Source organism: Myotis lucifugus, unplaced genomic scaffold (genome assembly GCF_000147115.1).
Source record: "Myotis lucifugus unplaced genomic scaffold, Myoluc2.0 scaffold_14, whole genome shotgun sequence".
In the NCBI taxonomy this organism is placed as follows: Eukaryota; Metazoa; Chordata; class Mammalia; order Chiroptera; family Vespertilionidae; genus Myotis; species Myotis lucifugus.
Window position 1 is genome coordinate 8,114,295 of NW_005871062.1, and position 72,089 is coordinate 8,186,383.

The 72,089-nt window shown below is 42.2% G+C and overlaps 2 protein-coding genes across 2 annotated transcripts; one reads left to right on the top strand and one right to left on the bottom strand.

Moving 5' to 3' along the window:
• Positions 1-4,215: 4,215 nt before the first annotated feature.
• On the bottom strand, positions 4,216-40,503 carry LOC102432691 (kininogen-1-like). The gene is made up of 10 exons (XM_023750497.1): positions 40,165-40,503; positions 35,455-35,565; positions 33,667-33,751; positions 30,095-30,267; positions 28,871-28,978; positions 21,073-21,157; positions 20,034-20,200; positions 9,994-10,101; positions 9,790-9,876; positions 4,216-4,445 (listed from the first exon to the last, which is right to left on the bottom strand). Exons 1-10 carry the CDS (start codon positions 40,357-40,359, stop codon positions 4,365-4,367), a joined length of 1,200 nt encoding a protein of 399 aa, XP_023606265.1. The 5' UTR covers positions 40,360-40,503; the 3' UTR covers positions 4,216-4,364.
• Positions 40,504-59,533: 19,030 nt separating this feature from the next.
• Positions 59,534-60,907, top strand: LOC111825104 (tripartite motif-containing protein 60-like). The gene has a single exon (XM_023750499.1). The coding sequence runs from the start codon at positions 59,534-59,536 to the stop codon at positions 60,905-60,907; it is 1,374 nt and encodes a 457-aa protein (XP_023606267.1).
• The last annotated feature ends 11,182 nt before the right edge of the window (positions 60,908-72,089 follow it).

Genomic DNA, 72,089 nt, shown 5'->3' on the forward strand with positions numbered 1-72,089 from the left:
CCCCACCCGTGCACCAGGCCTCTATCCTATATAGTAAAAGGATAATATGCAAACTGACCCTAACAGCAGAAAGACTGGGAATGACTGGTCACTATGACACAAACTGACCACCATGGGGTAGACACTCAATGCGGGAGCTGCCCTCTGGTGGTCAGTGAGCTCCCACATGGAGAAGCTCTGCTTAGCCACAAGTCAGGCTGATGGCTGCCAGTACAGCAGTGGTGGTGGGAGCCTCTCCTGCCTCCTCAGCAGCACTAAGGATGTCCAACTGCAGCTTAGGTCTGCTTCCCGCTGGCAAGTGGACATCCCGAGAGGGCTTCCGGGCTGCCAGAGGGATGTCTGATTGCCAGCTTAGGCCCAATCCCCTGGGGAGCAGGCCTCAGCCAGCAGATGGTCATCCCCCGAGAGGTCCCAGACTGTGAGAGGGCACAGGCCGGGCTGAGGAACCTCCCCCCCGGAGTGCACAAATTTTTGTGCACTGGGCCTCTAGTATAAAATAAATATCAAAAATATAAATCTTTGTTTTACTGTGGTTGCAGGTATCAAAAAATTTCTATATGTGACATGGCACCAGAGTTAAGTTAGGGTTTTTCAAAATGCTGACACGCTGAGCTCAAAAGGTTTGCCATCACTGCCCTAGAGCACTTCCTGTGGCTGTAGGTCAACATGGCCAGCGGTGGGGGAGAAAGCTACTCTCCAAAGAAGGAAGGATGAGTCCAGCCCTGAGCTCTTGCCTCTGAGTCCTCACTCACTGCATCTCACTCTGTGACTTTCCAAGAGTCATGGCTCTGCTTCTTTCCATCTTCTTGTTCACACACAAATGTCTTCTTTGAACAAATCTAACCCAGAACAACATAGAAAAGCAGCTTCTTGGAGACAATTCCTGTTTAGCTAATTTGACCAAAGCACCAGGTTGGTAAGTATTGTTTAGGTAGAAAAGCTGGTACTTTTATTTTTTCCAAGAGCTACTATTTTATCCGTTTTTAATAATAGTGGTGTTTCCACCCACTCCAAAATGCCATATAGAGAAGACAGGAGACAGAAAAGCTGCCATAATAAAGATCTTTTGCTACTTTCAGGTTTATGTTTTTCACAAGCTTAGTCCATGAGTATCTAATGGTACTTCCCTGTTAATATGGCAGGTGCCACAGATATTGCAGTAAATGAAATAATTTGAGGTGGGTCCTAGTAGTGTTTTACATGCATTTGCATAAGGATTTCATATGCTTATTCAGTTGTTGAAATATCTTAAATTATGTGCATTTGGGGTCAGTCTGGTTGTTAGAGTTACTAGGAACACAGATCAGCTCCCAGTTTCCTTGTTTGTGTTAATGGCATTACTATTACCTTAGGCACCTAGACTGGAAAACTTTTGTCATCTTTGACTTATTCCTGTCCTTCACTTGTCAGACTCAGTATATAATTTGTTTATAAGTCTTTGAAAGGCCGTTCATACCCATCTTGTACTCTTCGTTTTTATTGCAACAAACCTAGTTAATATAATGCAAAGTTATCTGTCTGTCTGTCCATCCATTCATCCATCTATCCATCCATCCATCCATCCATCCATCCATCCATCCATCCATCCATCCATGCCTTGTGAATCTTATAACCTTCTTATTTTAAAAAAATATTTGAAAGACAATAAAGTGGTACATGGTGAACCTGGATTAAAAGGGAACAGAGTAGGCCTAAATCAATGTTCTGACCTTTAGATGCACTAGAATCAAAGCAGAACTTTTGAAATATACTGATGTTCAGAACAACTCACAGAGATTTGGCTTCCTATGGTCTAGAGCTCCCTTGGTTATTCTAATGTGCAGCCAGGTTGGGAACCGTGGAATTGAAAATGAGGGAGTAGATATTATCAGCCACTTGATATGAGCTGAATACAACCTTTGAAACATATGTATAGCTGCAAAGGCAAAAGGGGATATATGCTCTGTTAAAGACACCTCATTGTCTGACAAAATATTTTGCCCCAGAATTAAACTCTAAAAGTAACACAGTTATGTTCCAGTAATGCAACAATAGCTCCACTTTACTGAATGGTTGCCATGTGTTGAGCATTATGCCAGTTAAAGGAATTACCTTTTTCAAGTCTTACCAGACACCTATAATGTGAGCATATTATTAACTTAATATTTCAGATGAGGAAACTGGGATGTTGATAACATCAATAAATTTCCATCTTTTGGATTCAGGCTGTTCAATTGCAGAACCCTGGTTTTAACCATTTTACTGCACTGCTTCTAATATGAATATTTGGCAATACCTCCAGTTAAACTTTTGTAGGACACAGAATGTGGTGGCCAAATGGATATTCTTGTAAAATAAAGGCTGAATGTAAATAATTTGATAAGAGTAATTTTTATAAGATATTTAGACAATATTTTGCTTGCTGATCACCTAACTTACAGGTAGAGACACTGGGACTTCTGGAAGAGTGGCTTGTTCTCATATCTACTGGATTCTTTTAAGTGTTCTCCTAGGAGCCTTAGGGTGGTCTGGCTTCTCCCACAGAGCACCAGCAGGGGCCTGGGGGGCAGTGGGGTAAAGCAGGAGTGCAGGACAGATTGGGATGAGGGTTAGCAGAAAATGGGAAAAGGGGTAGAAAACTGGTAAAGGCATCCTGCTTGAGGTGCTCGACCTGGGCGATGTGAGGGAAGTGGGTTGGGCTGAACAAGAGGAAATTTCTGTCCTGAGGAGAAGTATATGGAGGACTGTGTGGTTTCAGAGCCAAGGTCAGAAACATGGGCGTGCCTTTGGCTTGGGGAGTGGGGGGGAGGGTACAAAATTTTTTAAGTTGTGAAAGGTAGGTTCTGGGTCAACAGGAAACCTCATGATTATTTTATCTAACAAAGGTCTAAAGAAGAAATACCTCATGTTGCTGAGTGAGACCCGTAGGTTTTATATACCAGCCTGAGTGGTCATCCTTCTGTGAAAGTACCTGAACTATGCCTTGAGTCCAGTCTCATCTCATTCTAATCAATGCCTTCCAGAGTCTTCAGAATAATGTGTTTTATACACTCTTTCAGCATATCCGAGCTCAAGAACTATCAAAGGCTCTCTACTGCCTACTTCAAATCCAAACTACTAGTTGGGCTTAATTTTATCTTTTCACCTCCTCCATATCTTCCTATCCCATCCATCAGGTCTGCTTACTGCTCCACAAATGATCATGGCATGGGTTAAATGTCTGTTCCACATGCTTTAGTCCTAACTTCTCAATGTGATTGTAAATTCTTTCAGGAGTTATGTCTTTTAACACATGTTTCTCTTCTTTGCAGGACCCAATGCTAAACAAACAGTAAATAGCCAATGCCAGTGCTTGACTCAGTCATAGTTTACCCTGAGCAGTACTCAGAACAGCATCAGACACAATAAGATATTTAATAAGGGGTTTCTGTATTGAGATAATGACCATCTTAGTTTCAGAAATGTGTTTTTGTAATGCCGACATTGATAATAATACCTCATGGTAACTTGGTGTAATGAAGTTCAAAAGGTCTGAGTATGAATGCCAGCTCTGTCGTGTAACTGTGTGACTCTGAGCAGGGCACTGGGAGCTAGTTTCCTCATTGTAAATGAAAGGTGGTCCTGGGGACCTCAGAGTTGTTGTGAGGACAGAGTCACACACCAAACAGAAACTGTCCAGCATGGTAAATGGCTCCAATAGGCACTCAGTAAATACCTAGTACAGAAAATTAAGAATCTCTTATCATTTTTTTCCTATTATATTTCTACTTTTTACCATTATTTCAACCAGAAAGATAATGTTAAATTTTCTTTAAAGTTCTTTGAGGTTTGATATTTTTTGCTAGTGAAAAGGTAGGCATCCTATTAACAAAGAATTTTTTTGTTTTCTTTTTTGGTAATTATCTAGATTTTTAATAAAGGAACAAAGCATCACAAAACACTCTTAACTCTGGGCTGGAAATCAGGAGAGAGAGAGGAACAAAAAAAGGAGAGAGAGAAAGAAAGAAGGGAGAGAGATTCTTTACATTGCTGATGGAAAACATCACCCACAAACCCTTGATTTAGAGCCATGATGAGGTCCTGGTGGTAGGGAAGGCCCACTTAAGGGATCCCCATCTGTTCCAGAGTTGCACTATGAGTCTCCATGGTAGAGCGTGCTCTCTGATCAACTGGACTTTGCTGCAGGATGGGTGTGGCTGAAAGCTGACTACTGTGAATGAACCAGGAGTGAGAACATTAAGATCAAACTTTATTTCACCTAAAAACAGAATGATGAAGTGGCATTCTTCTCTATTGACATTCTATCCCATTTCTTGTCCTCCCATTCAGGGCTGCTGACAGGTTGCTGGGGCTATTGTGCCAGGCGTGGAGATTCTGCCCACTGGTCAAGAGGCCACACTCTCAGATGTTGGCTCTGCCCTTGCCTCCCAAGGTCGGCCCATGTACACGCAATTTCTTAGTTGCTCCTGTAAGTATAGTAAAATTCTGTTAATATGATGTTATAATTCCACAAGAGAAGAGTGAAGCAACCAGTTTTCAAGATGAGACTTGTGCCGAAACCGGTTTGGCTCAATGGATAGAGCGTTGGCCTGTGGACTGAAGGGTCCCAGGTTCGATTCCGGTCAAGGGCATGTACCTGGGTTGCAGGCACATCCCCAGTAGGAGATGTGCAGGAGGCAGCTGATCGATGTTTCTCTCTCATCGATGTTTCTGGCTCTCTATCTCTCTCCCTTCCTCTCTGTAAGAAATCAATAAAATATATTAAAAAAAAAAAGATGAGACTTGTTCCTGACATCATTGGTTCTTTATTGAAAAGTACAGATAATGTTTGAAATGGAATAAAAACTCAGAGGCTCAAATGCATTCGATAACTTGAAGTAACAGTGGCACATGCCTCCAAAGTGACTGTAGCTGTTTAAAACCCTGTCTTGTTTCACTAGCCAGAACACAGCAAGGATTATGAAATGTGTGCTTCCCTCACATTAGAAGCAATTAAAGAGAATCATATTGTTCTTTTTTGGTAAAAATCAGTGCTCTTCAATGCCCTAGCAAAAAGATGAATCAATGATAAAATGTGGCTAGAGAGGCATTTCCTCATAAAATTTCTGAATAAATTTCTCATCACATCTTATGATATTTCCTTGTCAATTATTTAAAAAAAGATTTCCTTCTATGTCACTACTCCTGCTTTCCATTGTTATCATTAAACTCCAAGCTGCTGAAAACTGAGGATTGCTCATTCTAGCCTCAGCAGCAAATAAACAAACAGAAAACTCCTATTTCAAAGCCTTGTTGCAAAGAGTAGTTAATGAGTAAATAGAAATTACTGACTTCTGAGAAACACTCTGACTCAGAAAGAGAATTATCAGAATAGATTTGTGAAGTGGGAGTAACTATCTATACTAATAAAAGAGAAACATGCAAATTGATGTCACTCCGCTACAGACACAAGCCACGCCCACCAGCCAATCAGGAGCAAGTATGCAAATTAACCCAACCAAGATGGCAGTGGCCATGGAGGTGGAGCAAGCAGGAGGCTTGGGTTACCCCTGGTGATGGAGGAAGTCAAGCTTCTCACCCACCCTGGCCAGCCCTGGCCTCTGCTCAAGGCTACAAAGTTTCAATTATCCTATCTAAGAAAAGAGAAACACGGTAATTAGCCATACCTCTGATACCCTTCCCATTGGCCAATCAGGAAGATATGCAAATTAACTGCCAAACAAGATGGCGGCAGGCAGCCAGGCAGCTGATGTGAACAGGGAGGCTTGCTTGCTTCAGTGATGGAGGAAGCCAAGCTTCCCCACCTGCTTTGCCAGCCTCTGAGCTGCAACTCTAAGAAACATTTAAACAAATATAGAAGCTAAACCAAACCCCAGAAACCTGCTTTAGTCAGCCAGGCTTCAGCCAGCAGGACCGCAATATTGTTTCAAATACAGAAGGTAAACAAAGGACAGAAACCTGCTTTCAGCAGCAGAGGCCTCAGACTGAAGCCGAGCCTCAGAGCTAAAGCTGGCCCAGAATTTAAAAAAAAAAAGAAAAAAAGGAGTGGTTGGGAGCTTCAGTCACCCGCCAGCCTGAAAACGGCCCTCAGCCACTCACCCAGACTGGCCAGGCACCCCAGTGGGGACCCCCACCCTGATCCAGGACAGCCTTCAGGGCAAACCAGCCGGCCCCCACCCCTGCACCAGGCCTCTATCCTATAGAGTAAAAGGGTAATATGCCTCCCAGCACTGGGATCAGCATGACAAGGGGCAGAGCCCAAACCCCCTGATCGCCCTGCGGCTCTGTGTGTGACAGGGTTCGGGGCCACAACCTCCCTATCCGCCCTTCTCTGTTCGTGACAGGAGAAGGCGCCCCAACCCCCTGATCAGCCCTGCTCTGTGCCTGATGGGAGGAGCTCCCCAACCCCCTGATCGCCCTGCGACTCTGATATGACATGGTGCGGCGCCCCAACCCCTCCCCCCCCACGGGCCCTGCTCTGTGTGTGACAGTGTGCAGCGCCCCAACCCCCTGATTGGCCCTGCTCTGTGGGTGATAGAGGGCGGTGCCCCAACCCCCCCCATGGGACCTGCTCTGTGTGTGATGGGGTAGAGCCATAACCTCCCCATTGGCCCTGCTCTGAGTGTGACAGTGGCGGTGCCCCCTGATCGGCCCTGCTCTGTGGGTGATAGAGGGCGGCGCCCTAACCCCCTGATCTACCCTGCTCTGTGTGTGATAGAGGGCGGCGCCCCAACCCCCTGGTCGGCCCTGCTCTGTGTGTGACAGGGTATGGCACCCCAACTCCCTCTCCCCCCCACGGGCCCTGCTCTGTGTGTGATGGGGTAGAGCCATAACCTCCCCATTGGCCCTGCTCTGAGGGTGACAGTGGCGGCGCCCCAACCCCCTGATCCGCCCTGCTCTGTGTGTGACAAGGGGCGGTGCCCCAACTCCCCTATCTGTCCTGCTCTGTGAGTGACAGGGGGGAGCTCCTCAACCCCCTGATCAGCCCTACTCTGTGAGTGACAGGGGGGAGCTCCCCAACCCCCTGATGGGCCCTGCTCTGTGCATGACAGGGGGCAGTGCCCCAACCCTCTGATCGGCCCTGCTCTGTGCATGACAGGGGGTGGCGCTGCAACTCCCCAATCGGCCCTACCTTGAGCGTGACTGAGGTTGGCATCGCAACCTCCCAATCTGCCCTGCTTTGTGCATGACAGGGGGCAGTGCCCCAACTCCCCAATCGGCCCTGCTCTGAGCCCAACCAGGAGCTGCACCTAGGGATTGGGCCTGCCCTCTGCCACCCGGGAGCAGGCCTAAGCCAGCAGGTCATTATCTCCCGAGGGGTCCCAGACTGCGAGAGGGCACAGGACGGGCTGAGGGACCCCCTCTTCCCCCCGAGTGCACAAATTTTTGTGCACAGGGCCTCTAGTCCTATCTAATATTGAGGGAATATGCTAATTGATCCTCATGCTATGGTAAAGATGGCAGCATCCACAGCCAATAAAGAGGGAATATGCTAATTGACTGCCATGCTCTCAAAGATGGCGGTGCCCACAGCCACAAGATGGCAGTGCCCAGTCCTCTCAGCCCCACCAGGTTGGCAGGTGTGAGGCAAGGCCGGGCTTCCCCCAGGTGGGCCTGGCCGTGTTGCGCACCTGCCTCCGCAGAATCCCAGTCCCCTAAACTTCCCAGCTGCCCAGAGCTGGCCCAAGGCACAGGCAAGCCTCAAATGGCAGCTGCCCAGCCACCCAGGGCTGCCCGAGGCTTGGGTAACCAGAGCCAGTCGAGGTTTGCACTGCCGGCAGTGACAGCAGCACAGGTGTGATGGGGCATCACCTTCTCCTGATCTCCAAGTCGCCTTCCACCCCTGAGGGCTCCTGGACTGTGAGAGGGGGTAAGCCATGCTAAAAGACTCCCTCTCCAATGCATGAATTTTCATGCACTGGGCCTCTAGTAGAAGATAAATAAATCCTAGATACCTGCTTCCCTTTGCTCAAGGAGACACTGAAAAAAGAAAAAAAGAAAAAAAAGAGGGGCTGGGAGCTTGGGTCGCTTGCCCAGCCTGAAAACAGCCCAGCCCCTCACAGAGGCTGGCCACACCCTCATGGGGTGAGGGTCCCCCCTGGGGGGCTTGGCCAGCCTGCAATCAGCCATCAGCCTCTCACCCAGGCTGGCCAGGCATCCCAGTGGGGACCCCCAACCTGAAGGGGATATGGCCAGCCTGCAAACAGCTATCAGCCCCACACCCAGGCTGGCCACACCTTCCCAGTGGGGACTCTCACCCCATGGGGGCATGGCTGGCCTGCAAACCACCACAGGCCCCTCACCGAGGCTGCCCCACACCCCAAGGGAATCCCCACCCTGATCTGGGACACCCTTCAGGGCAAACCAGCCAGCCTCCACCTGTGCACCAGGCCTCTATCTATACTAATAAAAGGGTAATATGCTGATTAGACTGGGAGACTTTCCAGGAGACCTTCCGGACATTTTTCTGGACAAAGCCATGGTGGTGGGGCCAAGGTAGAGGTGGTTAGAGGCCAAGGGGGAGGGCAGTTGTGGATGATCAGGCTGCTGGATGGCGGGGCCATTGGGGGTAAGCAGGCCAGCAGAGGGGGCCAGTTGGGGGCAAACAGGCCATCAGGGGGGTTAGTTGGAGGTGATCAGGACAGCGGGGGTGGGAAGTTTGGAGTGAGCAGGCCAGCAGGCGCGGTAGTTGGGGGTGAGCAGGCTGGTGGGGGGGGGCAGTTGGAGGCGAGCAGGCTGGCAGGCAGAGTAGTTAGGGGCAATCAGGCAGGCAGGCAGGCAAGTGAGCAGTTAGGAGCCAGCAGTCCCAGATTGCTAGAGGGATGTCTGACTGCCAGTTTAGGCCTGATCCCTGTAAACCAGCAGTAGGACATCCTTCAAGGGGTGCCAGATTGGAGAGGGTGCAGGCCGGGCTGAGGAACACCCCCTCCCCTGTGCATGAATTTCATGCACCGGGCCACTAGTTTGATAAAAGTAGCCAATTTTTGAAACAGAAAGTCAATTAGTTTACTTCCTCCTGTCCCCCCTTTGGCCAGTCTGTCTTTCTTGTTGTCCCTCTTTGACCTCTGGTAGCTTTTATTATTATTTTTGCCCTATTAAGAAGTTCGCATTCAGTCTCTTGACTTTCCTTATTTTCACATGTGTTCAGGGACCAGATGCCACAGTTTATTCAGAATAGCAAGAATCTTTCTATAACAGTCGATGACATCCATTCTAAGGTACATATTATTAGAAAAGCAAATTGCAGTAGGCCACAAGGCACGTTTGTCCATTTTCTGTGCTAGTTAAGAAAACTCATGAGGAAGATTCAGAAAGGATTTAGAATCCTGCACACAGTTTTGTGTTGCACATAGAAAAGATTATATAAACTAATGCTTCTCACACTTGAATGTGGGTATGAAACTCGGGATGATGTTAAAATGCAGGTTTGGATTCAGTCGATGTGGAGTGGGGTCTGAGATCTGTATTTCTCCCAAGTCCCTTGGATGGAGGCAGATGCCAGTGAAGCATCTCAGGCACATCTTAAAGTCCCAGAGCTAGTATTGGCTCTGCAAGGCAGGGGCTGCCCTTCATTAAGAGAGAGCCTCCTGAAGGATGGGACACTGATGATGGGTGAGAAGTGATTAGGGGACTGACTGTTGTTTTCCTTTCTAGACATAAAAAAGAGAGGTCAGCACAGAAATGTGAGAGTTCTCTCCATTCTAAAAAGATAGTCCATGATTTCATTTAAATAGTAGTTCATTTTCAACCCCCAAATAGAACTTTGCAGAATGAGCAAAATTTACCCAAGCTGACTAATTAAAAACATACCTTTCCTGGTGATTGACATTTCACAGTAGATTCAATTATATTCTCCCAAGATCTCTCATAAACATCAGCAGTGCATCTTAGAATTCCCTATCCGTGAAAACAAAAGCCAAAAGAGAGAACAGTGTTATTCATGAAATACTTAAACAAGTATCAAATATCAAGTAGATTTCCAGAGAATAAGTAGAGAGTTGCATGACTACTCACTCCAAGTTTATTGATCTCACAACTTTCGTTCAACTCTTTATTACTTTCCTTGGAACATGTGGTTTCTCTGGCCGTGAATTCAATAAAATATTTTGCTCCACCCACCACCTAGAAAATGAAATAGCACAAAGTAGAACCTTAATTAATTTTATATAATAAATAGTATGCTTTTACCCTAAGAGAAATTTGGGGAGAATATTAAAACTTTAATTATACAATGATCAAATGAGAGATATACAAATAAAAGTATAAATGTTTGACAACTAAACTCTTAGTTTGTATGCATGTGTAAAATATTTGGCTACAATTTTGGAAACAAGGCTACAATTTTTATTTTTATAATTTTCTGAATTTTATTATTCAACAACACTCAAGCGCTTAAGTTGTAATAGAATCTAAAAAGAGTAGGAAGAAAAACTTAAACATTTTCTTTTAGTGTGCCTTATTGTCATGCCAAGTCTTGAATTAGAGAAATACCTTTTTAGTGTCAATACAGAAATTGTGAGTTAAAGTATGTGATTAGGAAAATTCTGTGGATTTTGTAGTTTGCCTCTCTTAATTATTTTATATTAAGGAACCATTTTAATCTCTATCAAATTTTTTTAAAATGGATTTTTAGACGGAGATGAAGGAATAAGAAGAGAGAGAAACATTGATCAGTGTAGGAAGAGCTCAGGAGATTTATCTCAGTGCTGTGGCAGATGCAATGGCGTGAGCACACTCCGCCTATACAAGCTTCCTCGGCACACCGGGAAGTGGCAGTGCCCGCCTGAGCAGACCCCCTAGAGCCCCTACATAGTACCCTGATCTTTCCTACTATTGGTTGCCCTATGGATGTTGTAAACTTCTGATTGGTCTGGAATGTGATATATGTTGTTGCACTTACACAATAAACTTGGATCTGTGTCACTGAACCTGGTCTCCGGAGTCGGGCATGCTTTGTTAGGACTCCATCGGCCTCACCCCCGCAGGACCCCCTGCTTCATTCTGGCGCCCGAACAGGGACACCAGCAAGTTTCAGGTCGGGTGAGTGCCCCTCTGTAACGATGGGAAACCTTCCCCCCTCAGCCCGAGCCCCTCAGGCTCGGGCACTCCATGCGTTGCTACAGAGCAGGTGAGTAAAAGTAACAGAAAAGGAGCTACAAAAGCTCTGGGATATCCTAATAGCTTTTAACCCCTGGCTCTCCACCACCGGCGGTGCGGGCGGGGGAACAGAAGACTCTTTACTTCCCTATTCCCCTCCAGAGCCCTCTGCCTCCGCAGATTCCTGGGCTGTTTTCGACAAGCCAAAAGTAGTTTCTCAAAGCTCAAGGAAGGCTGAAACTGAGACAGAAAAAACCTCTAGCGAGGAGAAAGCAGGTGAGTCTCACCAGGAGGCTTCCTGCCGGAGTCACTCCCCCGCTTCCCTCGCAGAGCAAACAAAAAGTTTAACTGCCCAGCAGCCCCCAAGCAATCCTTTTGTGGGGGACACGGATGATAATCCATGGACGGGGATATATCAATCCTTGTGTACCCAGAGAGATAGAACAAAGAAGTCTTTAGGGCTAGAGACCCCTAGACTCTTTCCTGTGAATGTTAACCCCACAGCTGCAGCAAATGCCACTGGATCTGCAACAATATTCCCGATATCCAAATGGTTAATGCAGAGAAAAAAAGAAAAAAAAAGAGGTCGTTGCCATGGAGAGCAGGGAGAGAGAGTTCTTTGTTGGTTTTTGCTTATCTAAGGTATGCGGGTCTCAAGGATCCAAGCAGCTAGCAAGGAAAACAAACTTATCTCTGTCCAGTTTTCTTCTCTTTAACCCTTCCAATACTAAATTAGACTAATACAATATACTTAAAATTACACAAGAAATGAAGCACCTACTTTTATTAATCTAAAGAAATGCTGAATGTTTAACTTGCCAGCTAAGAGTTTAAAGTCCTAGTTAAATTAAATTGGGAAAAATTATAATTGTGGTAACTAAATGCCTAAAGTATAAAAAGAAAATCTTGTCAGTTTTAATTTAATTGATATCTCTTAATAATTATAAAAAATACTATAACCAAGGAATGACTTTGGGACATTTCATGGGCCCTGAAATGTTTTCAAAAGTTTATTCTCTCTTCTTAAAGGATTTTTTAATAAAGCCAGTTTAATGTGCTTAAAATCACATAGAAAGCTTTATCAAATAAAAATTAATAAGTATATATCTTGAGTTTTTGCCTCTAAGAAAGGGCAAAACAAGTTATTTTATATATTACTTCTTAAAATATAGCATTAGAATTTTAAGATATAATTTAAAATAACAGAAGCTCATTAATAATTTTTAATATTTTATAACAGCATATTATACATTAATTCCAAACAAGCTTACAAACTAATTCTTTAAATGTTTGGAAACTAGGATTGTTATCAGCGATATAATTTAAGAACATGAAAGGATTTAATCCCTTCCACTGTGTGGAAGGCCCCCTGGGAAGGCACTTAAGCATTCTATATTGACCTCTCTTGCCCTTTTTGCCAAGGGGGTCCCTCTTCCAATTGCCCACAGCTGTTTTCTGAGCTCTCTGTTCATGCTAAGGTTGAAGCCTCATAGTGGCTAGTACCATAAATCTATCTCTCGCCCAATGGCGTAAGCTGGGCCCTCTCTGGAGAAGAAACCTGGGTTCCCCAAGATATGTGATCAATGCTGGGACCCCGCCAGCAGGCGAAGGGATCCAAAGGCAGTTACTGGGCATGGAGGCCAGAGGGACATAGATTAACAAGGAGACAGAACTGAACCTCACATCACCCTACTTGGCCCAGAGGATGGCTGGTAGTCAATGACGGGTAAGACCCCTCAGGGAGGGGCGACCTAAGACAGGCACAGTCAGGGGCCAGTAGGAGAGAACTTGGGGTTCAACAGAGGTGGGGCACAGATCCTCACCCCCCCCCAATTGTGCAGGGGCTTGAACACTCGCCCCTTCTGAGGGAGGTCTCCTGCCCCCATGGCTGTTGCACTTCCCATGCCCAGCTCAAATCGGGACCCAGATAACAGAAAGAGACTTGGTCCAGCCAAAATCAGTACCCGGATAACAGAGACTTGGCTAACAGCAGCTACCCTATATCTAAATCCAGCCTAACACCAGGAATGCTCAGGGTCTTCTCAAAGGATGCAAAATAATCCTTTCCATTAATATTTACAGTGTAAACTAAGATTGTTATTAGAGTATTAAATTTGACAGTAAAATAGTAATCAAGTTTTCAGATTAATTAAAATTGAAACAAAAAGTATTAACCAAGATTTTCATTTCATGGAAAAATTGCTTAACATGTAATGAACCTAAAGCAGTCATATTTTTATGCAAAAAATTAAAATTTAAAGTTAATTAGACTGCATTATAAAATTTCCAAAAAGTCTCCTAATAATTAAATCAAAAAAGGAAGGATAGTGGAAAAATACCATGTAAGGAAAAATATCCTGTAACTAATTTACATCTAGAAAAATTTTTCATTTGTAATGCTAACAGCAAGACACCCATGAAAAACATACGTGGTGTCAAAATAAGCCAAAGGAAATTCATTTAAACAAAAATAAATAGAACCCCAAGTAAAGTTTCCTTTATTAACCTTTGGTCGAGAATACATTTGTATATTTTCAGAAAACAACTCCAAGGTCATGTGGATTCCTGCAACAGAGAGGAATTATCAGGAATGCTCCAGCCATGAAGACAAGAGGAAAAACAATCCAGAGATAGAGGCAGCTAGCTTGCACAAGCTATTTCCTCATTTAACTCTCTCTAGCTGCAAGCATCTCATACGGGCATGCAAAACCTGCGGCCCCGTATTGCCTTTAGGCCCCCTCCAGCCACAAGGGGTCAACCCCTGGGGGCTCCAACCCAATGCCTTATGGACAGAACAAAGAACTAAAAACCCAGATTCAAAAAGAAAATGAAGGGGGAAATACAGGCACGCCCCAACAAATATTACAACAGGCCTTATTAATTCTCAATTATTTTCATTTTGCCCCTGACGGTCTTCCTCCCATTTACAAACATTGGGGAGGTCTCAGGGATGTACCAACACCTCTCCCCTTGGTCCGGTGGAGAGATCCACTAACCAGGGCTTGAAAGGGCCCCGAGCCACTCTTAACCCAAGGGAAAGGGTTTGCTTGTGTTTTTCCAGAAGGTGAGAAAAATCCCGCGTGGATTCCTGCCCATAACATCAAACCCTGAACCACCAGCGATGAGCCATAGACCACCATCACCATCACCCCCGGTAGAGGAAATGGAGGACCTGGACATAGAGGACCACCAGCCCCGGCGGCAGAGACGACCAAGACACGGATGAGCTCACCCCATCACTTGGGGCGATATGAAGGCCCTGCAAGAAGAAGCCCAGCGAATGGCACCAGACCCTAACCCCTCCGCTGGCACACTGTTTTTGCTTATGTGCGCCATCATCACTACCAACAGCACGGGAGTCTGTGGGCAAGAGGTTTGGGCTGCCATACCCCATCCAGGCGTGCTCCTCCCTGTTGCGGTAAATAGCCCACAATTTCCAGTCGTAAGAGCCTCTAACTGAACTCTTGGACTCCCCTGTGACAGGGCAGGGGCAACAGAAGCCCCCTGGAATGGTACCCTATGGGCTAACATCTCCACCCCAGACATACTCAAATGGACATTAGATGACAACGTAGCAGCAGCGGAGGTTTGGACACTAGTAGGACATCATGCTACTGGAGATTTCCTGATGCCTAATGTATCTGCTACCTCAGGAACCATGATAGGACTCAATGGGACCTTTCCTCTAGCGCTGTCCAACTGGTCCCGACCAGTGCCGGCTCCAATAACAGAACCTTTGTGCCCATATCTCTTCCAGACACCTCACAAAGCTGAACTGCCCCTTACCGGAGTCCCCTGGAAGGACTGTCTAAGAGCGTCCCAGGTAGATGGTCAAACTAAAACTCTAGGCATTTGGGGGAAAAGGCTAAGAAAAGGAATGCAGCCTTTTGCCATTCGGAGTCCAATGCAGGCACTCCGCAACCAACTTGGGAAGTGGGATTTATGTGGGCCCTCAGCATGCTTGGACATGCACCCATTTTTTGTTCTACAAGGGCTAACTCTGTATAATGGGACATGGAATGTTAATGCGTGGAGATGGGAAGGGAATGTCATGGTCTATGTAAACCGGTCTCGTCAATATTTCTTTGAACCTTGTGTTAGACCCCCTTTTTACTTTCTCCTAAGTAATTATAGTGCCTTTAATTGCACCCACACCCTTTGCAGCCTTAGCAACTGTTGGTCCAACCTGACTCGATATGCAGTAGCCGTGCGTAACCCTGCCATACTATGGGTCCCTGCTACAACGCCTGATTGGGAAGGCCCTTCTGACTTAATAATACACAGAGACTTCGCCAGGTCTAAAAGAGCAATAGGGTTAGTTATACTACTGATAAGCACCATAATTGGTGCAATAGCAGGGGCCGCTACCGGGGTTACCTCTTTGGTTACTACCCAGTTAACCGCTAGTGCCTTAAACACGCTTTCAGAATCAATGGCTCAAGCCTTTACCACGCAGGCTTCTATTAATCAGCAAATCTGGGGAGCCATACTAAACCTACAGCAACAAATAGACCTCCTTGCTGAGGATATAGAGGGCCTGTGGCAACTTACGCACACCACCTGTGACATCCGATTCCCCAGTATATGAGTAACCCTGATCCCAGTGCGCAATAGTACAGCTGGAAGAGAGCGCCTGGCAGCCTTACTAAAAGGCCCTTTTAGCCAACAGTTCCTTAATACCACCTATCAACTACAAAAGGAAATCTTGAAAATCAATTCTACCCGCGTAGAGCCTATTGCGTATAATTTCCTTACTGATGCTCTCGCGAGACTGACCTCCTGGTTAAACCCAGCCAACCTCCTCATCTGGGCAGTCATGATAGTAGGATTCGTGGTAGGAATAGTATTATTTCGCTGTTTATACAACATGTTCAATAAGCTAAGTGCTCAGCAAGCCATGATCATACACATCCAGCAGGCGCTAATAAGAAAAGAAGGGGGAGATGTAGGAAGAGCTCAGGAGATTTATCTCAGTGTTGTGGCAGATGCAATGGTGTGAGCACACTCCACCTATACAAGCTTCCTCGGCACACCGGGAAGTGGCAGCGCCCGCCTGAGCAGACCCCCTAGAGCCTCTACATAGTACCCTGATCTTTCTTACTATTGGTTGCCCTATGGATGTTGTAAACTTCTGATTGGTCTGGAATGTTATATATGTTGCTGCACTTACACAATAAACTTGGATCTGCGTCACTGAACCCAGTCTCCGGAGTTGGGCATGCTTCATTAGGACTCCGTCGGCCTCACCCCCGCAGGACCCCCTGCTTCAGATAAGCTCTATCTTGCAGGCCCCTAACTCGGGACCAAGCCCACAACCTGGGCATGTGTCCTTACTGGGAATTAAATCCACAATCTTTTGCTGCTCAGGACAATGTTCAACCATCTGAGCCACACCAGCCAGTACTGTTGCAACAGTTTTAATCTTTATACAATGTTGTGTCTACAATGAATATTTTGTGGCACAATTTATTTATTTTTATATGAAAGAGGCACACTTTATTTATTTAAAAAATTAAACTCATGCTTTTTAAAATGCACAGACTTCAATAAAATTGCACATATGGCTTTTTAAAAGACATTTCAAAATGCCGTATCTTACATCTCTTACATTTAAAAAAATAGACTTGGTAAAATTGACTTTAAATTGTATGTTAAAAAGTGAGTTAATATGGCCCAATTTCTAGTCCAAGTTATTCAATACTTGATTCTAGGATCTAAATGTGTGTGTGTGTGTGTGTTTGTGTGTGTGTGTAAAAGAACACATGAATATATCCATTGACCTGGAGAGATTTTTAAAAATGAAGCTTCAGCCCTGGTTGGTGTGGCTCAGTTCATTGAGTGTCATTCCATGCACCAAAGGGTCCTGAGTTTGATTCTCAATCAAGGCACATTCCAGAGTTCCAGGTTTAATCCCCGTGTGTGTGTGTGTGTGTGTGTGTGTGTGTGTGTGTGTGTGTGAGGGGCATAAAGGAGACAGCGGATGGATAGTTCTCTCTCCTTTTCCCTTCTTCTCTCTCTAAAATCAATAAAAGTGTACTAAGAAATAAAATAAATGAAGTTACAGGGTGATAGAATAATCTCATTTGAAAAAGGAAACCAGAGTCTTCCCTATCTCTGATTTTTTTAAAAGCATGGAAAACGTGTGGCAGGAGGAAGAGAGCAGGAGAACAGAGTCATAGGAAGAACTAAGCTCCCCCTCTACTTTTTCTGGCATTGAACTGCTGGGTAATCATGGTTACATTTTTTAAAAATATATTTTATTGATTTTTTACAGAGAAGAAGGGAGAGAGATAGAGAGTTAGAAACATCGATGAGAGAGAAACATCGATCAGCTGCCTCCTGCACACCCCCCACTGGGGATGTGCCTGCAACCAAGGTACATGCCCTTGACCGGAATCGAACCCAGGACCCTTCAGTCCGCAGGCCGACGCTCCATCCACTGAGCCAAACCGGTTCCGGCATGGTTTCATTTTTAAGATAATTTTGATACTTAACTTTTAAGACTCCAGGTATAGATGCAAATGGGGAGGAAGTTTCTAAGAGGGTTTTAGGGTCTATATTTTGGTGATCATAAGTTTTCTTGCTCATTTCAGAATATATCTTAATCCATTTTTTGTAACTATAATCTTGATCAAAGTAGTGTTGTCTAAGAAACTGGACAATATGTGACACAAACCACAACTGATGGCTCAACTCTATTCAGAGTCAAGAAGAAGGAATTAAATAGATATAAATTCTCCATTTGAGGGCCTCAGGATGGCATCTATATTGCAGTTATTATCAGGTGTCATTCTTATCAAAAGTCTTCCCTGCTCAAACCCATCCTGCTCAACCTTTGTTTTTAAAGTAGAGATAACCATATAGCAAAATAAATTCAAAATGTATTAAAAATGTAAATTAAAGAAATAAACTCAAAAGATATAATATATATCCAATAGGTCTCAGGATGAAGAAGGCCTTTCTTAGGTGAAAAGCAGAGGAAGAAAACATAAATGGAGAAAAAATGTCTAAATTTGTTCAGACAGGAAAGCCAACTGATTCTCAAAAATCACAGTAAGCAAAGTAAAAAAATAAAAGCTGGGAAAAATATGGTATAAGATTAATATTCTTATGCATGTAAAGGCCAACAGAAAAAATGAACAAATGACATGAACAAGTATTTCAGAAAAGAAGTTAACATGTTCATAAAGCCAGAAGCAAATGACTACCTCCATTAATAACCAAAGATTAAAAAAACCAACAATGCAACAGCATTTTTAATTTTCCATATGTTGGCAAAGATAAAAAACAGTGGTGATACCTGGTATTGGCCATGCATGGGAAGCTCGCAGCCTCAGTCACTGTTGGTAGAAATAGAACTCAAAGCAAGATGATCAAGGTCCTATGGCCAGGTGGTATGAATGTAAATTGGCATAATTGCAAATAGTTTGGCAAGTTGGCAATTTGTATCAGAAGTCTTAGACCTACTATACATAGGCCTTGACATTTCTAGTACTTTCAACAGAGCAACAGCTGGGTGGCTTTACAGATTCTGGCCAATACTGCTCTGAATACATTTTAAGTATTCTCTTTTTACTTATGGTGACTTATCAATGATGAGATTTAATACTTGCATAATACCTTTTAGTTTACTTTGTGAATAGTAGCGGAAGAGATTTTAAAATTTTTTCTTTTTATTAAGCTTAAAATTTACTTTTAAACAGCATTCATTTTGGCTAGCGCTCATTTGCATACACAGAGGTTGTTATGGGAGGTCTCAGAAACTATTTCAGAGGACTGGCACCTGTGAAGGTTATTGTAGGGCATATGCAAATTTTTTCTTTGGCCTTTATTAAAGCCAATTGCTTATAAAAATATTGGCTTCGAATATAACTGAATTTATATGAGACCTTGATTATATTGTAAAAAGCTAATTTATTAAGTAACTAAAGTAGGCATCTTTACTGAAAAAGTAAAGTAAGCAAACTTATATGTTTGACCTATGAAGTATAGATGCTGCCCTACCCTCCATCTTATTTGAAAAGCAGGCTGCCTGAGGGCTTTTGTTTTTAAAATTCCCCTGCTGCAGAAATATTCAGAAACTTTGCCTTGCCCTCCTTTAGAGGCTGAAACTTTTATAACATTTAAAATATATGTATATAAATAAAATATAGTTATTAATTTTTATTTGATAAAGCTTTCCAAGTGATTTCAAGTATATTAGATTGGTCTAATTTAGTTTAAAAATATTTCTTTTAGAAGAGAGAATAAATCCTTGAATCATTCTGGGGCCCTTGAAGTGTCACAAGGCCATCTCTCTGTTAAAGTCTTGAAATTCAACTTTGAAAGATCATCAAATATATACAACCCAAATATTATATTGTATACTTTTTGTAATATCCTAAAAGATATCAATTAAATTTAAACTGGTTTTTATATTAAAAATTTGATTTAGACCATAGAATTAATCTAAGTGATGGTACAACAAGAAACAACTCTAGAAAGGCAGAGAATAAGAGTAGCTTTTCCTTGCCCTACATTTTATTAATTATATAAATTTGCTAGAATTTATATAACACTTTAAAGTTTGAGAAGATAATGTATTAACATATATTATCTCTCTTTTTGTGTTCCATTTATTTATGCATTCACTGGTTGCTTCTTGTATGTGCCCTGATCGGGGATCAAACTTGCAACCTTGGCATATGGGACAATGTTCTCTACCCAACTGAGCTACTCGGCCAAGGCTTGACATATATTATCTTATTTGAGTCTCACCCAGTCCTTTGCAGACAGAAAATGGAATATTCTAAATGACTTGTCCAAGATCACATAGCAAGCATGTAGTGAGGTTGAGACTTGACATTCAATTCCTTTTACCAGGTATACTATTTCCCCACCCAAGATCAGTGGCAATATTAGTAAGCAGGTTGCACATAGACAATAATATCACTACTTTTGTAGCTTAATTTACAGACCTGTGATGTTGCTCTGTGCACAATGTCAATCTTGAAATAAAAAGTTGCATTATTCGCTGCATTAAGCTTTGTAATGGAATGAGTCAGAGCCTCCTTCAGCCTCGTGCTGTTGACAGGTATCTCTTTGGGGCAGCCACGGCAACTTATGGTAAATGGTGATAAATACTCTGAAAGAAGAATCAGGTTTTAAGTCAGTGTATGTACTGAAGGAGCAGTCTAGCCTAGTATCTCTCCTGCACATTGTCCAGCACTCATTTATATGGAGCCATGTGCAGCCTAAAGGCCAGTAGTGAGTGGGTAGAGGTTGTGTATGATCTTCACCTTACTGCCTGCCCTCTTTTCCTCTCCTCAGAGTCAAGGGCATTTAGGGAAACCTTCCATCAGAAGGTGTTAGTTAGTTCACCTTCAATATCAATGTGCTGCCCTGTTCCTAAGTTTTTGCATTTTTTGAAAGAAAGTGTAAGAAAGCAACGCTTAATTTAGAGGAATGATTCTCTAGTGGAAAATTTTAAGTCCTCTGATTCTGGTGAGCAGGGAGCTTCAGTGATGCTTCTCACTGTGGAATGTATGCAAATATCTTCCAAGTATGAGAAAAGCCAACTCTTGGTATAAGAATCACTGGCTTGACCATAAACGTGCACTATCTCACTCCTCCCCACCCCATTATAACATGCAGGAGAAAAAACTATGTAATTAAAAGGATTTTATTCTGAGTGATTAAAAAGGAAATAGAGTTTTCCCAATTTATAACACCTGATGTAGTGACATCTTATACACAAGGAAGACCAGCTGACACTGTATCTGGAGATCAGCTTTGCCCAAAGAACATAAATCTTTCTTTCTGTCACCATCTTCCCTCTGGCCACTTGCAGAGCAGTCCTAGCTGCATCAGCTACAACACAGCTGTGTAGAAATGGGGTACAGCTTTAAGCGTTGTTGATTATATCATGGACCCAAAGCACAATTCCTATAAAACGACCAAGCCAGTTGTCTGGGATCAACATGGACTACTAGAGCACAAACATGTATTATTGCATACCTGGAAAAATCCAACACTTCTGTGAGAAGGAAGCAATTCTTAGCTGAGGATCCACGTATGCAAGATCTGTACATTCACCAGTAACCTAGTTTTTCAAAAGAAAATAAGTTAAAAACATATTTAAGAACTTTTAAAGTAAACAACTAGTAAAATTAAATATAATATGTTGACTTTACATAAAACAAAACAAAACCTAATCCCATTACAAAAGAGAGAATAAGAAACAATTAGGTATTAGCATCAACAACAATAAATGTATTTACACAAACACATGAAATAAGATGACAAGACTACCTAGTATAGAAATAATAATCATATAGCCCAGCCAGCATGGTTCAGTGGTTGAGAGTCAATCTATGAACCAGGAGGTCATGGTTCGATTCCCAGTCAGAGCATATGCCCAGGTTGCAGGCTCTATCCCTAGTGTGGGGTGTGCAGGAGGCAGCTGATCAACGCTTCTCTCACTCATTGATGTTTCTATCTCTATCACCCTTTCCCTTCCTCTCTGAAATCAATAAAAATATGTTAAAAATAATATATTTTAATGGGTAAAATTTCTTTTAGAAAGACAAAGAATTCCAGACCAGCCCGTGTTGTACAGTGGTTGAGCATCAACCCAGGAACCAGGAGGTCACATTTAGATTTCTGGTCAGGGCACATGCCTGGGTTGCGGGCTGGATCCCCAGAGTGGGATGTGCAGGAGGCAGTTGATTATGTTCCTCTCTCATTTATATTTTTATCTCTCTATCACTCTCCCATCTTTTTTCTAAAAATCAATAAATACATTTTTAAAAAGAGAAAGGCAAAGACTTCTGTATTAAGTTAAAAGCAAAATTAATGTATTACATTTTCAAGAATAATATCTTGTAATATAAAAGATAAAGGTAGATTAAACATAATGGATGATCAAAACTCTATGAAACAAATATAAGCAGAAAAATGATCTAGAGTATTATTAATATTGGACAAAGTAAAATTCAAGGTAACAAAAAAAACTCACTATGGTAGTAAAGAAGATAATTGTATTTTTATAAAGATATATTCTAGAAGCATGGAGTTAAAATACATAAAGCAGTAATTAGATATATATGTGTAGAAATAGATTAAAATAATGGTGGTGGAGAAATTTTATATACAACTATAAATTTAAGATAGAGTGAATAGATAAAAAATAAATAAAATCATAGAAAATGAATAAAATAATAAAAATGTAATTAAATCCCAAACAAATGGATACTTTTCTGGAAAACTATAAATAACCAACGCTGACTTAAACACAAGAACACATTTGAATGGACCAAAAACTGAAGAACAGAGAATGCTATCATTACTCTCAACTTCCATTCCATTTCTCACCTCCAAACAACATAGATGTTTTATAGATGAATAATTTTAAAAATTAAATAAACATTTAGTTCCTTCCTATGTAAACTGTTTCTGAATATAGAAAATAGTTGCAATCTACCCAAATAAAAAAATAGTGGCTAACCACCTAACTAAAAAAATAGAAGGCAATAGGAAAAGATGAAGTCCAAATATGACATGGACTGACTCCATAAATAAGCCATAGAAATGAGTCTACAGGTGCTCAGCAGAGCTGTTGAGGTCAAGACAGTGTGGCCATCACTCATTCATAGGGTCACCAGGAGTCAAAGCTGACTCAACTGCATGTAACACATACCCAATTCATTCTATAAAACTATAATCTGGATGCCAAATCTTTAAAAAATAGAATGCACACACAACCACACCCAGAAAACAGTCAAACCACTTTTACTTATAAATAAAGCTGTCCAGTTCTTAAACTAAAAATAAAATCTAAATGCATATTTAAAGAATAATTAACACTAAGCAAGGAGAGTTTATGAATCTAGAGGTTACTATTAGGAAAGTTGTCAAAACAACATAACAGATTAAATTAAAAATACATAACATGATATTTCAATACATAGTTAAAGCATTTGGTAAATTCTAACACAATTTTTTTTTTTTTCTTAAATTAAAAATATTTGTTGGGGTGACATTGGTCAATTATATAGGTTTCAAGTGTACAATTCTATAATACATCACCTGTATATTGTATTGAGTGTTTACTACCCAAAGTCAAGTCTCCTTCTGTCATCACTTATCCTCCCTTAATATTCTTCTACTTTCCCCCACCCCTCTTCTCTCCGGTAATCAGTGTCTGTGAGTTTTTTGGTTTTGTTTTTTTGCTTAATTCTTTCATCTTTCTCACCTAACCCCACAACTTGTCTCCCCTCTGACAACTGTCAGTCTGTTCTCTGTATCTATAAGTCTGTTAATGCCAATTTCTTATTTAAAAACAAAACAAACTTCTTCAAAAGCAGGAATGTAAGGATGCTTTTTTAATATGACAAGAATGCCTACCTGGAACCCATAGCAAATAATGTAAATAACAAAATTCTAGTGGCTTTCCCAATAAAACCAGGAATGAAACACAAATATGTTGGAATATCTCTGGAAGTTTGGTCAATTCATTGAGACACAGAACAAAACATAAGCATTGGAAAAGAGGAGATAAAACAGTATCTTATTTTATACCTAGAACAATCAAAAGAATGAATGCAAATCTGTTTGAGTTAATCAGAGCTCACTCACTGAATATAAGGTAAATATGTCTAAATTGATACATTTATAATAAAATATTAAAAAGAATAAAATAAAAACAAAATTTAATTCTTCAGGGCAATAACCAAAAATAAAAAAACAAAAAAACACCCCTACAAAACCTAGAAATAACTTCAGTGAGCAATGTTCTGGATATATAAATAAAATCACACAACTTTTAGAAGTTTAAAATAAAACTTGACTAAGTATAGATGTATGCCAAGTTCTTGACTGAAAAGACAAAATGTAGTACATACATCAACTCTTTTTAATTTAATTTAAATATATTTTTTATTGATTTCAGAGAGGAAGGGAGAAGGAGAGAGAGACAGAAACATCAATAACGAGGGAGACTCATTGATTGGCTGCCTCCTGCACACCCGCTACTGGGGATAGAGCCCACAACCTGAGCATGTGCCCTTGATCACAATCAAACCTGAGACCCTACAGTGCACAGGCCAATGCTTTATCCACTATGCAAAACTGGCCAGGGCTCCATAAATTAATCCTATATAATAAAAGCCTAATATGCAAATCGGCTGAATGTCAGAACAACAGGTGGAACGACCAGTCGCTATGATGTGCACTGACCACCAGGGGGCAGACACTCAATGCAGGAACTGCCCCCAGCCCACAGGCCCCAGGGCAGCCAAAGTGGGTGCCTGCGGCCCCCACATCTCCCCGGTCACCCCGCCAGTCACCTCAGACTGGCCAAGATGGGTGCTAGCAGGTTTCCCCCTGCCCCCCAGTCACCCCGCCAGTCATCCTACAGATTGACCCTGATCGCTGGCCAGGCCTAGGGACCTGCCCATACACGAATTTCGTGCATCAGGCCTCTAGTTTATGAATATAATAAAATTCCAATCTATATGACAATGAATGTTTTTCTTACAAACTTATTCTAAGGTTGGTTTTCAAGTTATAAACACTAGAATAATAAATCACAAATTTAAACCTACTGTTAAAACATGGCAGTACAAATATATTTGTAGAGAACAGGTTTCTCATAATAAACTATTATGGAATTAAGATTGTCACAAATTTATGTATAAAGCAAGAATGTTGAGATATCTGGTTATCCTCTTGAAAAAAGCCTCAATTTAGAGACCTCAAAAGATACATTAAAATTAACTCCAGATAGGTTCAAAAGCTATATTTAAAAAGACTGACTAGATAAACTAGGGGAAAAAAAGATGACTACTGAGCAAATGAAGGAAGAATTCAAAAGGAACATTTTATTAGATTTGGTCACCAATAAGCAAAATCTATTGGTAAGTCAGAATACCATAATGAAACTAAAAATGAACAACTGAGAAAATATGACAAAATACTGATAACTTTAATATACAAATACTCTTTTTCAAATCATTAAGATTTATCCCAAAGAGAAATGGACAAAGGATATGAAAAATAATTCATAAGTTCAATCCATAAATTTCTAACAAATTTCTATTTATGAAAATAAGAATATATACCAAATACAGAAATAGCTTTATTTTCAAGAATGTTTGATGAGTTATTAATGATAATAAAAATGGAAACAACTCAAATGTCTAACTATAGGAAAGTAATTAAAAAATATCTATCGTATCTTTAATAGGATACAGTTATTTAAAAGAATGCTTGTCAAGAGTTTTAATGAGGTAGGACAATTCTTAGGTGAAAAAATGCAGCATGTAAGCCTGGCTGGCATGGCTCAGTGGTTGAGCATTGACCTATGAACCAGGAGGTCACTGTTTGATTCCTGGTCAGGGCACATGCCCAGGTTGTGGGCTCGATCCCCAGTGTAGGGCATGCAATGTTTCTCTCTCTCCTTCTCCCTTCCTCTCTGAAATCAATAAAAATATTTTTTAAATGCAGCATGTAAAATAATGACAATTATAAACAGACAAAAAAAAATCAGCAAATTGTCTATATCTCCTCCACTCCCTCCCCCACCACCCCAAAAAGAGATAAGAGGGAAATACACTAAGATATCTTTGGGTATTTGGGTATGTGGTTTAATATTATTATTGTTTTCTATGTTTCTGCATTGCCTTCTGTGTGGGAAATGTGTATTTCCAATAAGGGGACATATCTATATTATTAAAAGGCTTGTGGCCCTAAAGACCTAAGGACCAAAGACTGGCAGGGCTGGGCAGGGCTATGAGCTTGGCAAGGCATGCTTGGGTGGGTGGAGCCGCACGATTGCCCACACTGGGCTTCTATCCTATATAATAAAGAGCCAATATGAAAATTGGCCAGGATGCTGTCACAGTAACGACCAATCAGCAGGTGGCTGTGTGCACACAGGTGTGCGCGGGTGGGCAGGACTGTGTGTTGCAAAGGGTGGGGCTGCATGCATGACTGGTCACCAGGAGATGCATGGAGCTCCTTTAGGTTCCCCGCCCACCCTGCTGCCCAAAGTGGCTCGGCTCCTGGCTCCTGCTGAAGCAGCATGGCTTCCACTGGCTCCCGTGGATGCACTGCGGATCCCACCAGCTCCAGTGGAAGTGGTGTGTGGCCTACTGTGCACGATATCATGTACTGGGCCACTAGTATATAATAAATGTCATAGCTGTTAAAGATACAAGGAATACCACACTTATAATACCTTAATCTGGATGAGGAGGTGGATACTGGCATTAGCTCTGAGGTTCTCAATTCTATTAGCATATTTGATTCATCTAGAAACTTTTAGGTTATTCTTACTCTAGAGACCCACCCCAGGCCTAATCAGAATGCCTGGGGAATGGCCTAGGAGAGGTTATTTTTAAAGCTGGCAATGTGAGTCTAATATGCAGTATGGCCCAAGAACTATTTATGAAACTCTTAAATCAGTGCTTTTCCAACCTTAAAGTCCAAATGACTCACCTGAGAATCTTGTTAACATGCAGATTCAGTAGGTGTGGGGGGAACTCAAGATTTGGCTTTTCTAACAAGCTCCCTGGTGATGCTGATGCTGCTGGTTCAGGGACCAACTTGGAATGGCAAGGCTTCTACACTGGGCAGTCTTACCAGATGTAGGCAAGAGAGTTCATGTATATTTTGTGTCCTTTAATTATTGTAACAACGCTGTGAAACCGGTGCTGTTATTCCTCACCATTTTACAAATGAGGAAGTGGAAGCCCAGGAAGTTATAACAGAAATCTGATTGGATTTGTGACTCCAATCAGCCCTGCATCTGTGTGTGTTGCAAAGAAAGAACTAAATTGAGGCCTTACAAACAGATGCAGGGAGATTAAAGCTAGATAACATTTAAGCCTATATAATCTCAAATGGCTAACTAAAGAACATAAAAAAACAAAAGGTGTTAATAGATACTTTAAAGGCCAGATGACTAAAAATAACAAAGTTAAATAGTAACTAGACTAGAGCATGCATTTTTAGAGTGTTTCTCTAAACTACCAAAGTGTTTTTCCACAGAGGCTGAACCATTTTACATTCTCATCAGCAATGGACAAAGATTTTAATTTTTCTACATCCTCCCCAATACAAGTTATTTTCCAATTTTTAAAAAATTATAGCCATTTTTTTAGGTGTGAAATGGCATCTCATTGTGGCTTGTTTTCCCACCTCCTCCCTCCCAGGTAGCTAATTATATTGAGCATCATTTCCAGTGTTTAATGACTGTTTGCATATCTTCTTTAGAGAAATGTTTATTTTAAAGTCCTTTGCCCATTTGAAGATCAGGTTGATTGTCTTTTTCTTGTTGCATTATAGGAGTTATTTATATATTGCATATTTAATTCTTATCTTATATATGATGCAATTAATTTCTCCCATTTTTTGGGTTATCTTTTTACTATCTTAATAGTATCCTTTTAACTTTTCTCCCAATTATGAAATAAATACATGCTTGATTAGAAACATTGGCAAATATTAAAGAGTTCCAAAAAGTATAAAAAAAGGCACCCATAGTTCCAACTGAAAGTTAACTATGTTTTATATTTTTTGCATCACTTAACATTTTTTATGAATTTATTTGAGGCAAACTAACAACATATGACAGGGAGCAAGATCTCAAATGCTCCCGTCCATCACTTTTTTTGTTGTTGTTAATCCCCACCTGAAGATATTTTTCCATTGATTTTAGAGAGAGTGGAATAGAGAGGGAAGGACAGAGAGAAAAATCAATGTGAGAGAAACACGTCAATTGATTGCCTTCAGCATGCACCTTGAACCAGAGCCCAGCCCAGGCCAGGAAGGAGCTTGCAACCCAGTAACGTGCCCTTGACCAGAATTGAACCTGGGTCCCTTGTTCCACAGTCTGACGCTCTATCCACTGAACCACACCAGTCAGGACACCTCCATCATTTTTGATATTTATATTTACTTTATATATTTAAATGAATATGTATCTATAATTTTATATATTTTTAACTTACCATATTATAGCCATTTTACTAAGTCACAAAAAAATCTGTCAACATACTTTTAATGGCTGCATATATTGTACTGTATGGATATACTGTAAGTTATTTAAACATTCCCTAATGTTGAAAACATTTCCAATGTTTTTCTATTACAAATAATGCTGAAATTAATATCTTACTGTTTGGGTTTCTCATATTCTTCCCACATAATAGAATTGTAGAAGTAGAACAACAGACTAAAGGGCTTGAAGCAATCCCTTGCTTAAAGTAATTTTCTGCTAAAATGCAAATATCCCAGGGATGGTCATTGTGCCTTAGGGATCTGCACATGCACTAACTACTGCCACCTTGTGATACTCTCTTGTAACATAATATTGGTTCTGATAAAGAGATGGAGGTTCAGGACTATATTATTAAAAATAAAAAAAAGGGGGAGAGGAGGGGAGAAAATACGCAAAAGCAAGTTGGAAGTTAAGGAGTGTCCTGTGCAAAGCTCAGGAGCACTGGGAAGGACCTTAAGCAGGTGGGAAGAAAGGGAGACAGGAAAGTGTGAAGACATGAACAGATAAACTTGACATGGCATCATTTTATCTCAAGCCCCGGTTATATCTGTAAATGCTTATTCCCAGATGTACAGGTCTTGTGACCAGGTAGGTAAGGCACCTTGACTAGTGACATGGAGAATGTGGTTGTGAGTTCATGCATGTCATCTAAACTCTTACTGCCAAGTCTTCCTATGTGGCTGAGTATTCCCACACCTGTAAATACTGGACACCAAATGCTAATAACCTTATATTCGAGTTTTGCCTACTTACACCTTTGGAGAGGGCCTTGCAGTCTTGGGTTAAGAATGTAAAATTCTCCTTGGAACAATTAGTCTGCTGAATTAAGTAAGTAACTTCATAGTTCCATCCAGACACCACCTGAAACAATGTTGAATAGTTAAAGGGCAGTTTAAACATTACTCACTGTGTTAAGAGGAACTTAGAATACTGCCTGGCATATTGCAAGTACTCAAAAATATAAACTCTTAGTACTAGGCAAAAGTCATGACTGAATAAATATTGAGCACTTTATGATTCTCACACTCCTCAACACACATACACAAACACACACACTCCTATACATTTGGAAAAAAACCCCAATATATAGGTGGAGTTACTGTATTTTCTTAAGAAAGACTTAGCAACATTTCCTCTGCCAGGCAACTGAAAAATAATGTCCCTTTGAATTTTGTGAAATATTAATAATACTCTCCTAGATAGTTTAAAAAAAAAAGACTTTGAAGCTAGAATGGCCTTTACTGGTAAATTCTCAGGTTCCTAGACAGACAGGCAGTAAGCTTTGTGCTGCTTTATCTTGGGCTAGTCTCACGCCAATCACTGGCTATGAACATAATTGAAGAGAACATGCTCTTGCATGAAGGGAAGTTGGGTTGTCTATTAAAAGCAGGGAATGTTACTGACTAAAGTAAGTCCCTCATAATTAAACACTGAAATACAAGGGACCCAGTCAACTGTCAGTAAAGACTTAGTGAACTGGGTCAATGAAAAGGCCAGATTCCCAAGTATTTACTTTCTTTTAATGATATGAAAACTATAATTTAGAGAGTGCTCAGAAAGCTGTGACAACTGTTTGGGTTCCATTGCATATTTTGGAGCCATGTTTGACTCATGATGGCTAAGTGATAATGTAATTTTCTTAAAACCTTAAGGCTAGAATGATCTTTTCATCTCACCATCTCTAAGAAAAACAGGTATTTCTGACTACCCATCATTAAAACCAACCTTAGAGCCAGAGATCTGATTAGCCACACTTCTGCCCTTTATATATTGCAGTATCCCAATCACTTTGACTCAAGAGAAAGCTCTTTACCTCCTATGCCAGTCACATGAGGACATAAAAGAGCTCCCTTACCACCAATCATGGAATTATAGGTTTTCTATTGACCAGTGGTTTATTTTAGGTTATGAAACTCTAAACATAAAGATTCAACAAATTTTAACAATACTGTGAGAAAAGGAAACTAAAACACAAACCTCTCTCTGTGCCCTTTCTACTTCTTTAAGAGCAAAGAGGTGGGAATGATTAGTGTGGTTGTTAAAATGTTCTATGGCATGTCTCAGAACAGGGTCGAAGTCCGGGGGGACAGTCGATATGGGGTGCAGGCAGCCATAGCATTCATACTGGGAGGTCACCACAGGGCCCTCGGCTTGACAAAGAGAGAGTAGGAAAAAGAACAGCATAAATGAAAAAAACCCGAATTGAGATACATTGTCCTAAATAAGTAAGATAATTTTGAAGACCCTGGTAACCAAAATTTCTAATACATTCTAGTATGTATTAGAAAAAGAGAACACAGGACTAATTTTTTGTCAGAGGAGAAAAAATCCTACCATTGACTCAGGAACATCTTATATACATACTATTGTGCTTAATTATTTTAAATTTATTTAAAAATCATTGTAAATTGTGGACATAATATATTAATTTATCCTCTTATAGAAAAGTAAAATGCTACAGATATAGTATTATTTATTTTTCAGTGTTAATTAAAGCTCCTTGAGGCCTAGTTTGGGATATAATATGTTTTGTATCAATTCATTTCAATAACCATGTACATATTTTGCTCTTTCTGTAATATGTCAGGTGCTGAGTTAGACTGTGTGGATAGGTTAACCTGTTAGTAGTGGTCACTGTGGTGTTTTGGGGAGCACAAGAGACTTGGTTGGAGAGTTGTAAGGAGGACATTCTGATACAAGGGAAATGTGTGGAAGGCTGCCTGCCCTGTTAATTGGAATTCTGATTTAGAGGAGACATAGGGGAGTGTTGAAGGCGGCACTTCTAATTATTCCTGGACCTTTCCAAACAAGTCTGATTACATACAGACCCCAGGTGTTTACTGGAATCCTTATGCTTAATACCTGGATGTCATTGCCTAAACGACAGTGTAAACACACGTGTCCTTCCAAGAGTACTCACCCTACTGATTGTATCTAAAGATAAAAACTGCAATAAAAGGCTAACAAGGCAGGCAATGGAGGCTGCTCTGGCCGCTAGAGCCAGGAGCCCCTTAGCCCTCTCTCTCACAGTCAAACTGTGTCTGAGTAATCTGTTCATCCATCGTTCAGGGGCTGCTGGTCAGACTCTGCAGTGGTGAAGGTGTTGGGCAAAGTGGAGTGGGAGAGACAGAACTGCAGGTGGATATTTCAAAATAATTCGGCAAGAGCTTGGGAAGGCAGGAGCCCAGAGTGAGCTCAAGAAAGACTTTCATGAGGAGAAGAGGCCTGAGTTAAGAAGAGTGTAAAGTGGTCAAGGTCAACTGGGCAACATAAAGTGTGAGCCTGAGAAGGAGGAACAAAGGGAGGAATGGCTCTCAAGAAAGCAGGATGAGTCAGGGGCAGAGTGTGGGATGCGGTGTATGCTTTTTACCGGGCTTAAAGCAGGAGGCAGGGACTGGCGATGGAGGTCTGGACAATTGGTAGAGAGAGTCCTCTGCTGTGGAGCCTGGGCCACTCTCTGGAGGCCAGGGATTATGAACTGTATTCCAAGGGTCATGGGCTCCTTGGTGAACCTGATGAGAACTAGGGTGCCCTCTTCAGGAAAATGCCGGTACTCACAACGTTCTCCATGTGATTTCAGGGTGTGCATAGACCCATTGAAGTGAAGTAAGAGTGGTGGGCTATAACGATGAGGTGCACCGACAGGGTTTTAAATAAAATAATGTAAAATATTAAAACAGGAGCGAGCTTGTATTAAGTTACCAAGTAATGTTTATAACAGATAGCTTTAACCCGCTGGTCAGTAGAGGCACACATTGTAGAGGGGAAGTCATGAAGGCATCCTGAGCCCCTTTGCCTTAGTCTCTCACTGTCCGAGAGACCAGGAGCAAACAGAAGCAGGAGCAACAGTGTTCTACAACAGTGTCCCTCAGTTGCGAGTAGGTCAATACAACTCCCCTTGCAGCTGTTTCTTGGCACTCACTTCATAAGCATGTGTGTCAGAAAAAAGATTTACTGAGTGAATACTCATAGCTTTCCTCACTGCTCTCCCCTTGCAGAAGGTATGTTGCATCAGGGCAGTGGACAAAGTTAACAAACTGGAGGGGACTTACATGGGAAAGGAGAGAGAATTACTGACGGCAGGACAAAAGATTGATGAACACAGAAGGGGGAGGTGGAAGGGAATAGAGACCAGAGGCTGGTATGCTGACCTCAAGGGCAGCTCTGACTGGGGTAAGAGGAGAGATGGAGCAGTCTTTTGAGGGTGAAAGATGCAAATTCAGTTTTTCCAGGTGATGGAATGTGTTTTCATTTTGCTCCTACATTTCTAGGGGGATTTAAAAAAAATTTTAAAAAGATTTTAAATTTTGAATTCTGAAACATATTTGGCAAAAAAGGTTTCAGATAAGGGATTGTGGACTTAGTAGTAATTGTGGATCTACAGGGTGTGGCAAAGAGCTTTTTCTCTCATAGTATATAAGTGCTGGGTTCTGGATCATGTGAAAATTTGCTTATGAGCTAAAGTTCTTAAACTAAATAATAAAAGCTACTCAAAAAAATTTAAAAACATTTGTTATTTATATTCTGTTTTGGACTGTTTTTCTTTGAATGTCACTTCTTGCAAGAGCTGAAACTCAAGAAATATAGTTTTTGTGTGTTCTTTATGGATGACTAAAGCCAAGAAAGAACAATTGCTCCTCCACTTCATGAGTGTGGCTAATGATGCTGTTCTGGAGCCTTAAATACTAAAACCCTATTTTGCAGAAGGCCAGTTCAGGGTTGGCTTTTGTGACTGACATCCCCTAGATGTGCCATTCTTCTGCACCCAGCCACTCTGCCACCAGAGGGAAGGAGCTAACAGTGGTTATATCTGCATAAGTTGTTCCATTCTTACAAGGTCTACTATACCAACTCTGCTAATTGCCAGCTTGGGATACTGGGCAAGATACTTAACTGTGGTGGGCCTGGGTTTCCTCATTTGTAAAATGAGAATATTAACACTTGTTCCCATAGAATTGTTGTGAGGATGAAATAAATCAACATATGTAAAAAGATTAGCACTGTGGCTAGCAATAAGTGCTCAATAAATGTCAGCTATGATTACTTTTATTCTGAAGAGCAATATATTCTTATACTTGTAACTTCAAACCTGCCATCTAGTTTCAGTCTACAATAACCCTCTGAAGTGAGACTCTGATCCCCTTTTAAGGAAAAGGGAAACCAAAAAGGTGAAGAGCTTTTAAAGGATTGCAGGCCAGATCTAACCTCAAAGCCTGTGCTTTTCTGGCTCTAGGACATCCCCACAATTGAAGCATGTGGCATGTTTTCTAGTCCTTTCCCAGGGCCTTTGCACACATCTAATTCAGCTCTGCTGTCCTGGGAGGGTCCAGGGAATGATTGACAGGAGCCTGGCTCCACCTCAGGACTCTGCCACCACAGACCTTCTCCCTCCCACCCAAACTCCCCGCTTCCCCCGCCAAAGGCTGCAAATGGCATTGCACAGCCACCCACTGCCCTCTGGGAAGGGGCTTTGTCCAGGTTATGCTCCTGGCCCCACACGGAAATGGTTCCTTTCCCCCCAGGGCAGCGCCACCCTATGTATCACCTACCTGGAGTAATGTGGCAGGTCTGGTTAGCCACGGAGAATTCCATATTCCCTTTCTTCCCTATGGTTGCCATGCATTCTCCTGTGGCCTAGAAAGAAAGAAAGAGGAGACCATTTATCTTAATCTTTCAGATGGAGAAGTGCACCTATTGCTGTTGCTAAGTATGGCTTTTCTCTTATTTAAAACTTAAGATTCTTTTTTAACAGAGTTTTGAGACAGAAGAATGAATGTTTTTGTAGCCTAATCATTATTATTTACAAGTCATTGATATGCATGAGGTGTCCAGAGGAGAGGCAGTATAGATAGTGAGGTTTTAAACTAATGTCATGTTTGGAGCACTGGAGATATTTCTTTTTCACCAAGGTGAACATAGTGCCCTAAAACTAGCCTGCCAAACTCTCCTCTTACAGTTCAACTTCAGGGTTCAACTGCACAGAGGATGCGGTGCTTTTGATACCATTGTAATAACCAGTCATTAACTGAAAATGAGCAAAGGGAAGGCCAAATAGACACATGCCCAGTAAAGTCTGGGTGACTTAGGGAAGGTACTTTCTGTCTGTCACACCTGGGAACACAGATCGTGTGGCATCTGCAAGCACGGGAAGATTTCAGATATTAAACTCCTAAACAAAGGAGTTCTCTCTCTTGCCTCTCTTGCACACTAGGGCTCCTGGCTCTCTTGTTGCAGGGGACACACTCCCCTGCATGCACCCACATGACCCACATCCATATGACCTGCCACAGACAGGGACTAATGGACAGGAACTAGCCTGATGCTGTACCTGAACAAGCTCCACCATGGAATGAAAACTAGGGACATTGGTTTGGCTGCACCTCTTTTAGGACTGGTTTAAGGGAAATGGGACTTTAGACATGCAGATATGTAATTCCACAAAAATAAAGATCTCTCATCTTCCATTCTTTTTCTCTTTTTTTAAAAAATATATTTTATTGATTTTTTACAGAGAGGAAGGGAGAGAGATAGAGAGTTAGAAACATCGATGAGAAACATCGATCAGCTGCCTCCTGCACATCTCCTACTGGGGATGTGCCCGCAACCCAGGTACATGCCCTTGACCGGAATCGAACCTGGGACCTTTCAGTCCGCAGGCCGACGCTCTATCCACTGAGCCAAACCGGTTTCGGCCATTCTTTTTCTCAAGATATCATGAGGCCCAGACCCCCAACATCCTGTGGGGAAACAGATCCCCCACTTCCCACCAGTGGAAACCCCATTTCCACCAATAATGTTTTGACACATTAAAGAGGTGAGTCCCTGGACTGTGGAAAGAGTGGCTTCCTTCCTGGCAGACACTGGGTGTTAACTCCTCAGGTAAGGCCAAATAACTAGCTATGGTGTGGCAAACAGATGGTAGGCATTTGGTTAATATTCCTTGTTATTAAAACAAGGTCTTTTCATATGTATCTCCTTTCACCTTCACATTTAGGTTACTTTTACCTCCCTTTTACAAGGGAGCCCCTGGGTTAAAAGTGGTCAGCTAATTAGAGGCAGAGTAGAATTTCAACTCAGGTCTGCACAAATAAAGCACCCAATTGGTCATAGGAGTCCCCTCTTCAGGGGAGGGTTTTCTCCAATCTCATGGCTGGCCTCTCATGCCCTTTCTGTCTGTGCAAGAACATAGACATCAACCTTTTGACTTTTGTACACATATGAGCATTTATGTGCACCCCTCACAAACAGGCTCCACAGTACTCATCACCCCCAGCACTAATAGAATAACTTCGCAGCCTTGATTGAGAAAACTAGAGGCTCTGGACCATCACACTTACAGCTTGCTCAGCTTCTTTATAGTCACAGTCCTGCCAGGTTTTGCCACTTTGAACAGGACAGTCACCCTCCTTGATTTCGTATTTGACAGAATAAAATATGTTCCGGTCTCCCTGGAAAAAAGAAAACAAAGATACATAGGGCTCATTCAACTGACAACAGCAGACCATTGGAGAGGGATCTGGTGCAGTTATGTATATTTGATATTGATTTAATTCAACAAGAGCAAAACATTTACTAAAAATACTGAAAGTTATAAATAATTGGAAGAATGTTCATAATATATTTATAAACATGTATTTTCAAGTAACAAAGTAGTACATATAGTATTAGCCTGTTTTTTTAGGAAGCAATTTCATGCACATATATGATTTTAAAAGCCTGAAAAGTGATGCCGCAAAGCTGTTAACATGTTGCATCTCAATGATGGTTGTATGGTTATCTTTTACTCTCTTTTTTAAACAAACATTCCTAAATTGTCTGAGTATTCTTTGAAAACAAATATATATTACTTTTACAATTAGAAAACAAACCAACAAACAAGTGTACTTTCTTTTGTCATTTTTTGATTAAAATGTTAACAGGTATCTCTGGATGATGAGATTCGTTATGGTAATTTTAGTATTTTTATTTGGTTTCTATCTTTTCTAACATGTCATAAAATAATAAATAAAACTTTTAAGGCTAAAGGTTCTGAGTTAGATGAGCTTTTAGATGCAAAATCCTGGCATGGTGGAGCAGCTAGAGACCTGTTGCCCAGCCCCTCACTTTGCAGGTGAGAGAAAGGAGGCCAAAGTAGAGAGGGCAGAGCTCAGGCAGCCGCCCACCTTGGAAAGGCAAAGACAACCCAGACCCTGGTTCTCCTGAGTCCAGGGGCAGTGCTCTCTCAGAGAGCACTCGTCAGAGTATTTGCATCTGGAAGATGATGGAGTCAAACACGATAGTTCCGAGGTTCGTTTCGGGTCTCAGATTTAGATAAAGCAGCAGGTGATAGTGATTCTGTTGACATTTTAGAAAAAAAAATACCCAACAACAACACATTTGCCACAGATGTCAGCCAATGAGGACCACACCAATAAAACTTCGCCAAGGGCACCAGGACTGGCCTGACTACAATAGCTTGTAAAATCAGAATGACTCAATGTTACTTTCAGAAAAAAAAAAATCTCACTGGCCTTTTTTCTTTAATGTCATCATGTCAAATGGATGGATTTTTTTTCTTCCACCGAAGTAAATTATCACAGAGACATTGTGTAATTCATTTGGACAATCTATTGAAAGCTTGTACTTTTTTAACTTTGTTTTCTTTCTTTAGAAATATTTTTTTCTTTTTAACAAAAACACAAGATTACTAGTTTCAAAACAGGTACATTAAAAACAAAAATATTGGTGTGGGGGCTCCAGGAGCAGGGGGCAGGGCACAATGGGAAAAAAATATCCTCCCTCTGCCCCATCTTTATTTTCACCAATGCAAGAAATCCTTCTGGAATATCAGCACATCATTAAGTAGGTATTGAACCACTGAATCTGCAAGTTAATACATATTATGTTATGGCAGAATAACCAAGAATTTTCCCCAAAGAAAGATGTTAATTTTCTAAATATAAAAGGAGATCATATGTGAACAAACAAAAATCTCTTATGCCAGGTTTTTTAGGCTAAAGATGGATAACACACTGGCAGCTGAAGAAAGCTGAAACTATACATAGATCCAAATTAAGAATTTCTACATTTCTTTAGAAAACAGAACCAGAATTCCTTTTTTAAAAATGACCCTGCGGAATGGCTTTGCTTCCATATTTACCTAATATTATAACAGTAGAACAGACACAAGAACAATGATGACAGCTCAACAATGCTGGATGCAGGACGTTTACATGTGCACTTTTGTTTAAAAGTCCCACAGGTTTATTGACTAAGGCTAGACAGAAAGTCATATGATCCTATTTGATGCCTTTTCTACAGTGTCCAAGACCATTATATGGATGCAACCAAAGACTGGGCCCCAAAGTTCAGGAAAAAGACCACAAAGAAGAAAATCAGGGTAGTTATTTAGTCCCCCTAGTTAATTGTTTGAACTGGAACAACCAAAGGTGGAAAACACAGACTGCAATGAATTAAAGGAGTTGAAAAGTTGGTGGAGAGACACATGCTGTATGAGTAACGTCATTGGGCATGGGATGTCAAGGACAGTGCAAAAAATTGCATCCATGGGACCAACTACTTATAATGTCCTGTGCTATCACTCCCTCAATGACGTTATTATATCTATATGCGATAATAAATAGATCAGTTATGCAATAAGGCAGTGTGTCAAATATGCATTCATCCTGTGGAATGAACCACCACAGAGATAAATGATACCATACACATTCTTTAAGTGCTCTTGTGTTGTGTCTGATTTGCTTCTTTTCAAAGCCACCCAGGCAAACTCTTCCTGGGCATGTGTTTAGAGAGAAGAATGGTCCGCTGAGGCTACTTTGCTTAATCTTTTCTCTATCTAGAGATGATGATTGACATCTGCGAGATGCAAATCGAAACAACAACAAGATACCATATCATACCTGTCAGAATGGCTATCTTCAACAAATCAACAAACAAGTGCTGCTGAGGATGTGGAGAAATAGGAACCATCCTGCAATACTGGTCAGAATGCAGACTGGTGCAGCCATTGTGGATGACAGTATGGAGTTTCCTCAAAAAGTTTAAAATGGAACTCCCATTTGACCCAGTAATCCCACTTCTAGGACTATATCCCAAGAAGCCAGAAACACTAATCAGAAGGGATATATGCACCCCTATGTTCACAGCAGCACAATTTACAATACCTAAGATTTTGAAACGGCCTAAGTGCCCATCAGCAGATGAGTGGATTAAAAAACTATGGTACAACTACACAATGGAATACTGTGCTGCTATAAAAAAGAAGGAACTTTTGTTATTTCCAACAACATGGATGGAACTGGAGAGTATTATGCTAAGTGAAATAAGCCAGTTAGAGAAAGATAAATATCACAGGATCTCACTCATATATGGGATATAATGATCGACATAATTTGATGAAGAAGAATAGATCCAGAGACAAATGGTAGGGGAGGGGGGTGGTTAGGGAGCAACCAAAGGACTTGTAACCATGCATATTAGCATAACCAATGGACACAGACACTGGGGCAGTGGGGGCCTGCCCAGGGTGGGAGTGGATGGGGGCAGGGGTCAAATAGGGAAAAAGGAGACATTTAAAACTTTAGACAATATAAAAAAAGAGATGATGATTGACTTTAAAGAGAAATAAAGCTAAAGGTTGTTTTGTTTTGATTTTTTTCCCCTTTCAGTTGCATCATTCTGAATGTTTTCATATAAACAACAACAAAACACAACTAAACCCTCCCTCCTGCCCCCCAACCTAATAGTTTTGATGCATCCAGTTGTATTTCTTGGAATCACACATCCTGTCAGGATTTATCTTCAACCTGAGTGTATTCATCAGTGATAAAGAATATTCTAAACCAACTAGAACATTGCTGTTACCCTTGATGCATTCAGCCATCGGGACTTCATGGTAGATATTTTATCTAATATAGTAGAACTATATTAACTTCTTTTCTGACTCCTCTTGACATATCCCACTGTCCCTCATTCACCCTAGTTTTATTGAGGTATATTTATTGGGGTATATTTTTGAGGTAAAAATAAATTACATATATTTCAGTATATGAAAAGATGATTTGCTATATGTATACATTGTGAAACGACTACCACAAATAAGCTAATTAACATACTGTCAACTCACATAATTACCTGTTTTGTGTGTGGTGAGAACTCTTAAAATCTAGCCCTTTAGCAGATTTCAAGCATACAGCACAGTAATATTAATTCTATTCACCATGCTGTACATTAAACCCCCAGGACTTACTCATTTCATTTTCTTAAAATATATTTTTATTGATTTCAAAGAAAAAGGAAAAAGGAAAGAGAGATAGAAACATCAATGATGAGAGAGAATCACTGATTGGCTTCCTCCTGCACACCCCACACTGGGGATCAAGCCTGCAATCCAGGCATGTGTCTGACTGGGAATTGAACCACCACTTCCTGGTTCATAGGTTGACACTCATCCATTCATTGAGCAAAGCGACCAGGCTCATCTTATAACTGAAAGTTTGTACCCTTGACAAACACCTCTGTTTCTCCCATCCCACAGTCCCTGGCAACCATCATTACACTTCTGCTTCTGTTAAGTTTGACTTTTTCAGATTCCATTTATTTGTGAGATTATATAGTATGTGTTAGACATGCCCCCTTAAACACCTCCTCCCCTTTGAGGTCTGGAGGCCTTTATATTTTAGTTTAAGGACAGTCACCCAGTAAAATCTCATGCTGTGGCCTGACTGAGTTCAGAGATTTTCCCACTCTACATAGTTCCTTTCAAATGACTCCATCTACTTTCTTTAATTTCAGCCTAGGATACTTGTCCTCTCATCACTCAGGAGACCAACCTTGGAGGCTTGAGGACTAGTCATACCCTTCCTAAGTCCCAGCCCAGAGAGTGGGGTTCATCTTTTCTAAGAGCAGTAAGCCTCTACCTTTAATTATCAGATTTTTGTGTGTGATGTAATGTGTGTGTGTGTGTGTGTGTGTGTGTGTGTGTGTGTCCTGGGTTCAAGTGATAGCACAAATCCCAAATGACTTCAAGTTAAATACAACTCACTCACAGTCTTGTTGCCTTCAGTTATGCTGTACAATACAAACTGGTTGCCACTTTTGCTTCCATCATTGTATTTCTTCAGAGCTGTGTCCACAGCCTTAAATACATCCGCATCGTTGCAGTAAACTTGTTGCGGTTGGTCCTCTTGGGCTAAACTTGTTAGCAGCCTGGAACAAAGGAAAAGGATGGCAAGTAACTCCATGATTTGTCAGTCTCCCTCTGGGAGTTTCACCAAGAATTGGAAGCTAACTTGGAGGCTGATGTTAACCCTCTTCAGCCTCTTATCTCTTCTGTCTCTCCTCTCTCTGCCTTAGCACTTTAGGGTTCTGCTTGGCTTCCTGCTGCCCTCCACTATTTGCCCTCTTATAAAGGACAAATGGCTCTGATGGATTATCCAAGCAGATCTCAGGCTGGTCCATTACAACACTGGGTCGTTGACCTGCTTGTTTGCATTTAGGAGGCATGTGTGAGCACATTTCCAGGAAATTGTACAACATTCTATAGCAAATCAGAGTACAATCCAATAAAGAAGGAGAAAAAAAAACATTAACCACCTGTTATTCCCTTTCCCAAATGACTTTCCCAAAGCTATTTATGGAGGTCACTGCATGTGACAACAATGCAACCATGAACAGACACCATTCAATAAAATTTCTTTGCACTTCTGGAGAGCGCATGCACAGGGACATAGTGAGTGCATGGAGTGTCACACCAGGACTGTAGAGAGCACCTGGAAAGGCACATGGGAATTTCTTTAATTATTGTCAACTGAAGCCAATGGTGTTGGCAAAGCCATGTCCTGGAAAACATGCTTTGCCAAAACGCAGGAGTGTTTTCAGCTTGACCTTCAGCCCAAGTGCCAGGGGGTGGGTTTTGTTATTTAAATCCAGCCAAGCACCAGGAATGAATATGACTCAGGCCCACCCAAGAATGCACATAATCTGCTTTGTCTTGACTTTTAGTAAAACTTCCTGTTGTAATGTACCCCACGAATCACAGAAGGACGCCTCAAGAAGTCGAATTAAAGAGTCACATTTATTGCAATCCGGGACTATGAGGGGCCATTCCCAAATCTCATAGTAGTAAGATGGTGGCAAAACCAGACTTATATATGCAAAAATCACAAAGGTATTGATTACATCCCAGGGTTTGGAATGAGGACCCTGGTTTGCACAAAGCAGTTACAGAAGCGAGATTGAGCTGATTAGTTATCTACAAACAATATTTATAGTTTTGGGTCTTTGGACCACTGAGTTGACAGAAACACATTATTTAGAGCCCTCGGGTCTTGGGACCACTGAGTTGACAGAAACATATTATCTAGAGCCCTCGGGTCTTAGGACCACTGAGTTGACAGGGAAACATTATCTGAAACCCTCAGGTCTTGGGATAATTGTGCTGTCCTGGTTCCCAGGTACAGAGGAATTTGCTTTCTAAAACCAGTAAGATCACAATCAATGGGATAGTCACGTTACAATTGTTATGCCCAGATTTCAAGATCCCCAAGAAACCACATCAGGGAGCCAGCCAATCCGATGCAAAAGCATAAGAATCTGTATTTCAAGCTAGCTTGAGCTCCCCATCCACCAGACTCACCGACACAACGGCAAGCCAAGTGGCTGAGAGAGAAAACCCCGCGTAGAGACGGGTTTTATAGCGGGGGTTGGAGTAAGGGGAGGAGAAAGGACTGTGCTCTGCCAATTGGCCAGGCGCAACTCGATGTCTTGTTCCTGGGTGTGGCTAGCAGAGTCCAAGCACGTGGCCAAGGTAAGATGGAGGACGTAGCCCTTACCCTGGGGCAAGGTGGAGGGCCCAGCCCTCGCCCTTTCATTCCCCCCTTTGTCTTGGAACTTCCAGCTCAATCATGAGACGGACTGCATTTCTATTCCACCGTTGCTAGAGGCCCATACTGGGCACACAGAACTATCAACTGAACTATCCCTATATGCTTAACAAATGGTCCGGTGGAAGGGAAAGAAACCATTTTAGCTTTAACAACTTCTATTGAAATAGGATTTTTCTTCTTAAAATTCCTCTATGGCTATCAAAAAACCAAATCAAGATTAATTTATCTACTGTATTCAATGTGGCCTGATGTTTGCATAAACACAACAAGAATGGTAACCGACCACCTTTGGTGGAATTTCATGGTTGAATCTTAATGTGCCCCGTAGGGCCAGGAAGCCAAGCCATCCAGCTGCCATCAGGCCTGCCTGCAGTATCTGCTGAGTTAGGTGAATCCCTCACCTGTAGCAACTCCACCTGAGCCCACGCTCCAGGCTTCAAGGCCCATCTCAGTAGCCCTCCTACTCATTGCGGCCCAGAGTGTGTGGGGGTTCCGCAGGGATGCAGAGGCATCTTTACTGCTCCCCTTCTACTCTTACCAACCACCAGTGATGGTAGGGCATGGGCCTGACGCTCCAGCGCCAGCCATCTTCAGGGCTTCCAAGCAGGATACCAGGCTTTCTTTGTGGCATTCTTACTGGCTTCAAGTCTTTAGAGCTCAGACAGGGCTCTTTAAAACATGATACTCCAGTCAAAGTTTTCCATTAATAAAACCACTATTAGGAACCAGTCTTATTGAATCTATGCAAAGAAATGTATTGCCATGACTTATTTAGCATTGCCAAATTTCGGAGGAATTACATAAGAAGAAAAATATACTGATCTACTCTAAGATTTTCTGACTTTTCTTGCCAATTCCTTTTAACCATGCCTCAGACCTTCTATTCTAAACAGGCCTTTTCCAGCTTACTACCCATGACATGGGCATGGTCACAAAGGCCTGCATGACAGTATTACAGGCTGCCAACTGTTAGCTGTCTCTCAACCGAGACCAAAACCTGATGGGCACCGTTCCTGCCCATTTGGGCACCTGTTCTCTTGGCAGCTAGCCATCCTTTACTTTTGGGGGTCACCCCACATAGTTCCCTTCCAGGACAGCCAGCACACATTCAAACCTGCAAGAGAATTAAAGGTCAATATAACATATCAATACAATGAAACATGATATTGGCATCATGGCTGTTTCAGGCAGCCAAATTCTACTAAAGTCTATTCTTGGTCTTTCTATAAATTGTCCTTGTCTCTTTGGAGCCATGTCCATGAAGATGCAGGCATCATTTAAGTCTATTATACAGTATTGTGGGGGCTCCGGGTAGCAGGAGTGATCGCGAGCAATGTTACCAGTATTAGGCAGGTCGAGCACGCCGTAGCAGGTTGCGTTGATCTCGATCAACACTCCATTTGGTGACGAAGTCTTTCCGGATCATGGATGGGTCCGCTGACCGGACGTGAGTGTGATGGACCCAGGTCGTGCCGCCGTCTACCTTGAGAGCGGTGGGGGTCGTCAGCACCACGGTATAGGGTGTAGGGACCTTTCCATCGTGGCCAGGGTCTCCAGGTGGTGCCTTTTGATGTAGACCTAATCTCCTGGTTTGTAGTTGGGGTTGGGCCAGTCTCCTGGGTGGCGCAGAGGCGCAGCCAAATGTCCTCGTGAGCCCTCTGGAGCCCTCTCAAGGAAAGAGATAGTTCTTGCAGCAAGAAAGTCAGCTTCAAGGTTAGGAATGATAGGGGGTGGCCTGCTAAACATGATAGGAGAGCCACTCAGTTCCCTCCAGTTTCCATGGTTCCTTTTTACCTGCCCTGAACTTTGGGGTCTATATTTCCAATTTGCCCCAATAGCCCTGGTTATTACCTGCGTTGCCCTTTGTGGCAGAGCAGCAACCAGGCCTCTTTCAAGAGAGTGCGCTAGGAGGGGGTATCAGCCCCTCCTTTGCTAGCAGCAACAGGTACCAAACCCTTTCAGTACATTTGACCAGCTTCATTCCCGCTCATCTTTACAGATTTCAAGGCCCATTGTCTTCCTTTAATCAACAAGCCAAATGACACTGGCCTATATTATCTAATTCAGCACAGGCAGGGGGAAGGGCCCATTAAATCTTTGCCTTGAGGAACTGTGAGCCCCATCCTTAAATGTCTCAATCAGATTAGAAAAGCCACAAATACCTTTTAAATTTACCCCAGAATTCCAAAATCCCAACCCAGCACAGAATATCACATAGCAAATCAAAGTTCCCAGCAAACAAGCAGACAGAGATGTTTACTAGTTAGGCAGGCCAATTTCACCTCTGACAGAGAGCAAGCGTCCTTGGGGCTTGGGGGGGCTTTGCTTTCAGTCAGAGCATTCAGCCTCCAAGAAATTAAGTGTGTGTTTTTTTTCCCCGCAGATTTTCACACTTACATGAATAAATAATTATACCCAAGTAGATATACAAATATTAAATAAACATTTATATTCACACCTTTTCAGTGAACAAGTATTTTTACAGTCTTGGGATCTAGGATTCTTTTTTTTTTTTTTTATATTTTATTGATTTTTTACAGAGAGGAAGGGAGAGGGATAGAGAGTTAGAAACATCGATGAGAGAGAAACATCGACCAGCTGCCTCCTGCACATCTCCTACTGGGGATGTGCCCGCAACCCAGGTACATGCCCTTGACCGGAATCGAACCTGGGACCTTTCAGTCCGCAGGCCGACGCTCTATCCACTGAGCCAAACCGGTTTCGGCAAAGGATTCTTGACCTATGTCTCATTCAGATAGAAACGGTTTTCATCACAAACAAACAAACCCTGGGTCTCCAGAACACTGAACTGGAGCCCTCTAAGATCAGTATGAAACCAGTTTCTACCTGAAATAATTGTACTTTACTTTAGAAATTGGATTACTGCTACCAGTCCCCTTTAAAGAGATTAGCTTAAAAATAAATCCGAGAGGCAAGCACACTTCCTGCTTCATAGATGACTTGAACTTAAAAGTTTTAAGTTTCCAGCCAATAAGCCTGGCATAGCTGCTAAATTTCAAAATGGTCACAATTTTTCTGCTGGGGAAATCAAGAAGCAAACCCCATAGCTATTCACATGTAAACTTGACTATCAACTTCCTGGTGGTACTTGCCTCAGGGCGGGAAATTTCAAAAGAGCTATTTTAAATCGCCTTGGGAAACCAGCTTGCATTTCTTTGTCAGGTTCTTCTCTGCCACTTTTTAAGTCCAAAACAGTCTCGGGTTTTTATTCTGTACACCGCAAAAGGTCAAGTTTAGCTCAAAACTATGCGCACTCGTTTTTAAACTGGCCTTTTCCCCTTACACGTGCACAGAAATCCCGGATGCATTTTAAAACTTTTACATTTAACTTCTATGATCTAGCTGGGCGATCTCCACCGGAAGGGCCCGGCTCCCGTCCAAGTCGCCGCTGCCGCCGGCCCCCCGGGTGTCCGGCCCGCGGGCTCCGCGGGGGACCTTCCCCCGACACGACGCCGCCGGGGGCCTTGCTGCTCCCACCTCCCCAAGCGACTCGCCGGCCTCGCCCCTCCCCCGCGCTCCACTGGGCTCCACTTGCTCGCCACAAGCCCGGGGGCCAATGCCGGCCCGCCACTGCTGCCTCCGCTAAGCCGCCTGGGCCCACGGCGCAGCCGGGCTCCAGGGCGAGGGCTGCGCTCGTGCGCCGCGCTCCTGCACACCTGCCACCGGGCGCCTGGCGCCCCGACTGCACAGCAAGCAGCTCCTGCGGCCCGAGGCACAGTGATCCCTGCCTTTACATTCACATATTATCACCAGACATTCATTCAGAGTTTAAACCAATCTATTTCAATTCCTACAATTCCCAACTCCTGAGGGGAGCTCTACAGCTCCCCCCAATCTCCTTGAATGATCAATCACATACCCAAAGGAGCAGTCTGAGTCCGTCCCATAACATCCGTCCAGTAAGTCCACAGAAAACAGAAAAACACAGACACAGACAAACAGGGCCCCAAAGAACAGCCTTCCAACTCCACGGAAGCGAAAACCGAAGCGGGAGCAAACCGCCTGTAAACCGAAAATGATGGCTGCATCAACCAGCGGCTGCGCACCAACCAGCGGGTGCGACCCGCCGTGTCTCAGATTGGAGTTTCTACAGACCTTCCGACTCCGCGGAAGCAAAATTACACCCCTACAGATGGAGGGCCGAGGCGTCCCCCGACTCCTCCCGCCCTTGATCCTCGTGCGTCCACTTAAGAGATCAATGCGGGCGAATACAGATTTCCGAAGTGAGCTCACACAGGATAGAATACACAACACACAGACACTTACCACGGCCAAGCAGACTCTACGGATTGGGGGGGTCCCTACATGGTCTTGGGAATCCCGGACGAGCCCCCAAATGTTATGCCCAGATTTCAAGATCCCCAAGAAACCACATCAGGGAGCCAGCCAATCCGATGCAAAAGCATAAGAATCTGTATTTCAAGCTAGCTTGAGCTCCCCGTCCACCAGACTCACCAACACAACGGCAAGCCAAGTGGCTGAGAGAGAAAACCCCGCGTAGAGATGGGTTTTATAGTGGGGGTTGGAGTAAGGGGAGGAGAAAGGACTGTGCTCTGCCAATTGGCCAGGTGCAAGTCGATGTCTTGTTCCTGGGTGTGGCTAGCAGAGTCCAAGCACGTGGCCAAGGTAAGATGGAGGACGTAGCCCTTACCCTGGGGCAAGATGGAGGGCCTAGCCCTCGCCCTTTCAACAATCAATAAGGCATTCAATCAAATGGGATGATTTATACAATTCAGAAAATCAAAGTAACTTTTCTATTGTTAAGCCAAACAACAGGGTTAGAGTTAAACTATAGATGGTAGCTACCATACTTCATTCCTGCTTTTTGCTGTATAAAATAAATATGCTGTATTGCCTTGGGGTCACTGTCCATGTCCCTGTCAGAGGACAATGGTCTCACCTGGCCCCAGCTTTTTCTTCCACCTCTGTGTCTGTCTCTTTCTTTCATTTTCTTAATCCCTACTGCCCCTACTCAGGAACTGGACCTCTCTCCAGCTGTGCTGGATGCAGAGAAGAGAGATATATTTACATCTGGGGACTTGAGTACAGGGGACTTGAGTCAGGCAAGGGGGTCACTCGGAGAAGTGCACCGCACAACACATTAAAAAAGTAAGTTAAGGAGCGTTGTTGTAAGTTGTATTAGCTGGGCATAAAACATGGGTAATTTAGGGTCTCAGGAAAAAGATCTCTACTCTCAAATGCTTAAAACTATGCTCAAAGTTCGAGGATGCTCTGTTAAGCATAGTCAGATTCTTGATTTCTTAAGTTCTGTTAATGAATCTTGCGGTTGGTTCCCTGAAGAGGGAACCGTCAACTTTCAAACGTGGGAAAAGGTCAGAAAGCAGTTGTGTGACGGATACACAGCAGAAGGTCCGGAGAAGATTCCTGTTCCTATGCTATGGGTTTTAATTCTTGATTGCCTTGATTCAGCACAGGAGAGTTTAAGAATGTCTAAGCAGGCTGTAGCTATGGCTTTACCGCCTACAGTGTGTTAGGTAGGAGAGAGCCCAGGATCAGATGCATGCAGATGCGTGATGAGATAGTGGACTCCCCCTGGCATTTCTAACAGATCAGCGTGCCAGACACAGATACTGGCTTCTCCCTGAATCAACATGACCCCCACACAGATACTGACTCCTTCCTGAATACCCCTGCTGACCCCCTGCAGCGGAAACTTCCTCAGCTGAATACCTCAGCTCATGTCCCCGCCCCTCACCCAACCGCAGTATAAAAAAAGCGCCCCCCCCATCCCTGTTGGTGTGAATCCACGTGCCCTGTCTTTGGGGTATGTGGGTCTCCAGGGGATGCAGAATAAACCTTTCCTTTTCTTTCTTTTCTGGTTCACTGGACTCTCTTTATTTCCTACGCCGTCTCCTGAGACACCTAACCTAACACAGTGGAGGGGTGGGAATCTCTAAAAATACCACTTCCCCACTCTGTGCCTCCTCCACCTCTGCCTGTCACTCCTGCAACTGCAGTCAACAGCCCACCTAATAAGGATTTACCTTGTAATTATGAGCAGGAGCTAGAGTTTGAGGCAGAGCAGGACAAGTGTCACTGTGAGCGCTATGACTCAGATGATAAAAAAGGTTTTGCTCACAGCTGCCCAGCCTTTATGGCTGGATGCAGGTGCTCAGCCGAAAGTGAAAGCGACTTCATATTTCATTTTGCTGGAGGCTCAAACTACTTGTATCAGAATGAACCAAGTAGAAAGGATTAAAGGAATTTCTCAACAACTGCCAATAATTCTTTATCTTGAAAAATCTTTCTTTTCCCAAAAACAAATAAACAAACAAACAAAAAAACGGTAGACTCCAGATCATTACTGAATTTTCCCCCCAAACAAGAAGGAGGTGGGGTAATGCTATTTTAAAAAGTTTCATCTTCGCCATGCTTTTTTTATGGTTAGTGACTTCAAAGTTTTACAAAATTTAGAAATGTGTCTTGGATTTCTGTGCACATGTAAAGAGAGAAGTTAGCTTTAAAAATGTGTGCACACTGTCCGATTTCAGATATTAGATAGTTTTGAGCTAAACCTCTTTATGAATGCTACAGACTGTTCTTTTCCTCAGAAATATGGCAGAAAGTAGCCAAAAAAGAAAAATGCAAGCTGGCTCCCAGTGTGGAATTCTTTGGGGATCTTGGAATCTGGGCATAACATGGACCTCATTCAAAAGTTAACTTTAAGGCTGCCAAGAAAATCAGTAAATTATCTCTGTTACAGAATTTACCAAAGTAAATGCCTTAAAATAATTGATTGATTCTGGAATCTCAAAATAGTTAAAACATAAATAAGTAATATATCAATTGTGAAGGTCCAATGGCCCAGGGAGAAACTAACTTAACTATTTGACATTTAAATGGATCAGGTTACTCTAAACTTGTTTTGCCAGCTGAAAACAGTTTTTCCGGGGGCTGCAATCTCTTGGCCATTTTGAAATTTCCTGCCAGCAAGCAACCCGGCAGGAAACAATGTGGCTAATTTGCATTTGAATGGCTACTGCCCTGCTGCCAGTCACTGGTGACTTGAAACTTTGGAAGCTTGCTGAATTAAAAAATAAAATTAAATGTCTAGATATTTTGAAATGATAAAATACTGGGATGTTGGTCTAAATTTGCCTCATGAAAAATCTAGAGGATAGAATTGAATTTATTAATTAAATATGTCTTCTATTTTTAAAAAATATATGAAATTATTATTAATCTGAATATTTGACTTGCCAGCTCTAAAAGTTTAAGGTTCAAATTAAATTGGGAGAAATTATATAGCTGTGGTAACTAAATGCCTAAAGTATAGAAATTTATTTTTTAGAATAATTTTTGTGTTTTCTCTGAAATAATTAGGAATTCAAAATATATTACTTTTTCAATAGGTCTGATTGAAAAAGGATTAATTCTGTGATCCCAACCAAATTTTTAATACAAAAACCAGTTTAAATTTAATTAATATCTTTTAAAATAATTATAAATGAAAGGGCAAGGACTACGCCCTCCATCTTACCCTGTGTCCTCCATTTTGGGGCAGCCATGTGCTTGGCAAGGAGCTTCTTCCCAGAAGTCTAAGCCTCTGCTAGCCACACCCAGGAACAAGACACCGACTTGCACCTGGCCAATCAGCAGGGCCCACAGTCCCCTCTCCTACCCTGACTCCACCCCCCTATAAAACTCCTCTTCACGCTGGGCTAGGCCTCTCTCTGCTTCCTGCCACTGTGTCGGCGAGATGGGGGAGCCGAGCTAGCTCGAATACAGACTCTTATGCTTTTGCATTGGACATGGCTGGCTCCCTGGTGTGGTTTCTTGGGGATCCTGAAATCTAGGCATAACATTTGGGGGCTAGTCCGGGATCCCCAAAACCATCGAGGGACCCCCCAATCCGTAGAGTCTGACTGGCCATGGTAAGTGTCTGTGTGTTGTGTATTCTGTTCTGTGTGATATATGTTATCTCTAAGGGACTTGTCCTGTATCTGGAGGAATGGCTTGATGGTACTCACCGTCAAAACTCGGACTGGCTAAGGGTTCAAATCTGGCCTATCTTTTAAAAAAAATGTAGAAGAGAAGCATTCCTAGGCAGTTTTCTACTGCCTCTGTTCAGGGACTTGTTCTGTATCTGTCCTGTGTGAGCTCACTTCTGAAATCTGTAATCGCCCACAATGATCTAAGTGGACGCACAGGGGGATCAAGGGCGGGAGGAGTCGGGGGACGCCTCGACCCTCCATCTGGAGGGGTGTAGTTTTGCTTCTGCAGAGTCGGAAGGTCTGTAGGAACCCCCTCAATCTGAGACAGGCGGGTCGCTCCCGCTGGTTGGTGTGCAGCCACTGGTTGGCACGCAGCCATCGTTTTCGGTTTTTGCTTCCATGGAGTTGGAAGATTGTTTTGGTTTCGCTTCCATGGAGTTGGAAGGCTGTATTTTCGGGCCCTCTTAGTTTTCTGTGTTTGTATGTTTTTTGTTTTTTTTTCTGGGGGCTTACTGGACGGACGTTATGGGATGGACTTGGACTGCTCCTTTGGGTATTGTGATTGATCATTTCAAGGAGATTGGGGGAGGCTGTAGAGCTCCCTCAGGAGTTGGGAAGTTGTTATTGTTTAAATTCTGAGTGAATGTCTGGTGAAAGTGTGTGAGTGTGGAGGGAGGGGGCCTGCCCTCTCCCCTCCTTTGTGTGGCTCCACGACTTTGGTTGGGCGGGTGTCTGAGTGAGGATCTGTGAAAACAGGTCACCCCCTCCCCAAGTAAATGAGTCTGGGATTTTTGTGAACGTATAGAGAGAAAAGCTGGCTTAAAACTAATGTGCGCACTGTCCGATTTTGGATAGAGTTTTGAGCTAGAGTCTCTTTGCAGATGTGCATAATGGAGCCCAAGACTGATCATTTACCCAAAGAAAAAAAAGGATGCTAGCTAGATTTTAGCAGAAAGATTGGCATTTCCATAATAAAGAACAGTTTTTAAAGGTTGTTCTTAATGGAGGAAGGGGATAGTCGCCTCCTGCCTGTAGCAAAATCTTAAAGAATGTGGTCAATTTATGTCCAAAAAGACCAGGTAGGCCAGAACCTGTTTTGCAAGGCTCAAATGTGGTTTTCCAGAGCCGCTTGAAAGTAAAAAGTAAAGTTTACTCTAATTTGCCTCATGAAAAATCTAGAGGACAGAATTAAATCTGTTGGGTAAGTATGTCTTGCATTTTTAAAGTTTATTCTTAAAGATGCTACTGATTGAGAAATGCTGAATATTTTGACTTGCCAGATAAATGTTTAAGGTTTGGATTGAATTGGGAAAAATTGTGTAATTGTGGTAACTAAATGCCTTTCCTTATTGATCCTGATGTGCAAAAAAACAGTGTAGACAGCCACCATTTTGGGCTGCATGACTTGGCAGATGCCATGTAAGCCACATGACTTATCGCTCCCCTGGGGGCCGCCATATTGAAACAGCAAAGGCCCCTCCCTCTGATTTAGCAATGTCTCACTGAGGCAGGATGGAATTTCAGGGGTGGAGCTTTAAGGCGGAGTTTTATGGGGCAGGAAGTGTGCTTGCCTCTTGGAGTTATTTAATATGTCAAAGTCTTTAAAAAGGACTAATAGCAGTAATCCAATTTCTAAAGTAAAGTACGATTATTTCAGGTAGAAACTGTGGTTTCATACTGGGCTTAGAGGGCACATTTTTCCTTTGCCTGGGAGGGACAGCACAGCTGTCCCAGGATTGAAGGGCTCCAGTTAACTTATCAACTCAGTGTTCTGGAGACCCAGGACTGTAATTTAGATAACATGCCTAAGTTTAACCCAGGTTACCCAAGGGCTCTAGATAATATTTTAATCAAACTAGGTTATCTGTTGGTATTTTGTGCTGTAAATGTGGCATGCACCTGTGTAAAAGTGTTTTTGTTTATTTCTGTTTTGTTTTGTTTTCTCCTGTGGTGATTCAAAGTTTTTAATGGGAAATGTTATCTGTCTTTATTGAAAATTGTTTAGCTAGTGAAATTTCTGTTTGTGTCTAAAAAAAAAAACAAACCACAGGCTAGATTTCTTTGAGGCTGAGTGCTCTGACCGATAGCAAAACACCCTGAGCAGCCGCTGGGATCTTTCCCCAACGGCGCTTGCTCTCTGTTAGAGGTGAAATCGGCCCACTTAACTAGTAAACATCTCTGTCTGTTTGTTTGCTGGGAACTTTGATTTGCTATGTGATATTCTGTGCTGGGTTGGGATTTTGGAATTCTGGGGTAAATTTCTAGTCTGATTGGGACATTTAAGGGTGGGGCTCACAGTTCCTCAGGGCAGAGATTTCATGGGCCCTTCCCCCTGCCTGTGAAAGGAAGGCAACGGGCCCTAGAATCTGTATGAGACCAGCCCAACCCCAACTCTTCCTCATCAGCACAGACCAGGAGATTGGGTCTACAACAGAAGGCACCACCAGGAGACCCTCGAGCCACATTGGAAGGGTCCCTACACTGTGGTGCTGACGACCCTCACTGCTCTTAAGGTAGACGGCGTCGCGACCTGCGTCCATCACACTCACGGTCGGTCAGCGGACCCATCTGTGATCAGGAAAGACTTCGTCACCAAATGGAGCATCGATCGAGATCAACGCAACCTGCTCAAACTCAAGCTATGGCGTGCTCGACCTGCCTGATGCTGGTAACATTGCTTGCGATCACTCCTGCTGCCGGGAGCCCCCACAATACTGTGTAATAGACTTAGATGATGCCTGCATCTTCATGAACATGGCTCCAAAGAGACAAGGACAATTTATAGGAAGGTCAAGAATAGACTTTAGTAGGATTTGGCTGCCTGAAGTGGCCATGATGCCAATATTATGTTTCATTGTATTGATATGTTATATTGACCTTTGATTCTCTTGCAGGTTTGAATGTATGTTGGCTATCCTGGAAGGGAACTATGTGGGGTGACCCCCAAAAGTAAAGGGTGTCTAGCTGCCAAGAGGGCAGGTACCCAACTGGGCAGGGAAGAGTGCCCATCAGGTTTTGATCTCTGTTGAGAGACAGTTGATGGTTGGCAGCCTGTATACTGTCTTGTAGGCCTGCGTAACCATGCCCATGTCAGGGGTAGTACAAACCTCAACTGTAGTAAGCTGGGAAAGGCCTGTTTGGAATAGAAGGTCTGAGGCATGGTTATGCATAGAAAGAAGGTTTAATGCCAACAGTTACTGTTTTGTTATAATTCTGAAGAATCCATGAAAAGGAATTGGCAAGGAAAGTCAAAAAATCTTAGAGCAGATTGTTATGGGTTGGCTCAACGAGATAGACCACCGACTCAGAATTTAAATTTAATAGCCTTTATTAAGCTGGCCAGCTGACCACAGCCCGTACCTTCCCCCTCTGGGAAGCCTCGCGGCATGTGGCAAAGAGCAAGTGTGCATTATGATTTTTATAGCAAAACAGTGTTACCTTAGAAGTTCACAGAAAGTTCATAAGCACAAAAGGGGGGGTAAACAGAGTCACACCTGACAGTCTAAGACAATCTAGCAATTTTTCTTCCATGGTTCCTAACCCTGCAACCACCCTCCATACGTCAGTCCCTCCTCCCAGCACATACACAATCCTCTTCATATCCTGGCAACACAATTCTTCCTCATACATCCCCTTCCCTCCAAGCACATTCAATTTCTCATGTCTTATTTCCTCCCCTTAGCACATTCTGTAACATTCTGTAACCCATCCATGCCGCAGTCCCTCACCCTAGCACACAGATCAGTATGTTTTTCTCCTTACATAATTCCTCTGAAATATTGGCAATGCTAAATGAGTCATGGCAATACATTTCTTTGCATAGATTCAATAAGACTGGTTTCTAATAGTGGTTTTATTAATGGAAAACTTTGACTGGAGTATCATGTTTTAAAGCCAGTAAGAATGCCACGAAGAAAGCCTGGTATCCTGCTTTGGAGCCCTGAAGATGGCTGGTGCTGGAGCGTCAGGCCCATGCCCTACCATCACTGGTGGTTGGTCAGAGCAATAAGGGGAGCAATAAGGATGCCTCTGTGTCCCTGCAGAACCCCCACACACTCTGGGCCGCAACGGGTAGGAGGGCTACTGAGATGGGCCTTAAAGCCTAGAGCGTGGGCTCAGGTAGAGTTGCTACAGGTGAGGGATTCACCTAACTCAGCAGATACTGCAGGCAGGCCTGATGGCAGCTGGATGGCTTGGCTTCCTGGCCCTACGGGGAACATTAAGATTTAACCATGAGATTCCAGCAAAGGTGGTCGGTTACCATTCTTGTTGTGTTTATGCAAACATCAGGAATCTTGATTTGGTTTTTTTGATAGCCATGGAAGAATTTTAAGAAGAAAAATCCTATTTCAATAGAAGTTGTTAAAGCTAAAATGGTTTCTTTCTCTTCCACCGGACCATTTGTTAGAAAAGCAGTCCATCTCATGATTGAGCCAGAAGTTCCAAGACAAAGGGGGGAATGAAAGGGCAAGGACTACGCCCTCCATCTTACCTGTGTCCTCCATTTTGGGGCAGCCATGTGCTTGGCAAGGAGCTTCTTCCCAGAAGTCTAAGCCTCTGCTAGCCACACCCAGGAACAAGACACTGACTTGCGCCTGGCCAATCAGCAGGGCCCACAGTCCCCTCTCCTACCCTGACTCCACCCCCCTATAAAACTCCTCTTCACGCTGGGCTAGGCCTCTCTCTGCTTCCTGCCGCTGTGTCAGCGAGATGGGGGAGCCGAGCTAGCTCGAATACAGACTCTTATGCTTTTGCATCGGACATGGCTGGCTCCCTGGTGTGGTTTCTTGGGGATCCTGAAATCTGGGCATAACAATAAAAAGTGTATGATCTTTAAAATATATATTTTCTTGGTCTTTCCAAGTTAAAATTCAAGGCTATAACTGACAGATGATTTTTGGAAAACAAAGGCCTAGAGTGATTCAAAGAATTTGTTCTCTCTTCTTAAAGAAAATATGTTTTGAATTAAGCTGATTTAATATACTTGAAATCACATGGAAAGTTTTATTCAAATAAAAATTAACTATATTTTACTTATATACATATACTTTAAATGTTATGAAAGTTTTGGCCTCTAAGGAGGGCAAAATACAAAAGCTCCTAGCCGATTGCATTTTAATTAGGCTGGAGGTGAGGCAGCTGTCCCAATTATGCCTCAATTAATTAATTATCTTCCTAGATTTAGTGGGACATAAACAGGTGACCAGGGGTCAGCAATAATAGCCAATCCCTTGGTACTTCAATGTCTAGACAGTTGAGCTGAACCTGAACACAGGAACACACAAGACAGAATTAGTATGCAATCACACAGGGTTTATTTACCTATTCCTAGTGGGTCCTAGGCTCTGGAAAAGGCCACCCGGCAATGCACCCGGCGACGACGAAGACAAAGACAAAGACAGGCGGCTGCAGTTGGTTCAGGCTCACACAACAGAGCATTCAGTCAGGGGCTCGTCTCATGGAGCGACTTGGAGTCCTCTTATCAGGCAGGAGATGTTGACTGAAGAAGGTCTGGTGCTTATATAGCTGGTAGTAAACAACTTGTGTCTTATTGGTGTGGGCCAGATGGTGTGCCTTATGCTAGGAACAGGGCCTTTACATTTTAAGGGCTTAGGGCGTTTACATCAAGATAGTGGGGAGTTCACTCTGTCTACAACATTTTGGAAGTTACAGAGTATTGGGGTCTCCACACAGCTAACATTTTACACAGTAATCATTTCACACATCAGAGGGGTTTCCTTATGACCATAACATTGTAACAGCAGCGTTTATGCCTTGCGAATCAGATGTATAAGTTTACTAAATTTGCTTGCTTTGCTTTTTTAATAAAGATACCTACTTTAATTATAAATTAGCTTTTTAAATTATAATCAAGGTTTCATATAATTTCAGCTAAATGAAAAGCCAATATTTTTATAAACAATTAAGTTCTAATAAAGCCCTCTGAAAGTTACTAGGACTACCCATGATCCATCTATATATGCAAATAAGCCTAAGGGGACATTAATTAGTTAAGAACCTATCTAAAAATCTCTATGGGAGAATGACAAATTTATTCAATATATTTAGGAATCCTTAGAAAGTTTTTATTAAGTATATGCAAAGACCTACAGAGTCAATTTTCTAATTTTGTGACTCACATGTAATAGCATTTTGCAACCATCTCAAAAATATGAATGCCAAGCAGTTTGGGACCATCTGGTAAATCCGTCTTCCCTAAACCAAGGACACTTAAAAGTCAGTGATTTACCAAACAAAGGGTAAATAGCTTATGCAAAAGTACTCAAAAAAGACTGATAGCAGAAATTCAATTAGTGTCATTTACTGTCCACACCCTAGGTCAACTAAAGTTCAGGGGAACTAATAGTGGAAGGTTACCAGAGCCTTAACACTTGGGTTGCGGGAAACGAGTTAAGTCGGCTCGCGTGAATTGCGCGTACTCCGTGGGAGCCGTCTTAAACTCGGTTCATATAGATTTGCGGTGGAGTGCGGGAAACGTGTAACTCCGATTGTAACTGCGTATTACCAAATATTTCATTTCAATCGAACCCATACTTCAAAAGATATAGGCATTTTAACGTGCCATCTTATATTTTGGCGGGAAATTCACCCGCAACCCAAGTTAATATTGTCGCAGAGGCTTGTCTCTCACCTAGAGATTATTTATTATGGAAGCATTTTATCTGTGTTTGTGCTAATATTAGACCAGCCTACATTCAGGGAATGGTATTAGCTGCCACATTAAAAAAGATGTTATACCTCAGGCATTAACTATTTTTATAGATGGATCCAGTTCTGGAAAGGCTGGATCTACTGCAGCAGGGGAGCAAAAGTTTCTCAAACCCCTTATATTTCAGCACAACGGGTAGAAATACAAGCTCTTATTTATGCCTTGACAGATTTTGCTGCGGAGCCCATCAACCTACAGTGGTAGTGCTTATGTGGTGAGTATGGCCAAAATTAATGAAATAGCAACGATAGGGCACCCTAATTCGGAGGAACTCTTTTATTTATTTTTCAGTCTTTAAAAGGTTGTTTGAGAACGGTAATTTCCACGTTTTATTGGCCATATTAGATCCCATTCTGGCCTTCGAGGTCCCTTGGCTGCAGGTAATGAGGAAGTAGATTGCCTCGTTGCCTCAGTAGAGGAGGTCACTCCATTTTCCATGGCACAGGCCTCGCATGCCCTACATCTGTGGTCGGCAAACTGCAGCTTGTGAGCCACATGCGGCTCTTTGGCCCCTTGAGTGTGGCTCTTCCTAAGCCTTAGGAGTACCCTAATTAAGTTAATAAAAATGTACCTACCTATATAGTTTAAGTTTAAAAAATTTGGCTCTCAAAATAAATTTCAGTTGTCGTACTGTTGATATTTGGCTCTGTTGACTAATGAGTTTGACGACCACTGTGGGCCTACATCATCAAAATGCCTCTGCCTTGCGCAAGGAACTCCATATTTCCTGAGGGCAGGCTCGCCAAGTTGTCAAGCAATGCCTTCAGTGTGTTATCCACCTTCCTGTGCCAGCATTAGGGGTAAATCCCTGAGGACTTAAACCTAATCAAATCTGGCAAATGGATGTCACTCAATAGTGGAAAGAGCCAATCATACTCTTAAAATGCAATTACTAAAACAAAAGTGGGAGACGGATATTATGTGTCACCTCAAAACAAACTCAGTTATGCTCTTTATAATTTAAATTTTTTGAATTGCGATGCAGAGGGTCATACAGGAGCCAAAAGGCATCAGACCTTCTGTACAATAGTAGCCTCCACCGAGTTAACCGGTGGAAGGAAGCACAAACCAGACAAGAGTTTAAGCAGATTCAGTAATAATATGGGGCCAAACCAATGGACATGGACAACAGGGGGATGAGAGCATGAGTGGGGGAGGGAGAGGATGGGGTTAATGGCGGGGGATAAGGACACATTTGTTATACCTTAACTAATAAAATAATTTCTTAAAAAAATTAAATCATTAATAAGCATTTGTTTGAGTCCAAAATGATAATCATTGCTGGGAAGCAAGATATCAAATGCTGCCTACAATCTGCTATTTACAAAAAATATATCCAAAGGTTTTATTCTTGTGTTTCATACTCACATGAAGATACATTTCATGTATTGCTTGAAACCCACTCTATATAAATTTTTTACATTTTTAATTTAATTTAAAATTTAATTTAATTTTATTTCTGAAAGTATTACAAAGAGTATTACACATATCTCCTCCCCACTCCCCTCCCGCCCCACCACTTGACTTTCCCCCAGTCTCGTCTACTCCCCAGTGTCTGTTGACCATTGGTTGTTCTTGTATGCATGCATACGGGTCCTTCGGTAGATCTCTTACTCCCCCCACCAACCCTCCCCAGGGTTCCCACTGTAGTTTGACAGTGTGTTCAATGCTGCTCTGCCTTTGTATCTATTTTTGTTCATCAGTTTGTAGTAGTCTTTCTTATCCATGAATGAGTGAGATCATGTGGTATTTTTCTCGGCTTCCCAGGGGCCATCACAGCATTGCAGGGGCCATCTCAACCTCATGGGTGTCATCTCAACCTCACGGAGGCTGTCTCAACCTCACCGGGGCCCTTGAAACCCACTCTTTAGATGTGCTTGTGATGTTGATGGTATGTTCTCGGTCACTACCTCCTTGATGGCAGAAAGGCCCTTCTTCTCTCCACCCTTCTATGTGGTAGCCACTATGCCAGGCCCAAGTTGGAAAGGAAGCAAAGATTTTTACCTTTATTAGTATTTTAATATATTTGTATTTCAGAGAGGAAGTAAGAGGGAGTTCGACACATCCATGAGACAGAATCATTGATCAGCTGCCTCCTGCACTGGTGATTGAGTCTGCAACCGGGTATGTGCCCTTGACCTGAATCAAACCTAGAGCCCTCCAGTCTGCAGGCTGATGCTCTATTGGCTAAGCTAGGGCAAGATTTTACTTTTCATTTTAGTTTGCTCCTCAGCCAAATGGGATTAAAGGGTGTTGAGGTATTCAAGGGAGGATTATAAAGGTGCAAATTAGATTATGCATGTTAACAAGGTTAGTCCCTCCTAGCTTTCAGGAATAAGAGGAGATCCCATCAACCAGACTTCTAAAGATCCTCCTATTACCACCCTTGCCCACAAGTCCCACCTCCAAGGAGGAGCTTTGGTGGGTGAGGTCTTAAAGAGATTCACCCTCCTAGTGGTATATATAGGCCAGGGTCACATTGCTAAGCATTTAAGGGGTAGGAGACTGGCTTCAGAGACTCTTCTTGGAGACACACTTCAGGGACTCACTCAAAGGAGCAGACCCCAGAAACCACATATGACTTGGATTGTGCTTGGTTTTGGACCAGGAGCACTCGAAATCCCTCATGCAAAGTGGTGTTAAATACAGGAGAGGGCGACAAAAAGACTGCACTACAGCTGGTGTCTGGAACTCTTCTTGGAAACTCCTAATGTCTTCCACAGGGAGCGAGGCCTGAGCAGACCTCAGCATCTCACTTTTCTTCACTCCTGGAGGATCACACTGACTGAAGAGACGGTCTGGGAACAGACACCCCCTCTGCACAATGGCCTTCGCAGCTGCCCTGGCCAAGCTCCAGGAAGAGGTCAGCTGTCCCATCTGCCTGGATTACCTGGGAGACCCAGTGACCACTGAGTGTGGGCACAACTTCTGTTCCTCCTGCATCCACCAGCACTGGGGCCATCTACAGGGCACCTTTCCCTGTCCTGTCTGCCTCCACCACTGCCCTGACAGGAGCCTGAAGAGGAACACCCAATTATGTCACATGACTGAGATTGTTCAGCAGATTCCCCGCATGAGGGCAAAGAGCCAAAGGCAAGAGGAACCCCTGTGTCAGAAGCACCGTGAGGGTCTGGCCCTGTTCTGTGAGAAGGACCTGGAGCTGCTGTGTGCCCAGTGCAGGGTCTCCTCTGATCACGGGGATCACCCCCTGATGCCCCTTGAAGAAGCTGCAGCTACCCACAGGAGGAAGCTCAAGAGCTATATTGAGTCCTTGAGCGAGCAGATGAAAGATACTGAAAATCGGTCAGAAAGGCAAGTGTCCAAATGTTTGGAAGTGAAAGAGAGGATAGAAAATGAAAAGGATGAATTGTATTCTGAAGTTCAACAGCTTAAAAGTTTTTTGGAAAAGGAACAGAACGCAATGCTTACCAGTTTGCTAAATGAAAAAACAGATGTTGAAGAGAAATTAAAGGAAGAGAAAAACCAAATATCAAACTACTGCACCATGTTAAACAGTCTGCTTAGAGATATTATCAGTAAGGGTTTGCAGACAGACATGGATTTACTCACTGGCATTGAAAGTATCCACGACGAGTACGATAACCTAGAGCCCCCGGCCACCTATTTATATGAATTAAAGGAAGACACTTGCTCTCTTCCCCCACATTACTTGGGCCTGCATAAAATGATCCACACATTTCAGGTAGATTTGACACTGGATCCTGAAACAGCCCATCCAGCACTCATGATCTCAAGAGATAGAAAAAGTGTGACCTATAGCACAGCATTTGGTCTTCATAATCTTCAGGGACGCACTTCTTACCCAGCTGTCTTGAGTTCTGAGGGATTTGATGCTGGCAGGCATTTTTGGCAGGTAGAAGTGAGAGGCACAGGGGCATGGTCCTTAGGCGTGTGTAAGGAATCTTTCCCCAGGAATCCTCCTATGCCACCATCCCCAAGAAATGGCTGCTGGCAGTTTCATCTCTGGGCAAATACATCTGTCACATCGGATTCGGGCAACTGGGAACGGATAGGCATTTTTCTGGACTTTGAGTTGGGAGAAGTTTCATTTTATAATTTGAGAAATAGATCACATTTGCATACTTTCAGTGAAAGGTTTACAGAAAAACTGATTCCCTATTTCTGCATAGGACTTTTTACAAAATCACTTATAATGCGTATAGTCAAAGATGAATGATGAACCACCGTGCAATCTGTTTGATGTGTTCTACTCTTCCTGTTAATAGAGAGTGCTTGTAATAAAAGGCCCAAGTCCAAATAATAAAAATAATAAAATAATAATAATAATAATAAATAACTTGCTCAAGATTTTGTTCCCTTCCCCACCCTTTGAGTGCCTGCCTATGTCTTCATTTGTTGGTAACATGGCAGCCAGTTTACACATGTGGCTCCGAAATACGAGGAGCACAAGGAAAGGGCTGGTAACCGAGGATGTGGTTGTCTTTTTTAATTGGGAGGGAGACACAAGCTCCCAACTGCTCTGAACTCCAGTTCTGGGCGAGTCTCTGGGGACGCAGACTCATACGGGGAGAAACTGGACTGTCTGGCATTGGGCGGAACTCGAGGGCAACTTTCTCTCAGAGGTTCTTGCAGTGATTACCGTGGGACACTGAGACCAGGGACCCAATGCCCATGCCCTGTATGGCCCGCCAGCTTCTCCCCGGGACATTCTGGAGCAGGGGTCCTCAAACTTTTTAAACAGGGGTCCATTTCACTGTCCCTCAGACCGTTGGAGGGCCGCACTATAGTTGTAAAGAAAACTATGAACAAATTCCTATGCACACTGCACATATCTTATTTTGAAGTAAAAAAACAAAACGGAAACAAATACAATATTTGTATTTACATGTGGCCCGCGGGCCATAGTTTGAGGACCCCTGCTCTGGAGGGACCAGGAGATGCCATCCTCCTCCCAATAAGGGGAGCCCCTTAAAGACAGCTGTGGCCAGAAGGGCCAGGACATCAAGGGCCTCTTTGGGCAGGGCTAAGGATCAGCCTTAGCTCTTTGCTCCATCCTGTTGATTCCCTGAGACCCTGCCCACTCAACCTGTGCACAGAGGCTTTTGCATATGAATGACCTGGCCCTTTGCAATCCAACATTACCTAACTAACTGCACCTGGGTCACAGAGACCCAGGACATCCAAAAGAAGGCCCAAGGCCCCACAGCATTTCTTTACAGCTGGGCCTCATCTGGGCACTTCCAAACCCCAAACAAAGAAGAGGAATCTGCAGATCTTTCCATAGCTCCTGCAGGGTAGCCTCAGGCAGAGGCTAAATTAGTACCTCCTCAGAGATCCAAGAGCCAGTGTACCCAGTGGTCAGAGTGGGACCATACAGATTATAACTCCTCAGATCCATAAGAAACACACTCAGGGGACAGACTCAGTGAGCACCAAAGCTCCACTGAAGCAAGTCTTGCCCCAGAAGGGTGTTTCCAGCACAGAAGTTCTCCCACCATAACCACAGCTGATTCTCACAGCCAGTTGGACTGGAGGTCAGTTCCTCCCAGTGATACCAACAACAATCAAGGCTTAACCACAACAAGACTGTACACAATGCCTACAAAGGGGTGAACCAAGAGTGTTCACTTCAGGTAATTGGGGAGGCTGAGCCACTGGGCCCTATAGGACACCTAGCACAGAACGCCCCTCTATCAACACAGGGAAGCAGCCAAAATGCAGAGACAAAGAAACAGGTTACAAATTACAGAAATGGTGGAAAGCAAACTACTGGATATAGAGATGAAAACCATAGTTATAAGGTTGTTCAAGAATTTCCTAGAAACCAATAATAAATTTAGTGAGACCCTCAATAAATCTAGTGAGACCCTCGAGGATATGAAAAAGGACCAACTAGAAATTAAGCATACACTGACAGAAATAAAGAATAATATACAGAGAAGCAACAGCAGACTAGAGGACCCCAATAATTAAGTCAAAGATTTGAAATACAAAGAAGCAAAAAACAGTCAACCGGAAAAGCAAAAAGAATCCAAAAATATAAAGATAGTGTAAGGAGCCTCTTGGACAACTTCAAGCGTACCAGCATCTGAATTATGGGGGTGCCAGAAGAAGAGAGAGAGCAAGATATTTAAAACCTATTTGAAGAAATAATGACAGAAAACTTTCCCTACCTGATGAAAGAAATAGACTTACAAGTCCAGGAAGTGCAGAGAACCCAAAACAAAAGGAATCCAAAGAGGACCACACCAAGACACATCATAATTACAATGCCAATAGCAAAAGACAAAGAGAGAATCTTAAAAGCAACAAGAGAAAAACAGTTCGTTACCTATAAGGGAGTACCCATACGACTGTCAGCTGATTTCTCAACAGAAACTATGCAGGCCAGAAGGGAGTGGCAGGAAATATTCAAAGTGATGAACCTCCAACCAACATTACTTTTTCCAGCAAAGATATCATTCAGAATTGAAGGTCAAATAAAGAGCTTCACTGATAAGAAAAAGCTAAAGGAGTTCATCACCACTAACCCAGTATTATATGAAATGCTGAAAGGTATTTATTATGAAGAGGAAGAAGAAGAAAAAGGTAAAGACAAAAATTATGAACAACGAATACATATCTATCAACAAGTGAAGCTAAAAATCAAATGAATAAAAAATCTGATGAATAGAATAAACTGGTGAATATAATTGAATCATGGGCATAGAAAGGGAGTGGACTGACAATTCTCATGGGAAAGCAGTATGGGGGGTGTGGGAAGAGACTGGACAAAAATCATACACCTATGGATGAGGACAGTGGGTTGGGGAGCTATGGGATGAAAAAAGAGGAGCTACTGTGATGATTTAATAAAAAAATAAAAATAAAAAATAAAAAGTACATGGACTTTTAGAGGCAACACTGCTCAGGTAGGTTTAGGTTCACCACATTTTTGGTGTTTTATGAGGCCAAGTAATTTAATCTCTTTGAACCTCTTTTAACTCTAAAATAGAAAGTCTCATAATCTTCATAGTGGTGTTATGAAACTAAAAGAGACTGCTCTGTAAACTGTAGTATTAATACATTTTAGATGTTGAAGTCAATATATTGCTTAGTATTTTGGAAGTGTACTATACAGAGCATCTTCTTTAATTCTAACAAAGACTCAAAGAGCTAACACTCAAAGAGCTATTAGATTTATTTTACACATGAGGAATCTTTAAAGAGGTTAAGTAACTTTCCCTCAAGACCATGCAACTAGTAAATTATGAGATCGGGATTCAAATTCAAGCAAATCTGACCCCAGACAGAGCCCATGTTCTCTATAATGATGCTCTACTGCAGTGGTCTTCAACCTTCCTAATGCCGCGACCCTTTAATACAATTCCTCATGTTGTGGTGACCCCCAACCATAAAATTATTTTCGTTGTTACTTCATAACTGTAATTTTGCTACTGTTATGAATCATAATGTAAATGTCTAATATGCAGGATGTATTTTCATTGTTACAAATTGAACATAATTAAAGCATAGTAATTAATCACAAAAACAATATGTAATTATATATGTGTTTTCCAATTAAACTATGTGTTAATTAAAATATGTGTTTTCCAATTCACCTGTAACAAAGAGAAGTTTATCATTGTGTACTGCTTTCTTTGGGTTGAATATGAAGACACAAAAAAAGTGATGCAACATACTTTATTGTCCTTTAAAATTTATTAGGTGACTCCTGTGAAAGGGTTGTTCGACTTCCAAAGGGGTCGCGACCCACAGGTTGAGAACCGCTTCTCTACTGCCTTATGTAGCTTTCTCTTTTTAATTTTTTGATAAGTGTGTCAATAACAGGGGGCACCCTCTTCCGACTCTTTTCAGGAGAGCGAGTAATAATCAAGTCCATGGGCATAAGTAGGGCCCATTTTTGCTATGCACTGCATAGTATTGAATGTTAAATACCACTGTATGATGAATTCTATATCAATCTAGAATTAAGTAGTATTTTAACAGATTATCATACCATAGCTTGTGGTGCAGTTGAAGTCATTCACTCTAAGATCCTGAAATTCACTCAAACATGTTGCAGCTATTACTTTACACTGTCCAATCACCTGTAACAAAGAGAAGTTTATCATTGTGTACTGCTTTCTTCGGGTTGAATATGAAGACACAAAAAAGTGATGCAACATACTTTATTGTCCTTTAAAATTTATTTGTAGTTTCTCAACAAATCTTTCATGCCTGTATTTTCTTAATCTGTTTCTATGAGTTAGATGCCATAGGCACCCAAAACCCTAATGAGAACCACAGATAAACTGTTTAAACAGATCATGGCTATATCTCAAACATTTTCAAGAAGAAGAAAAAATGCAAAAATTTCTAGGTATGTAAGGGTCTTATTTTCTGGAACTAAAATCTTAGATCTGTGCCTTTTCATCTTTGTGTTCTTCTCCTGTGGCAGACAGCCTGGGATCTGATTACTTATGCGCAAAGCAGCACAAGATCCCATTCCTCATCATAATTAAAGTTAATCCCTTTTAGCCACTCCTGCTCATGGAACCAGTCTTCATAGGACACAATTACAAGTTCATGGGTTCTACACCCAGACTGTCAGGGCCAGATAGGATTTTAGAGTTTATCTACTCCAACCTCCTCCTCTTATTTTACAGCTGAGGAGAAGGACATCTAGCAACATTAGGCGATTTGCACAAGGTTACAGCTGGTCAAGCTATAACAAGCCCCACTGACATATCTTGAACTGGGTTCCTTGCCGGGAGCCGGTCCATCCTTGCTGCTTGACACAGTCGCTGCAGAGAAGAAACATCTGCACAGCATATGTTTCAAGGGACTTGGCGTATATGGCATACTGTTCTTAATATGTTTGCTCCCCTTCTTGGCGCTATGTGTTTTAACCAAGGTCACCTCTCCGAGAAATGTTGTTTCCCCAGGTGGGGATTTTTCCCTGAAGTTAGGGAGGGAATAAAACCCCTTCACTAAGTGCCAGGCGGGTAGTTAATCACTTTAACTAAGAACAATCACGCTTAAGCTACATAATCTTTACTCCCTGGAATGGAGATAAGAAACACCCTAACCTTTGGAATAGAAATTGAGAGGATTAAAATCAACTGGTATAAATACAGATGTAACAAGACAACAGGACTCAGAACCTAGAGAGAGAACCTAGGGAGAGAACATGGCAAAAGACCCTGGCTAGAACCTGGCGACAGAACCTGACTGGAGATCCGGGCTAGAACCTGGCTGAAGAACCTAGAGACAGAACCTAGAGACAGGACTTGGCTGGAGATCCTACACAGAACCTAGAAACAGAACCTAGCGAGAGAACCTGGCTGAAGAACCTAGAGACAGAACCTAGGGACAGAACCTAGCGAGAGAACCTGGCTGAAGAACCTAGAGACAGAACCTAGGGAGAGAACCTAGCGAGAGAACCTGGCTGAAGAACCTAGAGACAAAACCTAGGGAGAGAACATGGGAAAAGATCCTGGACAGAACCTGGCTACAGAACTTGGCTGGAGAACCTAGACAGAACATGGCGAGAGAACCTGGACTGACCCTGGCTGGAGAATCTGGAGAACCTAGCAAGAGAACATGGACACAGAACCTGGCTGGAGATCCAGACCAGAACTTCGCTGGAGATCCTAACCAGAACTTGACTAGAGATCCTGACCAGAACTTCACTGGAGATCCTGGCTAGGCTGCTGATCATTCCTTCATCGCCGACTCCGTCCACACCTTTGGGGACCCCTGGACCTGCTGGGGCTGGACCCCAGCAGTTCCTAGGTATAGCTCTTAAGAGAATATTACTCAAGGTCGACATAATCTTCATGAGTCAAAAGACAGAAACTTCCTCTTTTGCTGTGGCATACAGCTACCCTGAGAAAACATAGTAGACAGAAGTCAAGAATAATGAAAAGAGGAGAATGGTACCATGTTTACTTACTATATCAGATGGATATCTAGAAAGATTTGGATCACAGGCATCCCAGTGTTTCCTAGATTGGACGGGACAGTCAGATTCTTTAACTTCTAACACTAAATAATAGATATACGTGGATTCCTGAAAAATTCCAAGAAAGCAACAGGTGAGTAACATGTGGGAGCCCAGTACGTTTTCATTAGAAAAAATCTCTTGAATTCTTAAACAGAATTTCTGTTCCTTTCCAAATAATTGCAGGTGTCTACTTTTGTGTAATTTGATCTCATTATTTGAATAAATAGCTTGAAAAAGTTACTTCCAAATCTTCTTCTTAACTGGTCCTGATGTTGCTCCTATACATGAGCTTTAAAAAACAATCACTATATAGCATCATTTGTTTGGGTGATATTGAAGGTGTAGACATAGAAATTATAAGTGATGACAGCCACATCATAAGCTCCAATCTCTATGCACAATTGTGTCCTCTCACCCAGCTCTTTCCTGAACTTGGACTTCTTGCCTTAATTTCAACTTGCCCAAACCTAAAATCAGCTCTTCTCTTACAAACCTGCTACCTCTCTCAATTTATCTTTCCTTTTGTCGATGACACCATTAGTTATTTCTTCCCTTAATCTTTGGCTGAAAAAAATGTGACATCAATTTTGATTTCTTTGTTTTTGCTATCCAGTCATCAGGCCTTGAATGGTCTTTCTTTGAAAAGTCTTATGTCTTTTCTTCATTCTCATTGCCATAAATCCCACCGCCTTGATCTGTCTTCATTTCCTCATTCCTGAACATGTTATATATCTTTTTAGGTCAAGCCCAAGCCATTTACATCCATCTCCCCAGGTACACTGTGCTCCCTGCCTCTGCTCAGAGGTAGCCCTGGGCCAATTCATCCTGTGTCCTATAATGTGGCAGAGATCCTGGACTGGGACTAGTAGTCACTAAGTTGCTGGTTGAATCCCGAGTTCCTGCACTCATTCTCTGCAACCTGTGGAGCCTCCACATCTAATACTTTAAGAAGCATCAAGTTATCTGCTTGTCCTCTGTGATGCTCTATTGTCTGACCTCTCTAATTTTAGTGGTTCCTCCAAAGTGTAGGTTATTTTGGGGAGTGGGGAAGTGAGGCCTCCCTCCATCTCTATGAAGCCCTCAAATCTATTCCAAATAACTATATAACGTATGTCAGTGATTTTCAATATTTTTATCTCATGGCACATATAAACTAATTACTGAAATTCTACAGCATACACACAATTTTTTTTGGCTGATCTGACAAAAAAGAAAATAGGTATAATTTTGATTCATTCACATTGTACGGCTTTGGTATGTTGGCTGTTTCCCTTTTTCCATTTGACAATCTAAGGGACAAGAGGTCAGTGCCCCTGACTAAATAGTCAGGTATTGCATGTTTTAAAAATTCCTGTTCCATACCAGTTGAAAATTGCTGATCAAAGTGAAGAGAGTAGGCTTGCTTTGCAGCAAGATCAGCCTACATTCTTTCTTCCACCCTGCTTGCTGTGCCAAATCTTACATAGAAATTCCAGAATTCCCCTGCTTGTGTCTAATTACTCCCTAATACTCTCCTTCCTAATTTCTTACCCACATAGAGGTGATATTCCTGGAATTTTCCTAGAATGCCTTTAACCCAGCCCAACTTCCTGTTCAAATCCTGCTTCATTTGGATCTCCCAAAGGAAGCATTCTCTCATTCAATGGTAGTAAATCTCCTTTCATTAGATTTTCCAGCATCTATAGGACTCACTTGGTCACTTAAATATATCCTACCTTGCATAGTGTGTGTGTGTGTGTGTGTGTGTGTGTGTGTGTGTGTGTGTGTGAGCTGATTCTTATTTCCTTAAGGGAGAGGCTAAAAATTCATTTTAATTTTACTCTTATAGCACTTAGCATTTGATTGGACTCAGCCTTAGTGCTTATAAGTATTCACAGATTGATTCATAGTTACGGACATACTAATAACAGACGTTAGTTTGAAAAAAAGAAAAGGAATATTCTACAGCAGCAGCAGAAACCAAACAGAAAACCCTGACCAAGGCCATTCCATTGTGCAAAGCAGTAGGCTTAGTGGCTAGAGTCACACTTGCCCCAGGTGCATGGTTTCCCAACTTAGCTCTGCCATTGGCAATTCCTTACCGCTTTGTCCAACTGGGCATCAGCGACCCGCAGCAACTGAAAAAGGTAGCCATTCGAACGTCCTTTATTGATCAGGTCTAGAGCTTTCCCAGCCAGGGGCTCAGTAGCATTGCAGTCTATGGGACTCACAGCGTAGGAATATCTAAGTGTGATCCAAAGGATGGGAAGCCAAGCTGCAATGAACGTCTTCATTTTGTTAAAATAGGAAAACCATCCCTTGCTATGGTATACCACAGCAGAGAATTTTATACAAAGTTTTTAAACACACACACACACACACTATTGATTAATCAATCTTTATACATTTTTGTTGTGTAAACTGAATGTTCACTGCCACAACCTTTTGCAGCAGATCTGAAGAAGGGGCCTACTCACAAATGAAAATATTATTCAAGAAATATGAATTTAGAAGGCTTGGGAGGCCAGTTGGACACATCTCTCTTGTTGAGGGACACTGAAACCTGGTCTTATCTGCTCCCCCCGCCCCCCCCGCCACAATCTTGTATACACATCTTGCCCTCAGTAAAGCAAACAGGTAGCAGACGGACTATCTCTAAGGTCAATAAAGATCGGTAAAATCTAGTAAATATTTACTTTGAGGCTATTAGGTCAGGAGACTGCTTTGAGCCACCGCTGTCTCAACACAGTCGTGCTAACGTCCAAGGTCCATCATCCTTCCACATTCCTTGGAGCACTCATGACAGTATTGGGAAAGTGGTGGCTTTCCACATCACCCCATTTTTGTTTTCTTAATAAATCTTGAAAAGTGTATGCCATGTGTAGGGTTTAAGTCCCTTTAAGACTCTTCATTCTGCATCTGCAGACTAGAAATAAACATATAAGAACAAGAATGAGAGACAATAGTGGTTATGCTATGAGGCAAATATAAGGAGAGTCAATGAAATGGATTAGTTCTTTTAAGTCCTTTTTAAATTGCTGCCAGGCATCTAAGGAATTAGTCTGTAGTCGGCTTCTTTCTGGGCCATCAGTTCCTTATGGGTCCCCTTCTCAATCACTGTCCCCTGTGACATGACAGCAATGATATTCAAGTCCTGGATGGTGGATTAATGGTGGACAATGACAATGCAGGTCCGACCTTCTCTGGCTTTGTTCAGGGAAACCTGCACCTCGCACAGCTGATGACTGTGAGCATGGCAAGGCTTGTTTACCACCTGCCAGGTAATCTTTGGACTGTTTCTCCTCTCTCTCCTTCTCCTCCTATTCCTTATCTTTAGCTTGTTGCTTGGGGCTACTGCTATATGTGTCTGGAGTAGTCGATTGTCTGAAGCCACAGGTACAGGATGAGGCTCCACGTGCCAGGTCCTCATTAGTCTAGTCAGTTTCTCTCTGGGATCCATGTTGAAGTTTAATATTCCTTGCAGGAATTCACATGAGCTTGGAGGAGTTTTCTCAAAATACATAAGCACATCCTCAACCAAAGGTTAACAAAGGACCCTTCCATAAACCAGACTCATTTTCCTTTGGCTTATTCTGACAACAGTATAATTCCATAGGTGTCCTGCCATCAGTGTTACAAGTGAAAAAATGTAAAGTAATAAAGGCTTGGTGTAGTCTACTTACAGGAGACTTCACCACTATTTCCCTTTTTTGTTTTTCAAGTTGGGATTTTAGCTGCTGATGTTGGCCTTCCATAATTGCCTGTCCTTGGGATTTGTATCATATTCCTATTAAGGTCCTCTATTTTCCACTTTTTACAAAATTGCTGTACCTGTTTAAATAGTATAAATAGACTTTTGGTCACTAAACCATCTTAATTGAGCAGACTCAATTCTGTTTACCAGGCCAGTAGTATAGGCAGAATCAGAAATAATATTAAGAGGCTCTTGGAAATCCTGCAATGCAGACTTAATAGCTTCTAATTCAATTGTTTGCACAGAAGTATGACTGGTCTGGATGACTCAGTCTGAGTCATTAGATGAACCATCAGTAAAAACTGTTAATGCTCCAGGAATAGGTTCCTGTCTAATATTTTTTTAGTATAAATAATAGGGGTGTAATATAAAAATTGTAGTAACTTGTTTTTTAGTAGGTGACAACCAAGTTCCCCTGAATATTCACTTATTTCAATTTGCCAATTCAAATCAGTCTGAAATAACATTTCTAATTGCTTCTGGTGAGGGGAAGGTAGATGCATTGAGGTTCTTGTCCTCTAAGCTGCCTGCAGCGCTTTCTGAGATGAAATACTAATTGAGCCATGAGTTCTATATATGTAACCACAGTTTTAGAGGAGTGATGCCCACCTAGGTGGACTCACTCAATAAGAGTAGGAGAGTTTTTATTTTGGAAGATGACTCCAGTGGGACTATTTGCAGTAGGATTAATCTGTCCTAATAAAGGCAATTCAGGCTGTACCCATGATACTTGGGCTGAGAAGATTGCCTGCTCCATCCTACCTTCATCAGTTATTGTTCAGGGTGAGGAAAGATTAGAATTATCCCTTAGTATATTGAATAAATTTGTCATTTTTCTATAGAGATTTTTAGGTAAGGTCTTAATTAATGTTCTCTTATAATTTTTGAAAGTCATGTAATGTTTTAAGGCAATCCTTTTGTATTTCTACTTTTTAAGGCTTAACTTATTGGTTTTAAATTACACTTCTTAGATATTTGAAGGGCATTTCTCTCTGTATTTCTTCCCATAGCAACCTCTAAGTGACAGTTAGGGGTTTTCCTTTCTAATTGGGTAGGCACTGCTAAAGTCTGCTTTACCTGTGGGTGTACCATAAATCACTATACTAAAGACGTTTAATGTCTTTTAAACAGAACAACCAACTTGGTTGCCTTTCAGAAAATCAGATAGAAGAGAGACATACTGGCCAATACTGCAATGCATACATTTCAAGTAAAAATAACTTTCTTTTTACTTATGGTGTCTCATTAATGGTGAGATTTAATGTTTGCATAATAATTTTTAGTTTACTTTGTAAATGGTAGCAAAAGAGATTTTAAAATTTCTCCTTTTTATTAAGCTTAACTTTACTTTCAAACAGCATTCTTTTTGGCTAGTGCTTATTTGCATACAGATGCAAATTTTACTTTGGACTTTACTAGAACCAATTGTTCAAAAATATTGGCTTCTCATATAAATGAGTTTATATGAGACTTTGATTATATTGTGAAAAGCTAACTTATTAAAGTATGTACCTTTTTGAAAAAGCAAAGTAAGCAAACCTATACATTTAATCTATGAAGTACAGATGCCATCACACCCCCAGCCAATTTGATGAGCAGCCCGGGTTTCGTTCTGAGGCATTATGTATGCTTCTGTCTTAATATTCCACTGCTGAACATTCTGGTTTTGCTTAAGAA

Bases quoted from the DNA above. Each gene is read 5' to 3' on its own strand.
- LOC102432691 (XM_023750497.1), bottom strand. From the start codon at position 40,359: ATGGAGTTACTTGCCATCCTTTTCCTTTGTTCCAGGCTGCTAACAAGT. The intron at 33,752-35,454 runs GTAAGTGTGATG...CTTTCTTTCTAG, and splicing joins ATAAAGAAGCTGAGCAAGCT to GCCACAGGAGAATGCATGGC. The intron at 21,158-28,870 runs GTAAGTAGGCAA...TTGAAAAACTAG, and splicing joins GCAAGGCCCTCTCCAAAGGT to GTTACTGGTGAATGTACAGA.
- LOC111825104 (XM_023750499.1), top strand. From the start codon at position 59,534: ATGGCCTTCGCAGCTGCCCTGGCCAAGCTCCAGGAAGAGGTCAGCTGT.